The 72089-nt window shown below is 40.2% G+C and overlaps 1 protein-coding gene across 1 annotated transcript; it reads left to right on the forward strand.

Annotated features, from left to right (window-relative positions):
* Positions 1-29984: 29984 nt before the first annotated feature.
* Positions 29985-58714, forward strand: PNLIPRP3 (pancreatic lipase related protein 3). Its single transcript, XM_068961366.1, has 12 exons — positions 29985-30037; positions 30286-30505; positions 35538-35657; positions 36310-36441; positions 38273-38381; positions 43496-43615; positions 43699-43821; positions 47158-47276; positions 50271-50403; positions 54335-54446; positions 58199-58366; positions 58651-58714. Exons 1-12 carry the CDS (start codon positions 29985-29987, stop codon positions 58712-58714), a joined length of 1473 nt encoding a protein of 490 aa, XP_068817467.1.
* The last annotated feature ends 13375 nt before the right edge of the window (positions 58715-72089 follow it).

Genomic DNA, 72089 nt, shown 5'->3' on the forward strand with positions numbered 1-72089 from the left:
ATTTGTTGGTTATTCAGAAGTGTGTTGTTCAACCTCCATATGTTGGAATTTTTAATAGTTTTTCTCTTGTAATTGAGATCTAATCTTAATGCATTATGGTCAGAAAAGATGCTTGGAATGATTTTGATTTTTTTGAATTTATCAAGTTTAGATTTATGGCCCAGGATGTGATCTATCCTGGAGAATGTTCCATGAGCACTTGAGAAAAAGGTGAAATTCATTGTTTTGGGGTGAAATGTCCTATAGATATCAATTAGGTCTAACTGGTCTATTGTATCATTTAAAGTTTGCATTTCTTTGTTGATTTTCTGTTTAGTTGATCTGTCCATAGGTGTGAGTGGGGTATTAAAGTCTCCCACTATTATTGTGTTATTGTTGATTTCCCCTTTCATACTTGTTAGCATTTGTCTTACATATTGCGGTGCTCCTATATTGGGTGCATATATATTTATAATTGTTATATCTTCTTCTTGGATTGATCCTTTGATCATTATGTAGTGGCCTTCTTTGTCTCTTTTCACAGCCTTTCTTTTAAAGTCTATTTTATCGGATATGAGTATTGCCACTCCTGCTTTCTTTTGGTCTCTATTTGCATGGTATATCTTTTTCCAGCCCTTCACTTTCAGTCTGTATGTGTCCCTTGTTTTGAGGTGGGTCTCTTGTAAGCAGCATATAGAGGGGTCTTGTTTTTGTATCCAATCAGCCAGTCTTTGTCTTTTGGTTGGGGCATTCAACTCATTTACGTTTAAGGTAATTATTGATAAGTATGATCCCGTTACCATTTACTTTATTGTTTTGGGTTTGGGTTTATACACTCTTTTTGTGTTTCCTGTCTAGAGAATATCCTTTAGAATTTGTTGGAAAGCTGGTTTGGTGGTGCTGAATTCTCTCAGCTTTTGCTTGTCTGTAAAGCTTTTGATTTCTCCTTCGTATTTGAATGAGATCCTTGCTGGGTACAGTAATCTGGGCTGTAGGTTATTTTCTTTCATCACTTTAAGTATGTCTTGCCATTCCCTCCTGGCCTGAAGAGTTTCTATTGAAAGATCAGCTGTTATCCTTATGGGAATCCCCTTGTGTGTTATTTGTTGTTTTTCCTTTGCTGCTTTTAATATTTGTTCTTTGTGTTTGATCTTTGTTAATTTGATTAATATGTGTCTTGGGGTGTTTCGCCTTGGGTTTATCCTATTTGGAACTCTCTGTGTTTCTTGGACTTGGGTGATTATTTCCTTCCCCATTTTAGGGAAGTTTTCAACTATGATCTCCTCAAGGATTTTCTCAAGGTCTTTCTTTTTGTCTTCTTCTTCTGGGACTCCTATAATTCGAATATTGGAGCGTTTCATATCGTCCTGGAGGTCTCTGAGATTGTCCTCATTTCTTTTAATTTGTTTTTCTTGTTCGTCTCTGATTCATTTATTTCTACCATTCTATCTTCTATTTCACTAATTCTATCTTCTGCCTCCGTTATTCTGCTATTTGTTGCCTCCAGAGTGTTTCTGATCTCATTTATTGTGTTATTCATTATATATTGACTCTTTTTTATTTCTTCTAGGTCCTTGTTAAACCTTTCTTGCATCTTCTCAATCCTTGTCTCTAGGCTATTTATCTGTGATTCCATTTTGATTTCAAGATTTTGGATCATTTTCACTATCAATATTCAGAATTCTTTCTCAGGTGGATTCCCTACCTCTTCCTCTTTTGTTTGGTTTGGTGGGCAGCTCTCCTGTTCCTTTACCTGCTGAGTATTCCTCTGTCTCTTCATCTTGGTTATATTGCTGCGTTTGGGGTGGCCTTTTTATATTCTGGTAATTTGTGGAGTTCTCTTTATTATGGAGCTTCCTCACTGTGGGTGGGGTTGTATCAGTGGCTTGTCTAGGTTTCCTGGTTAGGGAGGCTTGTGTTGGAGTTCTGGTGGGTGGAGCTGGGTTTCTTCTCTCTGGAGTGCAGTGGAGTGACCAGTAATGGGTTATGAGATGTCAAAGGTTTTGGAGTAACTTTGAGCTGCCTGTATATTGAAGCTCAGGGGTGTGTTCCTGTGTTGCTGGAGAATTTGCGTGGTATGTCTTGTTCTGGAACTTGTTGGTCCTTGGGTGGAGCTTGGTTTCAGTGTAGGTATGGAGGCATTTGATGAGCTCCTATTGCTTAATGTTCCCTGAATTCAGGAATTCTCTGATGTTTTCAGGCTTTGGACTTAAGCCTCCTGCTTCTGGTTTTCAGTTTTATTTTTACAGTAGCCTCTAGACTTCTCCATCTATACAGCACCAATGATAAAACATCTGGGTTAAAGATGAAAAGTTTCTCCACATTGAGGGACACTCAGAGAGGTTCACTGAGTTACAAGGAGAAGAGAAGAGGGAGGGGGTAGTTAGAGGTGACTGGAATGAGATGCGGTGAGATCAAAAGAAGAGAGAGCAAGCTAGCCAGTAGTCACTTCCTTATGTGCGCTCTATAGTCTGGACCGCTCAGAGGTATTTACGGAGTTATACGGGGAAGAGGAGAGGGAGGAAGTAGACAGAGGTGGCCAGGAGGATAAGAGAGAGGAATGAGAAGGAGAGAGACAAATCCTGCCAGTAACCAGTTCCTTAGGTGTTCTCCACCATCTGGAACACACAGAGATTCACAGAGTTGGATAGAGAAGAGATGGGGGAGAAAAGAGACAGAGGCCACCTGGTGGAGAAAAAGGAGAGTCCAAAGGAGAACGGAGTGGTCAAGCCAGTAATCTCGCTCTCAGGTAAAATTGGGTAGTGAAGTTTGGGTTTTTAAATGGACAAAATTGACAACAAAAACCAAAGAGCAAAGATTAAAAATCTAGAGTAGAGGTTGGATTTTCAAAAATACAATATTAAAGAAAAGAAGCAGAAGGAAAAAGGAAAAAAGAAAAAAAAAGAAAAGAAAGAAAAAAAAAAAAGCCACAAGAATTATTATTAAAAAAAAAAAACAAAAAACACCAATAACCACCCAAAGACTATATATGGTGTTTGCCTTAAAAAAAAAAAAAGAAAGAAGATTCGTTTTTTTTTTTTTTGAATAGTAATAATAGGTTATAGAAATAAAAATTAGAGGAGAAATAGAAGACAACTATTAAAAAAAAGTTAGAAAAAAAAAGGAATGATTTTAAAAATAGTAAAAATATATCTGGCCCTTCTCTGATGTTGTGGGCAGTGTGGGGTCACTTCCAAGGCGGTTCCCTCGGTTTAACTTCTTCTTTATGCTGGTTTTTTAGGCTCACTAGTTTAGTCACGCTGTGGGGAGGGGGGATGCTGCAAACAAATAGCGCTGTCGTGTGCACACAGTGTCTCAGCCCCGCTGGACCTGTCCCTTCTCGCGGCGTACAAACCGCTCTGGCTCTACGATGCTCAGCCGGAACCGTCTGAGGCCGGCTCTAGGCTGCGTGCACTTCCCCGGTCTAAGCGCTCAGGTTCGGAGCTCAGGTAGCCCTCAGAGGCACAGATTCGGTTGGGACTGCGTTTTGTGCCCTTCCCGGGTCCGAGTAGCTCAGGAGTTTGGCGAGCGCGATCGCTGCAACTTGTCGCCTTTTCTGCCTCTGCTGCTCAGTTTTCTGGGTGGACCGCTGGCGCCCCTTGTGAGGCAGATGGTGACTGTCCAGTACCCCCAGAAGTCTTAGCAAAGAAGCCTGCTTGCAGTTTGGTAAGTGAAGTCTCTCCGGGTCTGCAATTGCCCCTTTCCAGTCCTTACGGCTCTGGCTGCCTGTCCCCGGCGGGGGATGGTCTGTAGCCGGCTTTTTCCGTTCCATCCTTTGTTCTGTGCTCGGTCCTGGCGGTGTCTTATGTTCGAGCTTTTTGCGTGGTAGCTATCCCACAGTCTGGTTTGCTAGCCCAAGTTAGATCGTTCTGGTTGTGCGTGGGGCGTTCCTGCCCGATTCTTACAAAGCACTGCAGCCCGCGCCTCCCGCGCTTCCCTGCCCTGCCCCCACTTCCTAGTGGCGGATGCAAGTGTCTGTGCTGCTTTTCCGCTGGGGGAGTTACTGTTGGGCTTGTAATCTCTTGGTTTTAATTATTTATTTATTTTTCCCTTCCTGTTATGTTGCCCTCTGTGTTTCCAAGGCTCGCCGCAGACTCGGCAGGGAGAGTGTTTCCTGGTGTTTGGAAACCTCTCTTCTTAAAATTCCCTTCCTGGGACAGGCTTCCCTTCCCGGGATGGAGCTCCCTCCCCACCTCCTTTGTCTCCTTTTTTGTCTTTTGTATTTTTTCCTACCTGATTTTGAAGACAATGGTCTGCTTTTCTGGTTGCCTGATGTCCTCTGCCAGCCTACAGAAGTTGTTTTGTGGAGTTTGCTCAGTGTTGAAATGTTCTTTTGAGGAATTTGTGAGGGAGAAAGTGGTCTTCCCGTCCTATTCCTCCGCCATCTTAGGACCGCCTGGTTTGATCTTCTTGCTGTCCAAGGGACTCTCAAGAGTCCTCTCCAGCACCACAATTCAAAAGCATCAATTCTTCGGCACGCAACCTTCCTTTTGGTTCAGCTCTCACATCTGTACATGACTACTGGAATACCATAGCCTTGACTATATGGACCGTTGTTGGCAAAATGATGTCTTTTCTTTTTGATATGCTTTCTAGATTTGCCATAGCTTTCCTTTCAAAGAGCAAGCATCCTTTAATATCATGGCTGCAGTCCCCATTTTGCAGTGATTTTTGGAGCCCAAGAAAACAAAATCTGTCTCTCTTTCCACTTTTCCCCCTTCTATTTGCCGCAGTTTGACTTGGATTTGACTGAACCTAAATCAACCCCTTTACTCACCAAAGAACACTGGTTCTTTGGGTTTCTTTTTTTTTTTTTTTTTCAATTGCAATCCTAGTTATTTTCTATTCTTAAAATTACTTCATTGCCGGGAGCCAGCATGGAAGGTCCCACCCATGGCAAAGGTCATGAGGAAGAGACCTGACTGGCAAAGGCGGATCAGGACTCGAGGGACTCTCCAACCCCACCCATGACAAGGTCATGTGGAAGAGGCCTGACGGACAAGGCAGATCAGGACTCAAGGGGTCCCCTGGATCTACTCGAGCATCAACCCCCAAAACCAAAATCTATCTGTTATACTACACTCCTCTGACATTAACAGGGGCTATCCTTGACCATCTTTCTCTGGAAAATTAACTTAGAGCTCCAGTTAATAGCCTCCTGCATATTAAAGGAGTGTCTCAGGTCAAACCTCTCTGCTGGCAGACTAGCTTGTGGTCAGGTTTATCCACACTCTTGCTATTATGCACATGATTGTTCACAACCTCTCAACCATAAACAGCACAGAGAGTTCAGAGTATTTTGAAAGTCTTAGTTAGCATAGGGCTTTTCTAAAGATAAAAATCATGTTGGTGAAGGGTTTCATTGCTGAATTAATGATTGCCACCAGGCCTCCATACCCTTAGGCACCTGGGAGTATGTTAATCAATGTAATTGGAATGTAGAAAAAGAAAATATAGTAGTTTTGATGTTAGCAGTACTAGACTTTTGAGTTAATGAATTTTCTCTTTGTTATAAATCACTGCACTCCTCTTTTTTGTTATAAATCATTGTATCCTTGCTATGTAAGAATGTAACTTTATCACTATCTTAAGACTAAGCAGATCTTAAGGGAAAACAAGTTTTCTGATTGACTGACCTTAATCAATAGAAAGAAAGACAGGGCCATAAAATGTTAATCGGTCTTCAGACCAGAAGATATTGTAAACAAACGTAAGACCCTTGTAAGAACAAAGGTATGCAAAGAACACTCTGTCTTTAGATAACGGTCAGAGCAGCTGACCCTGCGTGACTCTGCTTTTTACATTTATCTCTATGTACAACTTAAAGTATAAAAGCTTCCCTGAAAAATAAAGAGACAGACCAGGACCAGTTCCATGAAAGCCTGGTTCCCCCGTGTCAATTCTTTCTTTCTCTCTTACTCTCTTTTTCAGGCTGATCCCTTGGAGCACAGGGGCCCGCTGTGTTCACTTATCTGCCTGGACTTCTAAGACCTGAACGGGAAGATGCTTTGCGTCTTCACTCCCTCGGGAGACCAGGAGGGCACCTGTGTCCTACGTGAACAGTGCAAGTCCCTTGTCTTGGGGCTTTATTGACTTTCTGTGTCAACAAAGGAATATCAATCTCTTTCTCTCCTCTATTTTTCTTCACTACTAATTCCTTCCTTATCTCTCTCTATATCTATATATTTTTCTCGCCTTGCCGTCCACGCTTCAGATACCCTGGATCCAACCGGGGCTGGACCCTGGTACTTGATGATATCCTGCCCCAGGAGAAGAGCTCCTTTCTGGGTGGTGCCAAGAGTCACCACCTGGCTATGGTAAACACTGAGTCAGTATAGATGGCAAGAAATAATGATACTTCAGATGGTTTTATGGTTATAGCACCAGAATTATGTGAGAGAGTTCCTCTTTCCCCTCAGGAGAAGAGCTTACTCAAATATCTATGAATATGACCCTTAAAATTCAAAGTAAAGACTATTTTATAACCACAAAGGGCATTGTATGGCAGAGTTCAACTTCCTCATTTTATAGACCAGGGGGTCACACTCAGAATGCATTTTCCTTGGTTAGCTAGTATTGGTGGTATGAGAAGCAGAGACCAGAACCCTTTATTTATGTTATTTCTGTGTCCAGAGTGCTTTCTCATACAACTTTCTTTAGTTGTCAAATTTGGTGTTTTCTGTATTGTGTATTGTCACATAAAATTTAAATATAAAATCTGCCAGAGGGAAATAAGTTCTTTGATTAAAATGTGTTTTGTGATTTATTAATTAAGGAGCTTAAGGATATGTATTCAATAAACCTCAGATAGTAGTATGTCATTCTGTCTATAGCAGCCCAAATACTGGCTTTCTTGTGATAAAAGAAAACCCAATTGTCTTCAAATTACCCCTAAGTCATCTTTTTCTCAGAAAACTTAAATTCATTAAGGTAGCAACTAGAGATTTTGGAAATATGGAAGCACAAATTAATAAAATTGAACTTCAGTTCAGTTCAGTTCAGTCGCTCAGTCATGTCTGACTCTTTGCAACCCCATGAATCACAGCACGCCAGGCCTCCCTGTCCATCACCAACTCCCGGAGTTCCCTCAGAGTCGCATCCATCGAGTCAGTGATGCCATCCAACCATCTCATCCTCTGTCGTCCCCTTCTCCTCCTGCCCTCAATCCCTCCCAGCATCAAAGTCTTCTCCAATGAGTCAACTCTTCGCATGAGGTGGCCAAAGTACTGGAATTTCAGCTTTAGCATCATTCCTTCCAAAGAAATCCCCGGGTTGATCTCCTTTAGAATGGACTGGTTGGATCTCCTTGCAGTCCAAGGGACTCTCAAGAGTCTTCTCCAACACCACAGTTCAAAAGCATCAATTCTTCGGTGCTCAGCCTTCTTCACAGTCCAACTCTCACATCCATACTGGAAAAACCATAGCCTTGACTAGATGGACCTTAGTCGGCAAAGTAATGTCTCTACTTTTGAATATGCTGTCTAGGTTGCTCATAACTTTCCTTCCAAGGAGTAAGCGTCTTTTAATTTCATGGCTGCAGTCATCATCTGCAGTGATTTTGGAGCCCAAAAAAATAAAGTCTGACACTGTTTCCACTGTTTCCCCATCTATTTCCCATGAAGTGATGGGACCAGATGCCATGATCTTAGTTTTCTGAATGTTGAGCTTTAAGCCAACCTTTTCACTCTCCTCTTTCACTTTCATCAAGAGGCTTTTGAGTTCCTCTTCACTTTCTGCCATAAGGGTGGTGTCCTCTGCATATCTGAGGTTATTGATATTTCTCCCGGCAATCTTGATTCCAGCTTGTGTTTCTTCCAGTCCAGTGTTTCTCATGATGTACTCTGCATATAAGTTAAATAAGCAGGGTGACTAGTTAATGGATAATCCAATATTTACCCTAATTAGAAATAAATGTTCATCAATAACAAAGTTGAATTCATGGTATTATTTGTTGTAGGAACACGCACATTTATTATATTAGGATACATATATCACTTTTATTATCTCACTGAGAACAATACATAATAGTGATCCTTGGATTTCAGAGACTAGTAACCAGACCTGAAGTTTATTTTTTTAAGTGCCTACCTATACTAGAATATGTGAAGAATGGAATGAATAAGCTTGTAGGATTGGTTCCTTCTCTATAAGTTGTTGAAAATTACAATTATAAGAATATGGACCATAGACAAGAATTTTACTTTTTGATATATTTAAACCAAGTCAATCTGAGTTCATTTAATGTTTATTTAGATAGTTTCCTTTCTTTGTTCAGTTTTTCATTTGCTCATTTATTTATAAAAGGTCTGTTAAGAAGTACTGGATGTCCACCAAATGACAAGCCCCTTACCTGATACCAGGCAACACAAAAATGGCTATGAGACATTGATTTCCTTAACCTCAAGATGGCAATCAGTTGGCACAGTCCAATGTGTGACTGACTATAATGTAATAATAGCATCAGAGTTGGAGATATCTCTGGATAAGTGTGGAGGATCCTAGAATGAGTGATAATTTCCAATTTTGGGGTTAGAGGTGATTTCACATAGTAGATAATACTCGAGGTGAATCTGGATGAAGAATTAAAGGTTTACTCAGTAGAGGTGTGGGAGAGAAAATGGTGTAGAAATAGCAAAGATGAAGGCACAGAGACATAGACATAGATAGTGTGTTTGCAGGGCTCTAAGTCATTCCACTTGATGTGTACTTAGAGTGAGGAACAGTGGGAGAAGCACAAGGGAGAAGTTTCAGGAAGGCCATACATTACATGTGGATGAGTTTGAACTTCGTCTCATAGACAAAGCAGGAGAATGGAATGATCAGATACGTGTGCTAGGGAACAAAAAAACAAACCTGTACTAGTCGGGTATCACAACAAGCATACAATTCCATAGTCTTGGCTTTCAAGTTTACAGTTTATTAATGGAGATGAAAAAAGTAACATGAATTTTTTTACAGTTATGGGAAAGATAAAATGTAATTATATGCATTATTTACAATAGCAAAGATACAGAAACAACCTGTGTCCATTGATGGATGAATGGATAAAGAAATTGTTATATAAAGAAACCTTGCCATTTGCAACAACATAGACGGACCTCAAAGGCATCATGCTGAGTGAAATAAGTCAGACAGAGAAAGATGAATGCCATACGATTTCTTTTTTATGTGGAGTCTAAAACAAGACAAACTAAAACAAACCAAACTCATGGATACAAAGAACAGATTGGTGGTTGCCAGAGGAAGGGGGCAGGAGGTGGGAGAAAAGGGTGAAGGGGGTCAAAGATAAAAAGGGGAAAAAACAAGAAAATTCTTTGGAAATTATCCAGTATTAAAAATGAAATGATAAAAAAATGTAATAATAGGGTAAAAATAATACAAGGTGCAGTGGATATCCATAAACTGCAGAGATCATATATGACTAAGAGGAATCAGAAAAAATATTCATGAAAGGTATTGTCGTACTTGAACTGGTCCTCAAATTATGAGAATGATTTTGCACATTGAGAAGGGTGAGGAAGAACTGGCAAGGTTGAAGAACCAGCATGAGCAAAACCTCAGCAAATGCAGTGGGTGTGAAGGGGTGTGGACTTGCAGGCGCAGAAGCTAGACTGAGGAGAGGACAGGAGGTCCTTTATGCAAGTCAAATAGTTTGTTTCATTCATTAAAAACTTTTGAGGAAAATATGATTAGAGATGTGATTCAAGATGGATGATCTGTAAATAATGTCTAGAATATGTGATTGAAGAGACCGAAGCCTGGGATAGCAGCAGCATTTCAGGCAAGAGATGAAACCCCGAGCAGGGATTCTGCAGTGTGTTTCATAGTAGGAAGCGAATGAGGGAGACACCAAAGGGGAAGCATCAACAGTCAACAGGACTGTCTGGAAGCCAGGGACCTTGGGGGTATCAAAGACCATGTGCACATTTCCTGCCAGTGACTCAGCGAGTAGAAGTTCCTACAACAGGAAGGGGAAGGCTGTGAGGAGAACCTCGTTGGACAGAAAAGAGTTTCTCAGAACTTGAATATGGTAACTTTATGATTCAAATAAGACACCCAGTTAGAAAGGCCCAGTAGACAATTGGTATTGCTGGGCGAGAAGCTTTGGAAAGAAGAGGGAAAATTCTTAGACAAAAGGTGAGTCATAGGAGGGGGTTCTCTTGCCACACGTGGAAATATCTACACATCTACAAAATATGGAGAAAAGAGATGACTCTTGGGGAATAATTGTGTGTGAAAATAAGAAAAGAAAAGTGAAAAAGCCGTCAGCCATGGAACAGGAGAAGCTGTAGAAGTAGATGGGAAAACATGATTTCAGGAACCTTGAAGATAAAGATGTGTGTTCAGTGCCAGGGACAGTAAGTGCAGCCGAAAGACTGGGGAGAATCAACAATCTGAAAGCCTATTGAGGGACATTGTAGTGTTTAGGGTTTGTACTAGGTGCACATCAGCTTTTGTAATTATCTTGGGGTTTATTTCTTTAACATATGTAACTTCAACTTCCTTATCTGAATAAAAAGTGAAACATATCAGGGTAATTGTGAGAACGAAATGGGCTAATGTAAATGTAACATATAATATAGAACCTGATTAGTAAAGGTTTATTACTCACATCATGAGTCTTTCTGGGAAGAGCAGGGTAGGCTCCCATGCTGGTCTAAAAATGGTTGGAGAGGGGAGAGAAAGGATAATGACTTGGGACTTTTTGGTGGTGAGGAGGTGAGGCTGGGACAAGGGTTTCCATTCCTACATGCAAGGGCTTCCATGGTTTGGACTTCCTATTCATGCCAGAAGAGGCTTTCTTAGCCCATTCAGGCTTTCTTAACTTGCCTAGTTGTGGGGCAGAAAGAACAAAAGTAATGGTGACTCTTAAAAGCTGCCAGCAGTCAAACATCAAAAAGTGGAGTCAGACTCTTACAAAGAAAGAAAGTGTTAATTGCCCAGTCGTGTCCAACTCTTTGTGACCCCATAGACTGTAGCCAACCAGGCTCCTCTGTCGATGGGATTTCCCAAACAAGAATACTGGAGTGGGTTGCCGTTTCTTTCTCCAGAGTATCTTCCAAATGCAGGGATTGAACCTGGGTCTCCTGTATTGCAGGCATATTCTTTACCACCTACGCCACCAGGGAAGCCTTTCTTTCTTACAAAGTGTTTCCCAAGATCTCCCTTAGCTGGACCCCAGAAATACTCACTGCCACTATAGCACCCCCCGAAAAAGGGGAAGTATGATGGAAGGAAAGCCAGAGTGGAAAGAGGCTTAAAAGTCTTAAACGATTGCAGTGAAAGTATCTTAGCAAGTAAAACATTGCCAAGGCTTGCTCCAGGGCCTTGAAAGCATCGATACTAAAGAAGAGCCTTGAAATCCTTTTTTTGGACAAGCATTTGAATTATTTTAAAATGTGTTTGGCTGGATTTTCTTTACTTGTGCTCTTGTTGTCCTTTTTTTTTTTTTTCTTGTTGTCCTTTTGATGGGTGGAAGAATGTGACAGAACTACTAGTGAAGGGTAGAAATGCTGTTGGTCATGGGACAAGAAGTGTGTGGGACAGAAGTTTAACCCACACTGAAACAAATCATCACCCTCTCATTTCTTACCTATAAGTCACCTTCTTGTCCTTGGACCCACTTTTCTTGTTCTTCTTCCTGAAATCCTTGCCCATCAACTAACCCTTTCCTCACCTATATCTACCTACCTCATCATACTTCCTCCTGAGCCAGCCTTCTGTGACTTCCTGTGGGTCCACATTCCCTCATAATTGCATAAGCCATTTACATCCAAACTTCTCTATTGTTATTTCACTTTCTCAAAACACCTACCCATTGATGGCCTGCCTTTGTCCTAGGTTTGTTTGGACAAGTACCTAGCCTTTCTCAATGACATTCACTGAATATCTCCACACATTAACAGGAGCCTGGATTGGACCTAAAAATAATTATTATAGCTCCTAATTATAGAATGTTTACTGTTTGCCTTGTGCTAAGCTAAGCCCTATATGTGCATAATGTCATTTTATCTTGATAGTAATACTCTATGGTATATAACTCCATATCACTCAGTTACGGTGATCATTTCATGATTTATAAGTATATCAAATCATCACACTGTATACTTTAAATTTATACAATTTTACTTTTCATTTATACTGAATATAGCTAAAGGAAAAAGAAAAATGAATAGTTGGATTAAGGATAAAAGGCAAACAGTAATATTCAAAATAAAATTAGTGCAGGCAAGATATTGAGACATATACTTACAACTTAACATACAGAGGGAATCTGAGGCTCAGAAAAATTAACTAAGTTGTCAAAGATAGTGCTGCTAAAGAAGTCCTGCCTGGCTTGAACCCAGATCCAATTCTAAAGTCCAGGCTCCACATCACCATTTCTTCCAGAAGAACCTGCTTCTAGAAGTGAAGCCTTTTTAAACTATATTGAAATCCCACACATGATTTGCCAATTCTTAATGCAGGTATAAATCCTCCCAAGCTCTCCTTTCTTTACAATTGCTTCTTCGATGGTGACATTTTTCTTTATTATATTATTCTGACTTTGCTGAATGTGAAAGAATTTAACTTTCCAAAGTGTAATTTTAATATGCCACATTCTAGTATGGCAAATTACTATTATGAAAAGTGTGCTCCTTGGAAACTTCAAGTAGCCTTCTAGAATAACTTGTAATTATAATGAATTGTGTTGATGTTATGTGCATTTTTATTGTATATAATTTAACAACTATGTGATGACTATCTAATTATAGTCTATAGTTCACAAAGTAATAGTTTACAACATTTCCTCAATAGAAGTTATACTTCCACATGAGGTTCTTGTTTTATGTCTGCATACAAGTGGTGTATTACTACAAAATGTGCATACAAATAAAGCCTTACTAACAAAAAGAAAAAGCTTTAGAAACATAATCTGTTTTAGAAACATATTTTCCAAAATTTGCAGGAAAAAAATACATCCCTTAAACCAATCAAAGTAAACAATTCATTAAAATATTTTTGTCCCATCAAGCATTGTAAGAAATATCCTGGCAATAATTATGAGAGAAAAATACATTATTCAAGAATAAATCAGAAAAAAGAGTAAGTTTTTCTACCTCTGCAAGATGCACTGGTTATGCGCCTTGATCATTTCATCTCTTAAGCACTAAATCAAAGAACAGAGACAACAACAAAGGAAATCTTGTTGACTCTATCTTCAAACCACATCCTGAGCCCATCCACTTCTCACCACCTCCACTGGTACCTTCCTGTCCAAACCACCATCATCTTCACCTGGATCACTGCAGTAGCTTCCCAACTGCTCATCTTCCTTCCCTCTCCTACTGTCTGTTGCCAACAGAGCAGCCAGAAAGACCCTGTTATAACCAAAGTCAAATCAGACTCCTTCTCTATTTAGAGGCCGCAACTGGCTTTCTTTTCTCTGAGAGGAAAAGCTGAAGTTGTTACCATGGCCAGCAAGGTCTTACCCACTCTGGCCTCCAGGCACCTCTCTGACCTTGTCCTCTGTTATCCCCTCCTTTTCCTTCTGCCCCTGACATACTGGCCTTTCTGCTTTTCCTTACAAATATGGAGCAGATTCCTGCCTTTAGACCTGGGGTTACCTCTCCTTTTTCCGGAAGTGTTACTTATCACTCTCTTTTGCTCACCTTTTCAATGAAGCCACCAAAATTAATAGCAATCTGCTCTGCCAGTCAGTTCGCAAAGGCCCCAGTCTCCGTTACTCTGCTTTATTTATTTCTCCATAGTTTAAGCCACCTTTTCACATACTCTAGAATTTACTGGTTTACTGTGTTTATTGGCTGCCCCTGGTAGCTCAGTTGGTAAATCCTCCTGCAGTGTGGGAAACCTGGGTTCGATTCCTGGGTTAGGAAGATCGCCCGTAGGAGGGCATGGCAACCCACTCTTGTATTCTTGCCTGGAGAATTCCATGGACAGAGGAGCCTGGCAGGCTACAGTCCATGCAGTTGCAAAGAGTTGGACGACTGAGTGGCTTGCACTTTCACTTTCCTCACTATAATATTCAAAAGGGCAGGGTCTTTGTTCGTTGGTGTGTCACTAGAAACCAGAAGAGTACCTGGCACATAGCAACCACTCAGATATTTGGTGAATGAATGAATGAATGCTAAGATTACTCAGGCAAATGTCTTTGTATTTCACTCTTTCTTTGCTTCCCCAAAATAGCCATGATACCGGCCTCCCTGAAATCTTGGATAATTCAAAGAGCTGTGCATTAAGAAATAGTCTAAAAAGTTATTTAAGAAATTATAGCCATGTTATTCAGGGTTTTGACATTAATATTGAAATATTCATCATGACACATTGAAAGGTTCTCTGCCTTACTAAATTTTAAAAATAATTTATCATGCCAGGGACAGAATTAATTGAATTATTTTCTACTCTTGAATCAAGAATTCAACTGATTCACTGTTTTTCCTCGATTTTGGTGTGCTTTCATATATAAGCACACATCTGATTTTGTGATCATCTTTTAAAAGCTATTGTTAATCCCTCTACGTGACATTTTTCCAGGCGGAACTGCCACAATTCCAGTGAGCAAATAGGATTCACCAGTATCTGAACCTCGTTAAACATAATTGTTAAAGTATAATGAGTCTTTAACTCTCAGCATGATAATCTCTCTAGAGGAAGAATTTCCTTGAATGATATGAGATCAATGAAATCTAAGACTACACTTTTTTTCTCAACAAAGATTGACCATATGTCTACTATGATAGAATTATTGCTAGATGCTGGAGCCCAAAGATGAACAAAAACCAGCCCTTCTCCCAGAATGATTTAGTCTGGGGAAGGAGACAAATAGGTAATTGCCTAATTAGTCTGTGATATGCTAAGTGCTATAGCAGTTTCATTTAAAAGTTCTGTGAAAACATCAAAGAGAGATTTTTTTTTTTTTCATTTAAACATGTTTATTAACTACCTTCAGCACTGTGGTGCTGGAGAAGACTCTTGAGAGTCCCTTGGACAGCAAGGAGATCAAACTAGTCATTCCTAAAGGAAATCAACCCTGAATGTTCATTGGAAGGACTGATGCTAAAGCTGAAGCTTGAATACTTTTTTGGCCACTGAATATGAAGAGCTGACACATTGGAAAAGCCCCTGATGCTGGGAAAGATTGAGCGCAGGAAGAGAAGGAGCTGATTGATCGAGGATGAGATGGTTGGATGGCATCACTGACTCAACGGACATGAGTTTGAGCAAACTTGGGGAGATAGTGAAGGACAGGGAAGCCTGATGTGCTGCAGTCCACGGGGTCACAAAGAGTTGGACACAACTTAGTGGCTGAACAACAATATTGATCACATGTTCATGTAGACATGAATAAGATGCAGTCTTTTGAGAGGTATTGATTATGTTACTCATGCTGATCCCACATGTGTGACTGAAAACATTGAATCTTGAAATGCCACTTGGGAAAAATGTCCAGTTATAATTGGTGAAACTTTTAGAGCACACCTTTTTTGTAGTGTAGTTACTGGACTCAGCGTGCCAGGCTCTGAGCTTGGTGCTGCTGCATGGTTTAGGCTCTAATCACTGTATGTCTGCGTGCCAGGGTGGACTGGCTACTGTGAGTTCCGGGAAATACTGCAACCAAAAATGCACCCAAGATTTGTAACTCGTCTTATTCAAAACCTCTCCTTTGTCTGATTCTTGCACAGTGTTACAAGTTTTTTTAAAAAAAGGCTGAATGCTTCATAAATCATTAAAAATTTTAATGCTATTAGGGTGAGAGTAAAACATTAAGAAACACTAAGAAATACTTTCAGCCATCTTCCATGAGCATTTAAAAATTGAGAAACTGATAAGGGATATCTGTGAGTTGAATTGCTCATCACTTAATGAAGTAGCCAGAAAGATAAATTTGTATTACATTCAACTGTATGAATCCTGTGTACAATGATGTATACTAAGTGTACAAGGGTATACTTAGCTATATATGAACATAAACTTCCTCTTATAACTAGTAACATACTTAAAAATGTCAATAATAATATTTACACAATATAGTACTTACTATATATTAGGTACTATTCAAATAGTAAGTAATTCAGTCATCTAAATAACTATATTAGGAACCAGGATTATCTCTGGTTTTTTACAGGCAGAGGAAAGCACAGTGAGCTTACTAGCCCAAGGTCATTGCTAATAAGTGGCATGGCCAGAATTTGAACCCAGGTGATCAGGCTCCAATCACCAGGTGAATTCTATGCTATATTGCCACACAGGTAAGACAGCCAAATAAGCCATGTTCATTGTTTAATTCATAGCATATTCTAGTAGGGCCTATTTGTATTAAGTGGATGTTTGCACTCAGAAATGTGTTAGGTAATATTCCATTGTTCCCTTTCTTTATCTATTTATCCATCAGTGGACATTTAAGCTGCTTCCATGTCCTGGCTTTTGTAAATAGTGCTGCAGTGAACACTGGAGTGCATGTATCTTTTCAAATTATGTTTTTCTCTGGCATAAAAGAGAATGAAATAATGCCATTTACAGCAACATGAATGGACCTAGAGATTGTCATCCTGAGTAAGTCACACAAAGAAAGACAAAAATTATGTGAAATTGCTTATCAGTTCAGTTCAGTCGCTCAGTCGTGTCCAATTCTTTGTGACCCCATGAACTGCAGCATGCCAGGCCTCCCTGTACATCACCAACCCCCGGGGTCTACCCAAACCCATGTCCATCGAGTCGGTGATGCCATCCTCTGTCGTCACTTTGTCATCCTGCCCACAGTCTTTCCTAGCAACAGGGTCTTTTCAACTGAGTCAGCTCTTTGCATCAGGTGGCCAAAGTATTGGAGTTTCAGCTTCAGCATCAGTCCTTCCAATGAACACCCAGGACTGATCTCCTTTATAATGGACTGGTTGGATCTCCTTGCAGTCCAAGGGACTCTCAAGAGTCTCCTCCAACACCATAGTTTAAAAGCATCAATTCTCTGGCACTCAGCTTTCTTTATAGTCCAACTCTCACATCCATACATGACTACTGGAAGAACCATAGCCTTGACTAGATGGACCTTTGTTGACAAAGTAATGTCTCTGCTTTTTAATATGCTGTCTAGGTTGGTCATAACTTTCCTTCCAAGGAGTAAGCATCTTTTAATTTCATGGCAATCACCATCTGCAGTGATTTTGGAGCCCAGAAAAATAAAGTCAGCCACTGTTTCCACTGTTTCCCCATCTATTTGCCATGAAGTGATGGGACCAGATGCCATGATCTTCATTTTCTGAATGTTGAGCTTTAAGCCAACTTTTTCACTCTCCTCTTTCACTTTCGTCAAGAGGCTCTTTAGTTCTTCACTTTCTGCCATAAGGGTGGTGTCATCTGCATATCTGAGGTTATTGTGGAATCTAAAAAAATGGGGACAAATTAACTTATTTATTAAGCAAAAATAGAGTCATAGATGTAGAAAACAAATTTATGGTTGCCAAGGAGGAAAATAGGGGGTGAGGGATAAATTGAAAGATTGAGACTAACATAAACACAGTACTACATATAAAATATATAGCTAATGAGAACCTACTGTATTACATAGGGACCACTTGTCTATATACTCTGTAATGACCTATATGGGAAAAGAATCTAAAGAAGAGTGAATGTAAGTGTTTGTATAACCAATTCACCTTGCTGTACAGCAGAAACTAACACAACATTGTAAATTAACAATTAAAATTTAAAATTAATAAAAATTTAAACAAAAATTGAAATAAAGAAATGTGTTAGGGAAAAATACACATAATATATAATCCTACTTTGGAAAAGTTTTGCTTGTTTTAATGTTTCTTAGCTATAAGACCATCCCAAAGTACTAAAATAACTCTCAAGAGTGACTCAGTTTATGCCTAACCAAAATATTGCTAATGATGAAACAGCAACACCTCAGAAGTTTTAATTACCCATCACATAACACAAGGCACACCCTGCCAATTATATCTCTTAAAGTGAAGTTAGAAGTCCAGACTATGACACATTTACTTTGCAAGGCAGAAGAATTAAAGGTAGTGTGAGTCCCATGCTCTTCTGGACCTAGAACTTAAATACTAATTGATACCATTGGAAAACTGCTTGATATTTTTATAGTGCAGTGACTTTGCAAGCAAAAATTTTCAAGATTTTATATGATTTTTAAAAAATCAACTCAGATGTTTGGAATTTGGATTGCTGCACTTTTATTCTTTGGCAAATCACCAGGTAAGACTCATAATTTATAATTTCTTTGAAACAGAGTATACTGACATCTTAAATGTAATTGACATGGACTTTGAAATCTTGGCTCTGTTTAAATTTTATTCTGCATAAAATTATCTAAAGGAAAATGCACCAGTTTCATAATAATTAATCTGATGAGCATATGAAAAGCAACTATTTCCAATAAAATAAAAGTCACTGGACAGTCTTGTACTAGGCCTCCAGCTTCATCACTTAGTAGCTTTATGGCCTTGGACAAATAATTTATCCATTGAAGTCTCAGTTTCTTCACTTCTAAGATGAGTATGTAGCATACATATTTCCATTTTCAGTACCTGATTCACAGTAGATGCTCAATAAATGTTTGAATGAATGAATGAATGATTAATGCTGATTGGAAACTCCACAATGATTTTTTCCCTTTGTGTCATGATCTTGCACATTAGCTCAATATTAATTGACTTCTGAACTTTATATTGTAGACTCCTTATATATTAACATTACCTATGTAGTGGTTATTGGTTTCTTTTGTTCTTACCACCCTGCTTCAACATTGTATGTGTAAGCACAATAAAAGTTAGTTGATGCATTTTAGCCAAAATAGAATCAAAGGATTTCAGTGTGTTTTAGTCCCTGCTCTCCAGCTCTCCTTATGGAATAAAAAATAAAGGGATGGAACCCTTGTTAGTTTTAGTATATGCCAGGAACTGTGCTCTATTTTCCATGATTTTCCTACCCCAGGACAGTTCCAGTTGAATGCTGAAAGCAGATTAATGAGTTCCAGAGCAGAATTAAGAAGTGAGTCAAGTATGCCCTGGTCCATTTTCTTGTATTGTCACATCTCTTCTCAGTGGTATCTCCTCCATCTAGAGTTCAGAGGCCTTCTTGCTATCTTTACTCCCAGCCCATCCCTCAAAATCCTCTCTGAACAAGGATCCGAATACATTTTTCTTTTAAATCAACAAATACAATTGCCTACTATGTGCCAAGTACTGTGTTAAGCTCTGGAGACCCAGTTGTGATTGGTAAGTTCCCTATCCATCAGAAATAGGTGTTTTTCAAATATTTGCTTTTCAATAGGGAGTGACTTCTGTTTAGAAGCTCACTGAATTAAGCACAATGTATAAAATGGAAGTACCAGAAGACTGAATACAAATAGACTCTATTAAAAATTGAATAGATGTGATATAGTTTACAAAACAAATGTGATATGGACTCAGTTTTTTAATTATGGCAGCTAAGATGTGTATGTATACTAGAAATATATATAACATAAATTTTATATAACTATTTTTAAAAAAGCATCTTATCTGGCAGCTAACTCTCTCCTCAGTCCCCTCCTTACCCAGTTTAAATGCTATCAGTCATGCTCATTCCTTGGTGTGCACACTGGACTTCTCTGCTGCTCTTGATTCACTTGGTTCAACCATGACCCTGATTAAATCTGACACTTTGCGATGTTGTGACTGCACTTGTACAGCTGAATGTGCCTGGAGAAAAACACATACCATGCTGACTGTCTCACTGTGAAATCATGGTTATTAAACTAAAGTGGAGCATGAATCTGCCAAGCCATCATATTCGGCTTCCCTGGTTGTTTCATTTTCCCAGGCTCCTGGGTTACTTCTTTCTTCTCCTTTCTTCTCCCCTCTACTCAAACCTCCAGTGCCTTCCTGCCCACTAATACTCTTGGCCGATAGGCTTGTTTCCTATTTCAAAAAGAAAATAGAAATAAAAAGAAGAGTCCCTCCATAATTTTCCAGTACCACACTCAACCCAGTTACCTGCATGTATTTCTATAGTAAAATCTATGTATTCACATTAAGTGGAATAAAGAATATATATATATATATATATATGGCTTTAGACCCATTTTTTTTTTCTGCCAAATGAGTTTGCTGAAAACTAAAAACAAAGGAAAAAATAAAAACCCCACTTTTTTCCTCAAAGACTTTTACATTTTGAACTTGCAGACTAAGGTGTCGTGGACCTGCCTCTCCCCACACCCCCACCCTGGTTCTGCAGTTCCGTTCAGGGCAGCCCCCTCGTAATTCTTCATCACACCAGGTGTGCTTGTACTGCTTCCCTCTGCCTGGAATGCCTCCCAAGAAATCCACAAAGTTTGTGCCTCACCCCCTCCAGGTATGGATTCAAGTGCCACTTTTCTTAGCTAGGTCTTCCCTGGCCACTCTATTCGAATTGTAACCCCTCCTGACATAAACACACATGCACCTTCACTCCTGTCATGTTTTGTGTTTGTCCCAGCACTTGCCACACTTAAACATATACCATATTTTATTTATTCTTATTCATTGCCTGTCTTCTACCCCAACCCCCAACCCCAACTAGATTATATACTCCATGGGTGCCTGAACTACTTTTTCCATTGCTGAGTCCTAAGTGCTGAGAACCACCCCTGGCACATAATAGGCACTCAGATAAATACTTCAACGAGCCTATTTTCCAGCTTTTTTATGTCATTGAAAAAAGCTCTACACGATACCATAAAGAAAAGACTCATTTAGAAATTGAAAATTAGGGAATCTGGTCTCATCTCTTCATGGCAAATAGATGCGGAAACAATGAAAACAGTGACAGACTTTATTTTCTTGGGCTCCAAAATCACTGCAGATGGTGACTGCAGCCATGAAATTAAAAGACGCTTGCTCCTTGGAATGAAAGCTATGACCAACCTAGACAACATATTAAAAAGCATATAGATTGCTTTGCTGACAAAGGTCCATCTAGTCAAAGTTATGGTTTTTCCAGTAGTCATGTATGGATGTGAGAGTTGGACCATAAAGAAAGCTGAACTACGGTGGTGGAAAAGACTCGTGAGAGTCCCTTGGACTGCAAGGAGATCAAACCAGCCAATCCTAAATGAAATCAGTTCTGAATATTCATTGGAAGGACTGATGCTGAAGCTGAAATTCCAATACTTTGGCCACCTCATGCGCAGACCTGACTCATTGGAAAAGACCCTGATGCTAGGGAAGATTGAAGGCAGGAGGAGAAGAGGCTGACAGAGGATGAGATGGTTGGATGGCATCACCGATTCCATGGACATGAGTTTGAGCAAGCTCCAGGAGTTGGTGATGGACAGGGAAGCCTGGCGTAGTGCAGTCCATGGGGTCACAAAGAGTCGGGTCCTAATGAGCAACGGAACTGACTGAATTGAGGCGGCTCAGCAGGTAAAGAATCTGCCTATAATGCAGGAGACAAAGGAGACGGGAGTTCCATCCCTTGGGTGGGGAAGATCCCCTGGAGGAGGAAATGGCAACCCACTCCAGTATTCTCACCTCAGAAATCCCGTGGACAGAAGAGCCTGGTGGACTACAGTCCATGGGGTTGCAAAGAGTCAGACATGACTTAGCAACTGAGCGTGCATGCCAATTTATGATTTCTTAACCAGTTAAAGCTAGTTTCATATAATGTGCTATATTTCAGGTGCTCCTTAAAAGAACTTTTAGGTCAAAGAGGAAAGAAAACATTTCAATTGAAAAATATAGCAAAATATGACTCGAGAATAGAAGAAACTATAAAACAACAATTAACTTTGAAATAAAAATTTAATAAAAATAGAGGTTAATGCATTAGAAAAACAGGAAGAAAACAATATAATTGATAAATTTATGTGGTGGTTGCTTCATAAAAGTGAGAAAAAAATAGGAAGCCATGGCATAGGAAGCATGGCAGTTTTAAATAAACAAAGGGAAATAACCATGATGTGAAAGACATTTAAATGGATTACATTTGTATAAATTTATGCTAAGAGAACTGAAACTCTATATTTTATATCAAAGTAAATCCCAGATAAATGAACATTTAAAAGTAAAAGAGTGAAACAAAAAATTTGTGAAAACAGTGAAATCATTAATGATCTTAGAGTGAGGATGGTTTTTCTAAACAAGAAAAACCTCCAAAGCCATAAAGGAAAAGATTGATTATGTGGTTGAATAAAATGCAAACTTCTATATGACAAAAAGTAAAATCTATTAAACAAAAATATATAACAACTAGAATGTCTTTGCTAAATATCTGAGAAAGGGTGTAAATATTTTTAACTGTTCGAAGAGTTTTTAAACATAAATAAGGAAAAATAACCTTTTAGAAAAATGTGCATAGAACATGAAAATCTCACCCGTTAGACAATCTGCAAATGCCAGAAATACACAAAAAAGATGTTCAAGTGTATAGGTAGTTAAAGAAATGCGAACTAAAATGGCAAAAGTTGGTGCATATGGCAATTTAAATGTGCACACCCTTCCGCGGTAGATTTTAGTTCCCCCTTATTTATTCCTCCCCTGCCCCGAAGGGTTCCACAGAGCCACCTTTGTCCACAGGACATCGAACGGCAGAGAATAGTGCCAAATCTGAAGACCTGCTGGAAATCTGCCTGGTTCGGCTGTTACATCCATTTCCTCACCCCAAGAGTGCCGAACAGGGTCTGTTCCTTAAGCTTGGATGCTGTAAAAAAGGAGACTGATAGCTCAGGGCCACATCCAACCTAAAACCATTGCAGCCAGAATACAACATGAACAAGAAATGAACTTAATTTTTATAAGCCAATGAGATTTGGAAATCATTTGTTACCACAGTGTAACCTAGAAAAAGCTAATTGGTGACATACCTCCCAGTTCTGTTTAGTGATAGATTGACCTGCATTATGGTTCATTTTTGCTCATGAAACATTGAACAAGGTGATCACCTTTTCTAAGTCTTCCTTTCATCACACATGGCACATAGGGCTTAATCTGTTTTTGCTGTTTTAATTATTATTAATATAAGACAGAGAAACCAATGTGGACATAATTTGGTGGAAAAGTACTCTTCTTTTTACTTTTGTGACTTTTTTCTTATTACAAAGGTAATTTGTATTCATTATTGAAAATTTGAGATAATAAATGAATAATATGTTGGGAAAAAACAAAAACCATGCTAACACCATTGTTAATAGTTTGGTGGAGTTTCTTTGAATTTTATCTTTTCCCTCATACATTTTAAATGAAACTATATTCCAAGTAGTTCACTTATCTGTCTTTTCCCACCAACATTATATCATTCTCACTTTCTTTAAAAATTTTCATTTCAAATTCTTTGTAAACATTTAAATGGCTAGATAATTCTATAATTTTAGAACTATATCCTTTGTTATTTAGGCTATTGAAATTACTGGCCCAATTTCAAGTTATTAATTTTATACCAAATGTATATTTTCAATAGCTATTAGTCTTTCCATTTTTCTCCTAAATAGTTTTAATAGCTTATGATGTTGATAAGTTATTGTGTGTTAGTCGCTGTCATATCTGACTCTTTGTGACCCCATGGACTGTAGCCCCCCAGGCTCCTCTGTCCATGAAATTCTCCAGGCGAGAATACTGGAGTGGTTGCCAGTTAAATCACATATAATTTCTTAACCACATCTAATTTCTTCAACTTTTATGCACTTTCTGTTGCCCTATGGGAAAAGGGCTTGATGACCAGTACCCCTGGTAAGTTACAAACATAGAAAACAAGGAATATTTACAATCTTCATTTTTAAACCCAAACTCTCTTTACTTTACTGAATAACATAGTTGAGAACTTAGAGTGTTGCAGTGGTAGACACGTGTGAGGGCGTGGGGCATGGAATGCAAAAACTAAGGCAGCTGGACTTTCTAGGAATAGATGGTTGTATTAGAAAGCTATTATCCAATATGAAATCATTGGTTCAAATTGGAACGGAATGTATACGTGCTTTAAGAGGAAAAACAGAATGGATTCCAGGCAGGAGAAATATCAATTGAGACACAGCACTGTTCTAGGGATATATTGAAGAAGGCACATGTTCACACTTCCGACAAGAGGAAATAAAGTCAGCCAGAGAATCCTGGAAAACAGAAATGGCACACAAAAGGCATAATCTGAATGTGGAGCCAGATAAAGTGACACTGACCTGGAGTAGTTCGTGTATTGTGAGAAGTAAGAGTTCATTTGAATATTCTGCTTTGAAGGGAATGAGTGTGTGAAGAGTGGAAGTGCAGCAGAGAAGGAAATAGCATGCTAGCTGGCTCTGAAGGGAAGAAATATTTATCTAGTCATAGTAATATAAATTTGGTTTATTGATTTTCAATTTTTGAGAGTCAGTGTACAGATAAGGCGGGGTGATTTAATTATCATCATAGAACAAGGACTGAATATTATCAGTCTTGACAGTAATGAATGTAAAATTGCAGTGGACAGATATCAGAGATGGAAGAGAGGCAGTGAAGCAGAGGCAGTATCTCTTCAAACTTTGTCTTGCAAAGGTATGGAGCCAAGTTATAAGGCACATGAGGTCTGCATCAAGACCTAGAAGATGACTATCTAAGCTTACCGTGGAAGTTAAGAAATGGGCTGAAAACAGTGTCAGTGACTATATTGGAGGAGGAGTGGAGACAAAGTGGAGAGCAGCCTACTGAGCTGTTGTTCCTCAGCTGCAAGTCACTCTTGCTTTGCCAGCACTGAGAAATGGCAAACACGGTCCACTGCTTCAGTCCCTTCCAGAGAGGCACTGTCAACAGGGACTCTCAGTTCAGTTCAGTTCAGTAGCTCAGTCGTGTCCGACTCTCCGCGACCCCATGAATCACAGCACGCCAGGCCTCCCTGTCCATCACCAACTCCCGGAGTTCACTCAAACTCATGTCCATTGAATCAGTGATGCCATCCAGCCAACTCATCCTCTGTCGTCCTCTTCTCCTCCTGCCCCCAATCCCTCCCAGCATCAGGGTCTTTTCCAACCACTCAACTCTTCGCATGAGGTGGCCAAAGTATTGGAGTTTCAGTTTCAGCATCAGTCCTTCCAATGAACACCCAGGACTAATCTCCTTTAGAATGGACTGGTTAGATCTCTTTGAAGTCCAAGGGACTCTCAAGAGTTTTCTCCAACATCACAGTTCAAAAGCATTGATTCTTCAGCGCTCAGCTTTCTTCACAGTCCAACTCTCACATCCATACATGACTACTGGAAAAACCATAGCCTTGACTAGATGGAACTTTGTTGGCAAAGTATTATCTCTGCTTTTCAATATGCTATCTAGGTTGGTCATAATTTCCTTCCAAGGAGTAAGCATCTTTTAATTTCATGGCTGCAATCACCATCTCCAGTGATTTTGGAGCCCAGAAAAACAAAGGCTGACACTGTTTCCACTGTTTCTCCATCTATCTGCCATGAAGCCATGGGACCAGATGCCATGATCTTCGTTTTCCAAATGTTGAGCTTTAAGCCAACTTTTTCACTCAGCTCTTTCACTTTCATCAAGAGGCTTTTTAGTTCCTGTTCACTTTCTGCCATAAGGGTGGTGTCATCTGCATATCTGAGGTTATTGATATTTCTCCCGGCAATCTTGATTCCAGCTTGTGCTTCTTCTAGCCTAGTGTTTCTCATGATGTACTCTGCATATAAGTTAGATAAGCAGGGTGACAATATATAGCCTTGACGTACTCCTTTTCCTATTTGGAACCAGTCTGTTGTTCCATGTCCAGTTCTAACTGTTGCTTCCTGACCTGCATATAGGTTTCTCAAGAGACAGGTCAGGTGGTCTGGTATTCCCATCTCTCTCAGAATTTTCCACAGTTTATTGTGATTCACACAGTCAAAGGCTTTGGCGCAGTCAATAAAGCAGGAGTAGATGTTTTTCTGGAACTCTCTTGCTTTTTTCATGATCCAGCAGATGTTGGCAATTTGATCTCTTGTTCCTCTGCCTTTTCTAAAACCAGCTTGAACATCTGGAAGTTCACGGTTCACATACTACTGAAAGGGGAACTCCCTGGGTCGGTAGGTGCCCAATATGCTACTGGAGATCAGTGGAGAAATAACTCCAGAAATAATGAAGGGATGGAGCCAAAGCAAAAACAGTACACAGTTGTGGATGTGACTAGTGATAGAAGCAAGGTCCGATGCTGTGAAGAGCAGTATTGCATAGGAACCTGGAATGTCAGCTCCATGAATCAAGGCAAATTGGAAGTGGTCAAACAGGAAATAGCAAGAGTGAATGTCGACATTCTAGGAATCAACGAACTAAAATGGACTGGAATGGGTGAATTTAACTCAGATGACCATTATATCTACTACTGTGGGCAGGAATCCCTTAGAAGAAATGGAGTAGCCATCATGGTCAACAAAAGAGTCCGAAATAGGGACTCTAGGGTGACTCTAATTCTCCAGAAGACAGGGGGGCTCCTTCCTGTTTGCTTCCCGTTCCGGTCTGTCTGCCCAGCATCAGCTTTTCACTCCACACAAACAACCATCCATGAGTAGCAGTAGTTTGAAGACTTTCCTTGTGGCTCAGCTGGTAAAGAATCCACCTGCAATGCAGGAGACCTGGGTTTGATCCCAGGGTTGGGGAGATTCCCTGGAGAAGGGAAACGGCTACCCACTCCAGTGTTTTGGCCTGGAGAATTCCATGGACTGTACAGTTCATGGGTCACAAAGAGTTGGACACGACTCTTGGACATTCACTCTGCACAAGCAACCATCCAGGAGCAGGGCAGTAGTTTACATTTTCCTAATACTCCCAGAGCCAGATACAGGCTGCCTGCTCAAAGACGCCAGCCTCAGGCAGCTAGCACCCCTGCCTCAGAGGCCTGAATCCTAGTGCCAGCCCCGCCACCTCTTCTGTTTCTCTTACCAGCCCTTCTGCTAGGAGTCACTCCCTGTAGTTCCTCCTTTCCTCTTCAGGCCTCCCAAACCTGATTAGTAACAATGTATTGTGTTAAACTCTTACAGTTAAAGTAACTAGAGTGGTTTCTGCTTCTTGCCCTGGATCATCCAGGAAATAGGTAGATTAATTAAATCCTCATTTAGATCATGTGTGATTGATGTTGATAAATCAAAACCCAGTAGTGTAAGCACATTATTTAGAGACATGGAGGTAACCATAAGAACTGCAGACACGTTTAAGTTGTTGCCTCTGGGGAGAGGGTTGGGTGTATGCGTGGGCAGGTGAAAGATCAGCACATGTTTTTAGTGTACACACACTTCTTCAAATAAAAATATGTTTTAATTTCCTCTCATCTATATTTATATTTATATATAAATATATTATATATAAATATAATATATATTAAATATAAATATAATATATATTAAATATTAAATATAAATAAATTAATAAACATACAATAAACACAATATATCTAATAATATATAATAAAATATATTAATTAATAAATATATCTCATCTATATCTACTATGGAATCTTATTCTTAGGGAATGAAGCAAAGCAACATTTCCTAAAACTATCAAGTTAAAAAGTAGTGGACTTGAAAATCGAGATTTATTTAGTATATTTTAGGTGAAGTCGCTCAGTCATATCCGACTCTTTGCGACCCCGTGGACTATAACCTACTAGGCTTCTCTGTCCATGGGATTCTCCAGGCAAGAATACTGGAGTGGATTGCCATTTCCTTCTCCAGAGGATCTTCCCGACCCAGGGATCGAACCTGGGTCTCCTGCATTGGAGGCAGACGCTTTAACCTCTGATGGTAAGGGATAAAAGAAAATCCTCAAATTCAAGTTGTCAAATAGCTCTAACCAATATTAATAAATAATCATAAACTGAATAAATTATCAATTTTGTGAATTGAATAACACTAATTGAATACATCATAATTATAAATTAAGATAATAATTGAATAAGTTAAACTATCCCTCTGAAAAACAGTATGAAATAAAGTTTTTAAAGCATTTATGTATATGAAACAAAAAAAACAGTTGACCCGTTTATTCCAGGCCCACAGCCCCCTGCCTCTGGCAACCCCCAGTCTGTTCTCTGTATCTATGAGCTTGATATATCATCATCTGATTTGTTTCATTTAGCACAATACCCTCGAGTCCATTCATGTTGTTGCAAATTCCAAGATTTCGTTCTTTAATGGCTGAATAATGTTCAAATGTATAAATGTATATTCTACAATTTCTGTTCATCAGCTGATGGAAACTTAGATGGCTTCTCTCCTGTTGCTGTTATAAATAATACTAAAATGAACATGGGTGTGCATGTGTCTTCTGAGATTCGTGTTTTCTTCAGATAAATACCAAGAAGTGGACTTGCTGGATCATATGGTAGTTTTATTTATTTATTTATTTGAGGAGTCTCCGTACTACTTTCCATAATGGCTGTGGTGGTGATTTAGTCGCTTTGTTGTGTCTGACTCTTGTGACCCTATGGACTGTAGCCCACCAGACTCCTCTGTCCATGAGATTTCCCGGGCGCAAGAATATTGGAGTGGGTTACCATTTCCTTCTCCAGGGGATCTTCCCAACCCAGGGATCAAACCTATGTCTCCTGAATTGCAGGCAGGTTCTTTACCGCTGAGGCACCAGGGAAACCTGGTGAGTGTATATATGTAGTATAATGGCTATACTCATTTATATTCCCACCAACAATGCATGAAGTTTGCCTTTTCTCCACATGATGCCAACACTGGTTATTTTTTTTTTATAACAGCCATTCTAACAGTCTGAAGTGATATTTCATTGAGGTTTTGATTTGTATTTCCCTGATGATTAAGCTGTGGGCCTGCCATATATGGCCTTTATTGTGTTGAGGTATAGGCTTTCCAGGTGACACCAGTGGTAAAGAACCCACTTGCCAAAGCAGGAGATGTAAGAGACGCAGGACATGTATGATCTTTTTCATGTAGTATTGAATTCTGTTTGCTAAAATTTTGTTGAGAATTTTTGCATTGATGTCGATCAGAAATAATAGCCCCTAAGTTTCTTTTCTTGTGGCATTCTTGTCTGATTTTGGTATTCAGGGTATTACTGGCCTTGTAAAATGGATTGGAAGAGTTCTCTTCTCTGCTATTTTTTGGATGAGTTTGAGAAGGACTGGTGTTACTTCTCCTTGGAATGTGTGATAGAATTCACCAGTGGAGTCCTTTTGTGCTTTTGTTTCCTGGGAACTTTTTGACCACTGATTCAATCTCCTTAGTAACCGATCTGTTCAGATATTCTACTTTATCATGATTCAGTCTTTGTAGGTTGTGTGTTCCTAGAAATGTATCCATTTCTTCTAGGTTGTCCAATTTGTTAGCATATAATTGTTCATAGTAGTTTCTTATGATCCTCTGTATTTCAACAGTGTCAGTACTGGGTTCTCTTTCAGTTCTGATTTATGTTTTTGAGTCCTCTCTTTCTTTCTTGGTGAGTCTAGCTGAAGGCTGGTCAATTTTATCTTTTCAAAGAACCAGCTTTTAGTTTTTGTGTTCATCTATAAATGAAAGTATAAGGTCATAGTGAAAAATGAATTAGAGTCAATGAATGAAAGAAATGATCAAGACCTAGTTTCCCCCAAACCTCTCATTTTAAAGATGAGCAAAGTGAGCTCCAGAAAGAAGAAACAGTTAAAACTGAATGAAACTTTGCTCTCACTTATACTCTCTTGCAGGGATTCCTAAGTGGTGCCAGTGGTAAGTAATCCACCTGCCAATGCAGATAAGAGCCACAGGTTTGATTCCTGGGTGGGGAAGATCCCCTGGAGGAGGGCATGGCATCCCACTCCAGTATTCTTGCCTGGAGAATCCCATCGACAGAGGAGCCTGACTAACTACAGTCTATATGGTCTCAACAGTCAGGCACAACTGAAGCAACTTAGCACGTAGGCACATACTCTGAAACATTTTTCAGACTCCTGCTGTGTGCCAGGCATGGTACTAGGCTCTGGAGACACAAAGATACCTTTCATCAGGAGTTATAAGTCTTATAAGAAAAAGAAGACCCTCAGGGAAGACACAGTATCCAATCTTGAGCCTCTGGCCCCTTTTAATGAGGATTATCCTGTGCAATAGTTCATTTAGTCTTCATAACCAGGCTGTAAGGTAAGTGGAATTATCTTCATTTTACAAAGAAGGAAACTGAGACTCAAAAAAAGGTAAAATAATTATCCAAAGTCAGGGATGTATCATGTCAAATCTCCTACACTCTGATCTGCGGTACTGAAGTCCACATGGTTATGGCTGTGATACAGAGAAGGGGTAGGAGAGGAAGGGGAAGGGAGAGCATTTTTTTGAAAAGACTCTCCCTGAGTCACACTTGTTTAAAGATTAATTTCAATAAACCCTCTTAGTGTGAAACACAGCCGTTCTCTGGGCCTGGTTCCTGTAATACTAACACTCTATCTTTTAGCTGCAGGGGAAGAAGTTTGCTATGAAAGGGTGGGATGCTTTAAAGATGGTCTGCCATGGACTGGGACCTTCTCAAGACAGTTTGCAGGGCTACCATGGTCTCCAGAAAAGATAAACACTCGCTTTCTGCTCTACACTAGACAGAATCCCAAAGTCCATCAGGTAAGTTAACTCGCTGCCTTCACACACATATTATTCTAAAATAGAAGATGTCTCTGCAAGTACAGAAGCCATAGATAACCTATTCTGATAGAAACTCTTGAGTTAAAGGAAAGCATTTCTTTTTAGTGTTGTGAGCCAGATATTTCTCTCATTATTTGCCCTGGTATTTAAAAACAAAGATTGCTCTGATTACATGTTTCATATGGGATAAATTTGATATTTCGTTCAAAGTATTCATTGAGAGCCTTCCACATTGTAAGACTGAAGAAGCAGCAATACCTATTATGTACTAAATTGAATAAACAAGACAGTGTCTTAAGTTTGTTATACTAGTAGAAATGAGATATGTAACCAAATAGCTTTACTGCAGCACGATTTTGGTCTGTGATGTAAGATAACACATGAAAGACTTTGGGAACAGAGAGAGGAAGGGATTACCTTCCCCTTGGGAGTGGGGAAGGGAGCCAGGAAAGACTTTGAGGAGGGTTTGAGGTGTGTCCTGAAGGAAGGGCAGGGTTTTCCAAAGCAAAGACAGGGAAATGGTGTGAACACACACATACGGAGGAGAAAGACAATAGGGGGTGTTTGATAAATGACACCACTGTTGGATTAGACAAGGCAGAGGGGAAGTCTTCAAATGCAGAGTGAGTTAGAAACACAGTTTTAGAAACAATTTGTATAATTCCTTCCTGGGGAGATGGGCTATTACCCTGGGAGCCATGAGTTCCCATTGTGAGTTTTTAGGAGGCTTTAGGACGGTTATTCCAGCTGCAGTGTACTTTCTGGCCTGGAGCTGGGAGAGCAGGGGTTGGGGGTGGGGAGCGGGAGGCATTGCCAGAGCGTTTAGTCCTGTGCTGTCTAGTCACTAGCCACATGCGGCTCCTGAAATAAAGTTAAAAATTCAGTTCTTCAGCTGCGCCAACCACATTTCAAGTGCTCAAGAGCCACACATGACCAGTGGCTATGGTGTTGGATGGCACAAATATAGGACATTTCCATCATCACCGAGAGTTCTATTTGACGGCACTGAATAAAAGCTATAGTGCAATTTGGATCAGACACAGAACTAACCTGAGCCAGAGTAATGAGAGTGAGTACGTTAACAGAAAAATGACATGCTAAACATCGTCAGCTGTCCTGAGATTTCACATATGCATGATAGGAAGAAAAATGACCCTCTTGTCTGAAAAATTTAGGGCAAAACAAAAAGTTCAATTTTTGACAAGTGAAGTTGGTATAGACTATTGGAGATGTTAGCTGTACAACTTGGCAGGCGGTCTGGAGCTACAGAAATACATTCAAAATCTTTTACCCAGAGGTGAACGTTGAAACTCAGCATGCATGAGATCTCAGGGGAGAGAACAAAGTATGATACGAGACCCAGGTGGAACATCTATATGACGGGCAGGTGGGAAAGGGGCCAGGGAAGGAGCAAAAATCATCTCCAGTCTTTACCTGCATCTATAACCTTGAGGCTTGCTTTCCACCAGACCCGTCACATGCAGGGCAGGTCTCACCGGCCAAGACAGCCTCCTTGTAGGCCTTCACACCCTGCAAGCATAGCTATCTACTTACCAGACTCACACATACATATGTACACATAGCTCTTTACTGAAATATACCATCTGCTGTATAGATTACGGCTCTGGGGAGAACAAAGAAGCAAAGAGAAGCCCTTACTTTGAGTACAGAGAAACTTATAAAGAAAATGTCTTCAAAAGTTTGATTTATATAACTGTCAAAAAGCAAAAAGCATTACCCAGCTGTAGAAAGGAAATGAAATTCTAATAGATCATACAATATCTTGCAAACGTTTTGCTAAACTGAATATGCCAGACACAAAAGGACAAATATTATATGATTCCAGTTATATAACATACCAGGAATAGTCAAATTCATAGAGATGGAAAGTAGAATAATATCAATAGTTACTGGGGTCGGGGGAGGGGGTGATGGGAGTTATTGTCGAATGAGTACAGAGTTTAGTTTCAGTCTGAGATGATGAAAAAGTTCTGTAAAGGTGGTGTTGCTTGCACAACAATGTGAATGATAGTGCAAGTGAATTTTACTCTTAATGATGGATGAAACAGTGATTTTGTTATGTGTATGTTACCACATTTTTTAAAAACGTAATACAAATGTTTTGGGGCACCTCTATCCATTTAGGACTTTCAGGGTGAATGTCTCTGCTCGGGACCGACTGTATCCCCTGATGTTGACCCTCAGCCCTCATAGGACTTGCTGATGCTTTATGCTTCTGGACAGAGGCACGCGCTAGAACTTTGTAGAGCACAGGCAGTAAGACAGAAGGTGACGAAGACCAGTCTTCAGGCAAGGCTGAGCCCAAAGGGCAGTGCAGAGAACATCAGAAAACCGAATACTTTCCCAAGAAAGGGGCCATAAAGACAGTGCTTCCCACATCTTTCCCACTCCCTCGCATTTGGAAAGAATCATGTGTGACAACACAGATCTGCACCCAAATGTTGCAACAGACCCCTGAGGGTTTGCTGTTAATGTGGCTTTTAATAACAGCCAGGTTGGAGACTGAGTCACGGTGTGGAACCTAAAAGCAAGGATCATCACAGGTTTGACCCGTGTGCTATACCATATAAATTTGATTACCTTTGTTTATGAGGAAGAAGGAAATCCTGCAGTAGCTTAGCAATTGAGGCTTAGCAATTGGGGAGTTACCAAATAAGGAATTAGTACTCAAGGCTTAGCAATTGGTGAATTGTCAAGGATCAATTTGTTGATGTAAATGGTCTTCTGAGGCGTAGGTCTCAGCTACTTTCCTGGAAGAATAAAACCAACTTCTTTTTCCCATGAATCTGTGACTTCTTTTTCTTTCTTTCTTTCTTTTTTTATTTTTTAAATTATGAAAGCATAGTATCCGTGACTTCTTAACCTTAAGTGACTCATTGCCATTGGCAGTTGTGATGCATAGTTGCGTAATTACAGTGGTTCCTGTGCCTGCAGCTTTTGTCAAGGCTAGAACATGCCTAACTGGTGACTATTTTTGCCTCACTTATAGGATGGGTCGATTCCATGTCGGTTAGGCTCCATGACTGCTCGAAGATAAGAATGTTAAGAGAAAACACCCCAGCACCCAGCTAAACGTCAATACTCTACTCTCATCTCTAGATAACCTGTTCTGTCCTGACATCCTTTTTAGTTTCTGTCCTTGTGGCATCCAAGTTGTCTTCTTTTGATTCCATGGTGCTGTTTGGGAGTTTCCCATTTTCTAAGTTAGTGTGTCATTTTAGAGCGGTGTGCTAAATTGAATGCATAGTGAACAAAGTTTTTTTGTTGCCTTTTCCTACATTAATAAATCCTTAATGGCTTTTGTGACAACAGAAAATGCTTGGATCCCATAATACTTGTCAGATCCCCATTCTGAGGCTTGTTCGAGGTTACACTTTTTCAAACTATTCTCATGACAGTGGAAAACTATATGCACTTTTTCTATTAAATGACCTTCCCTAAGTAGGTTTTTTTTTGGTGTAGAAACAGGAATACAGTAGGTATTTAAGGGGCTCCAGCCAGAGTTGGAATGGGCATTGAGTTCTTTTAAATACATAGATAAACATCTTTGCACTTGGATTTGATTATTTAGCAGAGAAGTGGTTCCTAAAAAGCCCCAATACAATAGATTTTATTATCTACATCACAAATTCTTCAGCTGGTATGCATCCCATCAGGAGAAAGCTCTATGAGCAGATCACAACTTGAAAGCCCAGTGGTGAAGTGCACGGATTTAGAGAGAGACTGTGTGGTTTTGAATCTTGCTCCAGGATTCATCAGCTGCAGTACTTTTGGACAAGTACAAATTACACCCCTACCTAACCTATAAAGTTCGTACCTACCTCACAGCATTGAGAGGGCCAAATGAGCTATTCTACTGGGTACACACAGGGCTTCCCTGGTGGCTCAGAGGGTAAAAAATCTGCCTGCAATGCAAGAGACCTGGGTTTGATCCCTGGGTCAGGAAGATCCCCTGAAGAAGGGAATGGCTCTCCACTCCAATATTCTTGCCTGGAGGATCCCATGGACAGAGGAGCCTGGTGAGCTTCAGAAGTCCATGGGGTTGCATAGTGAGAAACAACTGAGTGACTAACACTTTCACTTTTTCACAGAGAACCTATAATCTAGATAGATGCGAGTTTTATCTGTATCATAATTACTGCCATTTGTAAGCTAGCTTGGGATTCTCTTAATTTGTTTGCTCACAGTCTTGGAGAAACTTTAGTAAGTCGTATGATTAATTGTATATACTGTTAAACACAGGTAGCTAGTAATCAGTCATTCATTTCAGTTTCATGAGTATCTAAATTTGCTGCTTTTCAGTTTAAGATTACCATTGTCAAACTTGCTATTTGCTGATTTGATCTTTTATTTTTTCTCTACTTAATTGCTTATACTTTTGGCTTCTAATTTTTCTCTAATAACAAAATCACTTAAATTAATGGTATTCTAAAGTCTTCAAGAATATTGTTATAAAAACCATCTAACAAAGTACAAGAAATACACAACAATATTTAACACCATCACATAAAATATCTTAAATATGCTGTTGTATTTCATGTGACAAGGATCCAACCTCTACTCCTCGTTCATAAAGTGTGGTGGACAGTCTATCTTGCCACCTTTGGAATATGCATCTAAGCCTCGAGTAAGGTAGTTCTCATGAGTTACATTGACAACTGAAAAATACTGTACAAAAGTAAGGCTTACTGACATTGTAATTAAAACTGAGCCAACATTGTCTTACAAACATTACCTTAAAACCAAACATTTTGATTTCTTTTCCTCATGATGTATGTTGCATTAATTTGTATGTTGCATTAATTTGTAATGCATTAATAATTCCTTGGTACTTTTGGAATATGTAGCATAACTATTTCTTTGATAAAAATGTATTAAAGATGGTTGTTAAAGTCAAACGTAGAGGAAAATTGAGTGAATTTAGAATAATTCTACTAAATGTTAAATAATTTTCAATTATTTTACCTTAATTTCTTTTCACCTGAAACAGGAAGTCAGTGCAGTTAATTATTTAACTATCCGAGCCTCACACTTCGCAACAGATAAGATCACACGTATCAACATACCTGGATGGAAATCAGATGGCAAATGGCAGCAAGTCATGTGCAATGTATGATGTGAATAATCTCTTCTTTATACTAGTATTAAAGTTTTATATTTAATGTGAATGTACTTTGCAAGGTACTAACATGTGTTCATAGAAATTCTCCATTCAGTTATTCACATTGGCCATATTCCAAGACCGCAGATGAATTACTCATTTCCCATTTATTTTCATTTATTATGAATTGTACAGATTATGATAGAAGATTTTTATAATTATTCTTAGTGAATTCTCATCTTTGACAAAAGATTGAATGGTATGATAAATTTCTCATTTAATTTAAGGAAAACATTTCCAAGTTCACTCCAGGAAATTAATTTTCCTCTCTTCTACTCAAGATTAATAGACTGCTAACGTAGTAAGCAATTAATTATTTACAAGCCATATAGTGTGGTAGAGTCAGGCTGTCTGGAATATTATGGTTCTATTGACTAGCTCTGTGGTCGTGGGCAAGTTAATTAACCTGTCTTTGCCTAGATTGGCTTATTTTTAAGTGAATATTAAATAAGTTAATATATGGACAAGTGTTAGGACAGGGCCAAGCACATGGTAGGTCCTCAATACTTGCAGATGTTATTTCTTGTGGTAGAATCAGTTGTTTGGGCACTCTGGTTTCCTTTAATTCTTATTTTTTAATACTTACAATAAATCTTTTTAGGTACTGCTAAAAGTAGAAGATGTGAACTGCATTAATTTAGACTGGATTAACGGTTCACTGCAATATATCCACGCGGTAAACAATCTCCGCGTTGTTGGTGCTGAAGTGGCTTATTTTATTGATGTTCTCGTGGTAAGAACAGTTGATTTCTTTAAAATTACTTTGAACCAGCTTTGTATCATAACACTAAGACTTTGGAGGCAACTCTGTGTACTTTTTTTTTTTATTAGTTTACACAAGTACCGAACATGTGAAATAATAAGTGTTGGTGTATGGTAGCCAAAAAGGGAAAGTAGGCAATGGCACCCCACTCCAGTACTCTCGCCTGGAAAATCCCTTGGACGGAGGAGCCTGGTAGGCTGCAGTCCATGGGGTCGCTAGGAGTCGGACACGACTGAGCGACTTCACTTTCACTTTTCACTTTCATGCATTGGAGAAGGAAATGGCAACCCACTCCAGTGTTCTTGCCTGGAGAATCCCAGGGACAGGGGAGCCTGGTGGGCTGCCGTCTCTGGGGTCGCACAGAGTTGGACACGACTGAAGCGACTTGGCAGCAGCAGCAGGAGGTTCCCTCTTGGTGAAAGAAGTGCCTGTAGTTCTACAATTCGCCACTTGGTGGCAGTGTGTCTTCACCGGCTCCTCACCAAATCTATCCCCGCCCCTCCACCGCCCCTCCAGGTCGCTGCCTTGGTCCTCCTGGAGGACCATCTCGGTTCCTTTTCAGCACAATGTAAACCTATCCTGAACGATAGAGAAGAAAGCGTTTCTGCGTTATGAGCGCTATCTGTGCAGAATGTGAAGTGCTTTTCCCCCACAGAAACTGGGTTCTATGGCAGTGAATTAGGTCCCTAGGCCAGTCCAGGTACAACTCTTGAACCTACACATTTTCAAAGAGAATAAAATAGGCTTTGCTATTTATGAGGGCTATACTCTGAGACATTTATAAATCTCCAAATGCTCCAGCATAATAGGAAGTAGTTTCCCACCATGCACTGCAGTGAAGTAAAAAATCTAAAGATTTATGACCCTTTCAGATTCTTAAGATTTCACTCCTTACAGTCAACAAATATTTCACTCCACACTTGCTGTGAGCCGGGCTCCATTCTAGGCACTGGAGGTACACGGTGAGCGAGACAGCGTTTCTGCTCTGACGGAGTGTGGGGACAGGACTGTGGAAAAATACAAGGCAACGGGAAGGGGACTGGCAGGCGCTGCAGCTCACTTTGAGGGTCAGTCAGGAAAGTGGGCCCAACATTGAGCCCAGTTAGGACACAGGCTGGAGAAGAGTCAGGGAGCCAAATACTCAACCGCTGCCCTCCCTCTTCTCTCTTCCCGCTCATCAGGGGAGCCTAGACTACAAGGAGGAACTTCGAGTGTGTCTTTGTCCACAGAGGATGGAAACGGATTATCTCCTCCTCAGAGAAAAACCAGGTCTAACTAAGCTTTCGTGAATTTCTTCCCTGATCCTGGAGCCTGAACTGTGGGCTCCTAAAGGTTCAGGAAATGAGCAGGAGGAGATTTTGCTGAACTGAAGGGGAAAGTGTTGGCTGATTTAAATGTTCAGTGAATTCTTTGCTCCCCTGGGCATAAGCTGCCTTTAGCACGTGTGGGAGTGTGCAGGATGGTTTGGGACTCAGGAAGGATGAACATGGATTGGAAGCCACATAAGGGTCACTGGGCTGGTCTCCTTCCTGTTCCCAAGAACTGCAAGGCCTTTTAGCACGGGGAGAAAGCTCTCACAGAAGGCAATCCCCCAGCTCACCTGATGCTCTCTCCCTCAGCTGGATAAGGATGTAGGTGGACATGGGGTTGCTTTGTCATTTTACCAGTCTCCCCATCCTGGGTGGGAGAGGGAGAAACATGTCAGCTCCTTTTTCATTTTAAGCCAGTTTCAGCCATTCTACCTGCTTTTTTTTTTTTTTTTTAATGCTTGTTCTGTTTCCCTTTTGAAATATCCTCTCAGAAAAAATTTGGATATTCTGCTTCTAAAGTACACTTGATTGGCCACAGCTTGGGAGCTCATCTGGCTGGGGAAGCTGGGTCAAGAACGCCAGGCCTCGGAAGGATCACTGGTAAGCCTGCCCTGCAGATGGGCCTTGGAGTTGTTCCTATGTGTTTGTGTACAAAGTATCAAATATCTGAACACAAGGAAGTCCCAGAAGCAAATGGAAGACAAGGGAAAACGTGACCCTCCCTAAACTAAAGCATGAAATGCTTCCAAAGGGTGAGTGTGGAATCCGTTTTCAAGAGTGTTCACCATAGCATTATCTGTGATGACAGAGGAGTGGGCCCTGTGGTCATCCGCATGTTGAGGATGGCCGACTGAATGAGGACACATTCCATGCTTTGCGATTCCATAATGGCTTCTACACAGACTGAGACGGAAGCTCCACGCTGGTCCTGCTCACCTAGTGTAGCTGGATTGCGGAATTGTTTTGTTTAAGCCCATGCTAGTCCAGTTGCTAAAATTTTGACTATTGTCCCTGAGTGTACCTGCTTCAGCAGCACATAGCCTGAAGTTGAATATTGTCCCTGAGTATAATGTTAAGCCTGAAAACAAGTTGCAAAGTAAGTCCTATGAACAAGGTGTTGGGAAAGAGATTTAATTGCATCCCTTCCGTGTACTCTTGACTTCCAAATTACTTGAGTCCGTTGACTAGAAATCAAAATATCAGCTCCATTATTGGTAATGGGCTGGGCCTGCCCTTCTCTGTATCCCCCACCAACAGTCAGTCATCAAGCTGCTCGTCTCCTCCATCCTTCAGTCTTCTCCTGCATCTGCTTTGCGCCTCTTCATGGCTCAGTCACTGTCCCAGCTCAGGCCCTTTCCATCTCCTGGGTTTTTGCCATTCATGGCTGGTACCCTGCCTGATTCTGCCTTCCAATGAAACATACGCAATGTGGGTTCGATTCCTGGTTCAGGAGAATCTTCTGGAGTAGGAAATGGCAACCCACTCCAGTATTCTTCCTGGGAGAATCCCATGGACAGAGGAGCCTGGTGGATTACAGTCCATGGGGTTGCAAAGAGCTGGACACCACTCAGAACAAGCTGGCACTCCAGTCTTACACGGCTATTGCCAGTGTCCTTATCTTACCAAACACAGGCTGTGCCACTCCACTGCTTGAAACTTTCCATGGTCTAAAGCATCTGAACTTGTTGCATGAATGTTTCATGTTTCATCACATATTTTCATGATTCTGTGCCTTTGCAAGTCCTGTTCCCCCTCACCCTAAACACCCGCTGGTCCTCCTTTGAGAATTTTCTCAGATATTTCTTCCTCAAGACAGAGTTAATTTTCTGCTTCCCACACTCTTTGAAATATGCCTTTATTATATATGAAGATACAACTGTTGTATCACAAAGTCGAACTGATTATTCACATGCCTGTTATTTCAGTAGACTCTGAACTACTTAGAAAGACTTCCCAGGCCTGGCACATAGTAGGTACACACTTTGTGTTCATTGAAAGAATACATTGCTGCTCTGGTGTACACACACACACACACACACGTGCTTTAATTTCAGATTTAAATTTAAAACATTTTTTTCAAATTCTAAATTGGGTTTAAAGTATTAATATATTGCCTCTGCAGTCTCTTGGTATAATGGGCTTTTCCTGCTGAAAGTTTCCTCTTTTCCCCAGATCTCTGATTCCAACTCCAACCCTAGCCCACCACCACCATTTCTACATAGAATATTAAAATTTATATATTTACTCTGAAGTTGTTGTTCTTTGTTTGGTCACTAAGTTGTGTCTGACTGGTTGTGACCCTATGGACTGCAACACACCAGGCTTCCCTGTCCTTCACCATCTCCCAGAGTTTCCTCAGACTCATGTCCATTGAGTCGGAGATGCCATCCAACCATCTCATCTTCTGCCACCCCTTTTCCTCCTCCTGCCCTCATAATAATAATATTTCCCAGCATCAGGGTCTTTCCCAATGAGTCGGCTCTGAAGTTATTGTGTAGCAAAAATCTTCTTTGCTAGAGTATGGAAGAAATGGGCCCAACTTGTACACATGGAATCTCATGGGCCCCAACAGCCTAGGGGGGCATTTCAGCTGTAAATTAAAAGGAAGAACATTGCCATAAATGTGTCAAAAATTCACACTAGGTTGCAATAAGTTTATGGAAATTTTGTTTTCCTGAATTCTTATTTTACAACTCAGATAATTTTTAACTCCAGGGTTTCCTGCCAAGTAAATTATCCTATTGAATAAATAGAAAATAATAAGTTTGTAAAGGCTCTCTAAACATCTGAAGAATCTACATAATTTGGATGTTGCGATCTATATTCCTTCTAAGTGCTTAGACTTTGAATAATCATGTTCCTTTGATAACAAAAGAACCGAGATCTCAAAAAAAAAAAGTTGGCTTTATAATATAAACCAGTTAAAAACAAAATATGGTAGATTTTAGGACATGCATAAGTTTCACCGACTTGATGGATGTGAGTTTGAGTGAACTCTGGGAGATGTTGATAAACAGGGAGGCCTGGCGTGCTGCGATTCACGGGGTCGCAAAGAGTCGGACACAACTGAGTGACTGAATTGAAGTTTCTGTGTCTCTGGTAATTCTCTATAACTGGTAGACAATTATCATAAATGGCTATAGCATGGGGGTTACTCAGTCAAGGTTTTGTTTCCTTTTATCTATAAACAGCGTCAGTGCTTTCCTATCGGAGAAGAGGTTATTCTCTGTGCTGATACACTTGTGCATCCAAATACATACATACTAACAAACTCAGCTCCCAAAGGCTGCAGCTCTCATCCATACACTAAGGGTCAGGCCTCCGCAACTCAGGTCAATTAAGAGGCTGAACCTTCTAGTTCTCCCTCCAGTTGATCTTCCTCATGAGATCTCTTAGAACCACAAATCCAAGGTTCTCCCTTCCCTGCCTCTTGAAAATACTAGTTGTATCTTTTTTAAAAAACATGTCTGGTTGCCTTGTCCTCACATCAACATCATTTGAGGTGTACCTGCTATATTTGGATCCATCTCCACTGAACTCCCGACATTATCAGAAGATTGTATCTAATTAGCAATTGTACATTAGCATAAACAATTCTCCCTGGAGTTGAAGATTAATTGTGAGACAAATACCTGTGCATCTTTCTTTTAAGCTTGGATATTTTGCACAGATGCCTGTTGGTTTACTTCATTGACCCCTCTGTCTAATTTTATCTTTTCACCTGTGCTCTGAGTCCCTGGCCGGCTTTGGGGACCTCACTGTCATTTGTCTGCTTTCCTCCCATCTTGTCAAGCTCTTTTCCCCAACTCTATTAGAACTGACATGTCCCGGGTCCTGCTTAGACCACAGCCTCTTCTCACCAATACCCAGCTTGCCTCACTCAGATTCCAACTCCTCTAAAAGGAAGTGGCCATGTGTCCTTGAGGGCTGTGCTCTCCTCAGCCCATTGCAGTCTGGTTTCTTCCCCAGTCCTGCTAGCAAAACCCTAAGACCACCAAGGGCTTCTTAGTGGGACTCTTCCAGGCCTTTCCTATCTTTACTTTCCTTGGCCCCCCTGCAGAATTTGACTCGCTAACCCCTCCTTGCTGTTGGAATACCCTCTCTTTGTTCCCGTGGTTCCCTATCTTCTTGCATTGGTTGTCCTTGGTTGTCTTTGTTCTTGTCTGACAGCTTCTTTCCAGGCTTCCTGTCAGGTTCCTTTTCTGTCACCTTTCCTTACGTATTGGTGTTCTTCAAGGTTCTATCTAGGCCCCCTCTTCTCTCCTCTCCTTGCCTCCTCTCATTCTATCATTTCTTTCTCCATGATTATATGACTCAGAAAAATAAAAACAAAAATGGAATCCTATAACAGTCTATCATGCCGAGGTAATACACACCCCACAGCTGTGGCACATTCATTGCTCACTCCTGCTGCATTTTCCCAGGGGTCAGATACAGCTCAGCTCTGAGTCTCCTCTGCTCTGAGACCCAGTCTCCACTTCACAGCAAACAGACTTTGCTAAAATACAAATCTGACTGTAAACCTCCCCTTTGGGAAACTTGTAAGAGCTGCCCATCAACAACCAGGTCATGTCCAAACTCATCGTAGCTCAGGTGATTACATCTGGCTCCTGCCTGCAGTGGTGTCTTCATCATCTTGCACAAAATTCTAAACCCTATGCACTGGCGCTGGCCCTTGAAAGCTAACTGCAGTTTCCCAAATGTGGTTAACTCTGGCCTGATGGCCACATATACTCTCTGTACTCTTCCCAGGATGCTGCCTGCCTTATCTTCACCCTGGCTGACTCTCTTACTCCCTCAGATCCCTGCTTGCATTTCTCATCTCTAGCAGAAGCACGTCCCAGTTTTCCAAGACTGGGTTGCCTGTTTCTTCTTTGTACTTGCATAACGCCTTCGCTCACCTGTCTCAGCACTGAGCACATTGAATTGCAGTGCCTTCCCCTCCAAGGGAACAGACTAGACCTTATTCCTTGGATCCAGCTCAAAACCCTGTTCCTGGCACATAATAAGTGCTTGATAAATAATTGTCAGATATGTAAATGAGGAGTTATATGAATGATTGTAATATTTTAGAGACCTTAAATACCTTAATCTTTGTTTTAGTAGACGTTTGAATGGGAGACAATGGACTGAAGTCTGACCACCATTTTCCATCTAATATGTAATGGTCCGTTTTACATCTAACATATGACGACCTTGTCAAGTCCCTTCTCTTTCCTGGGCTTCAGGCTTTTGTTTGTAATACAATAAATGGAACTAAGTGAGCCTTAACTGAGGACTATGATTCTATTATTTTAACTGTGTTGCTTTGTGATTCATCTTTACATTTTAAAGAGTTCTTAGCTTTTATTTATTTCTTTTACATATAAATGTTGCCTTTAAGGTGGTCTGCAATCCATAACGTTAGTTGTCTGTATGGTATTCCATGTACAGGCCCTAGAGAAGCTGCTCTGACTTTTCTGACTTTGTTAGCTGGTTTGGTATTGTCCAGACACAGCCTTGCTTGTGTGTAGGAATCTGACATTGCAGTATATACATATCCTGCATTTATAAATATAAATACATGCTACAGTTTATGTATCTCTCTTTCAGGCTGAGTGGTGTTTGACCTACATAAATCATATAAGAAAGAATACTTTGCCTTCACCAAAATAGCGACACTGTCAGTGTACTTTTATATGTCTTAGTTTAATACACATTATGCTTTTTCCCAGGGTTGGACCCAGCAGGGCCTTGTTTCCATGACACTCCAAATGAAGTCAGGCTGGATCCCTCAGACGCCAGCTTTGTTGATGTTATCCATACAAATGCAGTTCGCCTCTTCTTTGAGCTTGGTAAGTTTTTAACACAAATCTAAAGTGCACTGAAAGATGGAGGAGAATTTTAGAAGCATGTATCTTGCTTTTTTAAATTTCAGGTGCTGGAACTATTAATGCTTGTGGTCACCTTGACTTTTACCCAAATGGAGGGAAGCACATGCCAGGATGTGAAGATTTAATTACACCTTTATTTAAATTTGATCTCAATATTTACAAGGAAGGTAAATGCTTTCTAAACTGCAGTTACAAACTCAATGAGCACCCTTCTTGGATAGAATATGCTTTTGAATGTAACGTAAAAATATATTTTAGCCCAAAACACAGTAGCATGTATGAAGTTCCCAGCAGCCATGAGGTCTGTGAGGCCAGGATCCATGTTTTAGTTAAGTCTATAACCCCAGGGTCTAATAGAATGTCTCACTAGTATGAACAAGGAGGATGTAGTCATCCAATAGATATGTACTGAGTGCTTACTATGTGCCAGGCATTATTCTAGGAATAGCAGATGCAGGAATGCATACAAAAGACAAAAATTAGTAGGAGCTAATACCCTACTTTCGGAGAAGGCAATGGCACCCCACTCCAGTACTCTTGCCAGGAAAATCCGATGGATGGAGGAGCCTGGTGGGCTGCAGTCCATGGGGTCGCTGAGGGTCAGACACGACTGAGCGACTTCACTTTCACTTTTCACTTTCATGCATTGGAGAAGGAAATGGCAACCCACTCCAGTGTTCTTGCCTGGAGAATCCCAGGGACGGGGGAGCCTGGTGGGCTATGTCTATGAGGTCGCACAGAGTCGGACACGACTGAAGCGACTTAGCAGCAGCAGCAGCAGCAATACCCTACTTTGCTAGAAAAACAGCAATAGGGTAAGTGTTAAGGAGACCAAACAAAGAATGTAATGGGAATCTGGTGTGTTGGTGACAGTGCAGGTGACCTAGGGAAAGGAGATTTTTGGTAGGGTGGACAGGAAGTCCTTACTGAAAAGATGACCTGAAGGAGTTAGCCACGCAGGTACCTGGGCAAAAAGCATTCCAGGCTGAGGGGTGGGAATGGCAAGTGCAAAGGGCCTGGGGCAGGAGCCCGTGAGGTTCATGGCAGCGAGGAGCCTATCGTGGCCAGAGTGAAACAGAGAGGAGAGTAGTAGGGCCTGAGGTTAGAGGAGGAACAGGGCAGAGGGAGACAATGTAGGGTCTTAAGGACTGTAGCAACGACTTCAGCTTTTACTTGAGGGGGATGGGAGCCATGGGAGGATTTTGAGCAGAAGAAGTACATGGTTTGATTTGCTTTTTAACAGAATCACCGTGGATCACAAGTTAATTTAATCACAAATTAAACAAATAGTATTTAGCCCTTTATAGAAGTTTCCAATAGTAATAATAAGGCACTTTTTAAGACACCAGAAAGTTATTATTTGGGAGTTCCATTCCTCCCTATCTCTATATCATTATCATGTAAATAATGATATGTATCATCCATAATATATGATAAAGCACAGTAATATAACGTATGATGACATGATAGTAAATTTTTGGATGATTCTAAATATCCCACTGCCTGATCCCATGTGGTCAGAATGTCTAGATGATGTAATTATTCTATCTTCCATCTGGCAGTTATAGAGAAAAGAAACACAGATCATGGCATTGAGAGTAGCTTGAATTTCCTCTTCACTAGCACTAAGTTACAAAGTTTTACTACCTGTTTTGAAAGTAAATGTAATTAGAAATATCCATTTGCAGTGACTACTTAAAACTGGTAAAACTATAAATACTCAAACTCAGAATTAAAGCCAGTTCTATCTAGTGTTGGTAAGCAAAATTCTTTCAAAAAAGACCTATTATAAAACTTCTTTCTCATTATTTGTTATATTATGATTTGAAATCATTTCTATTAGGATAAAGACTAATTTACATAACTATATTAATTGTTATATACTGAGTACTTGAAATTATGTAAAAAAATTAAAATAAGCCTACATTTATCATAAGGTATCATTTTGAGATACTATAATTCCTACAGCTTTATTAGATTACAAGCATATTTATCATTCATGTCTTCAGATGACTTTTCAGCTTCAAAATATTTTATTTTACATTATATTTGTTACTAAGAAATCATTTACTTTTAAAATTCTTAGTTCCCTATGTTCTAAAGAACCATCTTGTCTAAACCGCAATTAGTTATGAATACAAATTTGTATGTAAAGAAACCTGATATAAGGGAAATCCTCCTCAAAAAAAGATGTCAATTCTTTATCACTGCTATGTTGCATTTCTGAAATGATCTCAGTTATCTATTGTATAACAAACCATAGTGGCTTAAGAGAACAATAGTTTATTGCCCATGATAATGAGGCTCAAGATTCAGGCAGAGCTCTGCTTTGCTATGAGTCCATTGGGTGAGTGCATGTGATTGCATCCAACTGGGAGCTGGGCTGGGCTGGGCCAAGCTGGGTGGGAAGATCCAAAATAGCCTTCCATGTGTAGTGTTTTGGTACTAGCTCTCCTCTCTAAGTAGTCTGTTATCCTTCAGAGCCTCTCTCCCCAGCCAGTTCACCTGAATTTCTTAACATGGAGACTGGGTTCCAATAGAGCAAGAATAGATGATGGAAGGTCGCTGAAGACCAAGGTCATGATACTTGCCCAGTGTCAGTTCATCTATATTCTCTTAGTCAAAGAAGTCGCAAGACTAGCCTGTAACCCAGAAAGGTTTTTAAAAACCTTTATTTAGAAGCATCCAAAAATTTACTGTCATGTCATCATCAGTTCCACCTCTTGATGGAAAGAGTAGTAAAATATTGCAAAGGGGTGAGGACCTAGGAAGGAGGGACTCTTTGGAGTCCACATTTATAGATAAGTGACTTGCCGCATCTAGTGACTCAAAGGGGAGCCAAGTCATGTAGGTCATGAGAGGAATAGCCCATGCCATGTAGTAAAAATGTTGTTACGTAAGGAAAAGAGAGCATAAATGACTGGAATGTATTTCAGAATACGCAAATGTGCTTAGAACTTTTATGAATTATTGCAGTAATCCTAACTACTAGTGGCAGTAATGCTGTGCCTGACAGTGACAGAACCAATTTGTCTATAGCATTCTTTACAATACATTCCACCTGTCACATCTTGAAACTCAGCTGAAGGTATGCACTGGTTTACCTTGCTGGCTGTTTTATGATTGAATAGGAGGGAGTTCAGTCATTCCTGCAGAAACAGGGAGACAAGAGAATTAATTGGTCTAAGGCAGAGATACTGTGTACACAGCGATACTTAAAACTCTAAGTGCTCATGTCAGATATCTGGGAAGTGTTGGGGATATTAGTATCAGAACACGGTCATCTACATTAAATGTCCCGTTAGACTCACACAAAGAATTCTTTGGTACAAGAAGATGATATGTAATATTAATAAATGTACAATATCTAAAGCTACACACAAGGTCTGGTGACCCAGATCCAAGTCAAGAAAGTATCATTTAACATTACTTTTTCTAGGAAATGTTTCATACCATCAGTTCTCAGTTCATTGCTACCAGTTAATTGAAAATTGTTTTCACAGAAGTGTTTTCCTTCTTTGATTGCAACCATGCTCGAAGTCATCGCTTTTATGCTGAAAGCATTCTCAATCCTGATGCATTTATTGCTTATCCCTGTACATCCTACGAATCTTTTAAAGCAGTAAGTAAAGCATTTTGCCATGTAATTTAATTAGCAAGTCATTTTTTGAAGCATGATCAGTCAACTAAAAATTAGGACATTAAGTATGTCGCAAAAAAAAAATGCATCTGCCATTTGGGTAAATAATAGATTCTTTCTGTGCTGAGTACTGAACAGTAGCTGGGGTTGCTGAAGGGCTTAAATAACTAAACCAACTATTTGTATTCTGGTTGTTTCAGTTCGTTCGAATTATATCCAATTTTGCTTTTTTGGTCATTTGTTATGCAGTTATTAGACGTTGTGTACCAGGCATAAGTCCAGCACAAAAATTTTTGTGTGTATATATTTTAAATGTTATCCTCTAAGATGCCCTGAGAAGGCTGAACCAATTAATAGCTACAATCAAACATATTACTATTTACCTGGAACATGAAAATTATTTTATTAAAATTTGATTATTCATACAGAGCAGAACTAAAGCATAGATAGCTCACAGGAATTCCATACAAATCAATATACATTACAAAATACCAAATCTGATTTCACTTGAGTCATGAAGCACGTGGTGCCAGATCTGAGCTGACTATATTTTTCATTTGCTTATCACTATGAAAAGGTAAAAAGAAAATCTGTTTTGTAGCGTAAAGTAGAAAGATTTTCCTGCTTCTGCTTTAAAGACCTATCCCCTGTTTTATCAGGGTAGGAAAATGTGGGGTTTCAAACCAAAGTGTGTTATAAGCAATGGCATTTTGTGAATAAGAACAGTGTTGGGGCAGGAGTAAGTATTTCCCTCCTGTTACAGACCAAGAAGGTGAGTGAGCCCTCGGGCTGTCTTCTCAGGTCCTGAGCACGTCTTCCTTGTTCATAATGTGGCTGGTGAACTGCTATTCTCAGAATCCTTGCCAGACAAGCACTGACATTTCCCCTAAACCTCCTTCTCCCCGAACTCATCCTTTTCTCAAGCCCCAGATGCTGCTCTTAATGGCTAAAGGGATCCTGATGTTCACTACATCAAAGGCAGGTGAAGGCAGGTTCTCAGAGTCACAGTATATTCAGAGTTAGCGGGGTTTAATCAGCTAAAAACGGGAGAACTCTAGGCTCCTATGCTAATTATGGAAACAAACTAGAGAACATTAAGTCAATTTCCTTGACTTGTTTTATTGTACTTTTATCCAACAGTCATAAAAAATGAGATGGAATTTTAAAAAATAAATAAACAAAATAAGAGGGGTTTTAGTGCTAGGCCATCTGATTCACATTCTTGTGCCTTCACTTAATAGACAAACAAACTCAGACAAATTGCTTACTTCTCTGGGCTTTAGTTTCCTTATCTGCTAAGTAAGGAGACTAAAAACATTATAATAATAATATTTTGTGAGGATTAATTGACCTAAATGCACATAAAGTGCATCAAACAGTGCCTTGCACATGGTAAGCACTCACTCAGTCAATATGAGGCCTTATTATTTTGTTAGTATTTTTGTTCATTAAAAATGGTGTTTTAAATGGGGTGTTTTACTATAATCCTAGGCTTCCCCGGTGGCTCAATAGTAAAGAATCTGCCTGCAGTGCAGGAGAGGCAGATTTGATTCCTGGGTTGGGGAGATTCTCTGGAGGAGGAAATGGCAACCCACTCCAATATTCTTGGTTGGAGAATCCCATGGACAGAGGAGCCTAGAGGGCTGTGGTCCATTGGATCCCAAAGAGTCAGACATGACTGTAGCGACTAAGCATGCATGCATGCTCTGTAGTCCTAGCCTAAATATCTGTAGTTTGTAAGTCTGAAAGTTCAAAAACCTAAAATAGCAAATACTCCAACATTGTTATCCAGGTGTTTTAAAGTTAATATTGTTAGTTTTGCTTTAGATTTTAAAATACACAGATAAAATTTAAGTATCTTATATTCCATTCATGCCCTTCCCCAAGGCAAACTTTGAGGGAAATTTATATATGTAGTATCTTACTATACGTGTCTTTCTGAATTTGTTTTTAAATTAAATTTTATAAGATCTACATTGACATATATAGACCTATTGTATTTAGTAGGAATTCTGTAGGAATCAGCCACATTTTATTTATTCATTCCCCTGCTGCTGCTGCTGCTGCTGCTGCTAAGTCATTTCAGTCGTGTCTGCCTCTGTGCAATCCCATAGATGGCAGCCCACAAGGCTCCTCTGTCCCTGGGCTTCTCCAGGCAAGAACACTGGAGTGGGTTGCCATTTCCTTCTCCAATGCATGAAAGTGAAAAGTGAAAGGGAAGTCGCTCAGTCGTGACCCCATCGACTGCAGCCCATGAGGCTCCTCCGTCCATGGGATTTTCCAGGCAAGAGTGCTGGAGTGGGGTGCCACTGCCTTCTCCGATTCATTCCCCTACTAACGTGCATTTTGGTTGTTTGCAGTTTTCGTTATTAAAAGCAATTCTGCAATAAACACCTTTGCGTATCTCCTTATGTACTTGTGTAGAAGTTTCTTTATGACATATAATAGAAGTGAAATTTTCAAAGCATATGTGCATTTCCATCTTTATTAGACATTACCAAATGTCTGTCTGCAATGCCTGTTAATTTATATTCCCATAAGAAGCAAATGAGAATTCCCCACTCCATATCTTACCAATACTTAGTGTTTCCAATTGCCTTAATTTTTGCAAATCTGCTGAGTATGAAATTGTATGTTGTTTTAATTTGTACTCCTGGCAGCTAGTAAGATTGAGCATCTTTTTACATAGCTATTGACTATTGACTTTCCTCTTCTATGGACTGTCTGTCTATTCATGTTATTTACTCATTTTTCTAACAGCCAGCCCTTTTTCCTTATCCTTCAGTTGTTTTTGTTTTATTATGTTTTGTTTTTGAAAACAGGCAGGATAGTCTATTAGGCAACTTAGTCATTCTTAAATGCATATACTTTATTTAGATATGAAAGATTTATTATAGTTTAATAATACATTCTGAGTTTATTGAAGGTCAGCATGTCTAATTACATTTCTAATTACCTCTTATTTTCTGTCACCAGGGAAATTGCTTTCATTGTCCCAAGGGAGGTTGCCCAACAATGGGTCATTTTGCTGATAGATTTCACCTCAAAAAAATGAAGCCTAATAGATTATATTATTTTTTAAACACAGGGACTCTTTCGCCATTTGCCCGTAAGTATCATAGCTGATTTTTATTGTAATGTCTTAAGGCACTTACCCTTAAATATTCAACAGTTTTTACTGAGTGTCTACTAAATCACTGGGCATTGGGCCAGACTCTGAGGATACAGTGAAGAACAACACAGTGAGTTTAGGCTGGGGGAAGGAAAAGGAAATTCTCAGTTTCAACCCTGAGTAATAAACTTTCTGTTGGGAGATGCAAGGAAGGAATTTTTGCGCTCAGATCAGGGAGGCTTCCAAGGAAAGATGCCTTCAATGCTGATTCTTGATAAGTGCATAACAGAGGGAAGGAAATAGAGTGTTCCAAGCAAAAGGAGAAGGCAATGGCACCTCACTCCAGTACTCTTGCCTGGAAAATCCCATGGATGGAGGAGCCTGGTAGGCTGCAGTCCATGGGGTCGCTAAGAGTTGGGCACGACTGAGCGACTTCACTTTAACTTTTCACTTTCATGCACTGGAGAAGGAAATGGCAACCCACTCCAGTGTTATTGCTTGGAGAATCCCAGGGACAGAGGAGCCTAATGAGCTGCTGTCTATGGGGTCGCACAGAGTCAGACACGACTGAAGTGACTTAGCAGCAACAGCAGCAGCAAGCAAAAGGAACTGCATATGAAAATGCCTGGAGAAAATGGAGAGCTGGAATCTAAAAAAGATCCCCCTACTGAAATTGTAGAGGCCAGGAGGAAGGCAACATGAAGCGGGTAAGATAAGAGAGGCAGATCGGGTCAAATAATGAAATTATGCTCCATATGGGAAGTCTGGGTTTTATCTTTGGCCAGGTAGAAGCAAAAAGGACCTGGGTGAGGGGTTTCCCTGATGGGCCAGTGGCTAAGACTCCATGCTCCCAATACATGGAATGTGGGTTCAACCCCTGGTCAGGGAACTAGAGCCCACATGCTGTAACTAAAGATGGAAGATCCTGAGTGCTGCCACTAAGACCTGCTGCTGCTGCTGCTAAGTCGCTTCAGTCGGGTCTGACTCTGTGCGACCCCATAGACGGCAGCCCACCAGGCTCCCCCGTCCCCGGGATTCTCCAGGAAAGAACACTGGAGTGGGTTGTCATTTCCTTCTCCACTAAGACCTGGCATAGCCAAATAAATAAAAATAAATAAAAAGAGTTTTAATTTAAAAACAAAAGGAACTGGGTGAATGGGTTTGTCAGTACAGTCACTCAGTTGTGTCCGACTCTTTGCGACCCCATGGACTGTAGCATGCCAGGCTTCCCTGTCCATCACCAACTCCTGGAGCTTACTCAAACTCATGTCCATCAAGTCAGTGATACCATCCAACCATCTCATCCTCTGTGATCCCCTTCTCTTCCCACCTTCAATCTTTCCCAGCATCAGTGTCTTTTCCAATGGAGTCAGTTCTTCACATCAGGTGGCCAAAGTATTGGAGTTTCAGCTTCAGCATCAGTCCTTCCAATGAATATTCAGGAAAGATTTCCTTTAGGATTGACTGGTTGGATCTCCTTGCAGTCCAAGGGACTCTCAAGAGTCTTCTCCAACACCACACTTCAAAATCATCAATTCTTTGGTGCTCAGCTTTCTTTATAGTCCAACTCTCACATCCATACATGACTACTGGAAAAACCATACCTTTGACTAGATGGTTCATCTAGTTTTTCCAGTAGTCTTGTATGGATGTGAGAGTCAGCCTTGTCTAACTCAGTAAATGGGTTTGAGGGATGCAGAAAGTGGAGAAGTCAAGGATGATTCCAACTGGGCGGATGACATACCATATGCTGAACTTGGTAACCAGGCAGAGAGGCTGGTTTGAAGTAAGTGGATGGGCTCACTTTGTAACATATTAGGTCTGAGATGCTGTTAGGATTTGGGCGTGTGCGGTTAGATTGAGTCTCAGCCTCTGGAGATCGCTGTGGTCCACAGTCAAAGATTTGAATATTTATACAGTAACCTAAACTTTGAAGTGGATGACGTAATTACCCAAGAAGAATGTATCAGATGAGAAGAAAGAGAGCAGATAAAGTGGTCCCTGTGAAGGACACTGAGGAATGAATAGAGAAAAGATAAAACCATGTGGGAGTCAAGACAAGAAAGATGATGGAAAAGGGAGAATGCATTCACTGCCCCCAAAGATAGGTCCAATGAGACAGGGCCCAAAGGGGTTTGTGGGCTAAGTCCCATCACTGGTGAGTTTAGCTTTCAGTGGAGAGGTGACAGTGGCAGCAATTCAGTGGAACGGGCAAGGAGGGAAACGGAGCTTTCTGATGATGATTAATTTGTGAACTGAAAATTCTCTCTGGTAAATTTTTTCCCCTTTCAGAGGCTTTTCAAACAACTCTGTGAACAATTGCATGTTTTCTGTGTTATTAAGCATACAACAATTTTAGAATTCAGAATGAAAGATTGTTTAGTTCTAGAGTTCTTTAAAAGTTACACTTGACTGTTTGCAAGGGATTTATCCTGTTAGGAGGCTTTGTGTTGACTCAGACCTGTACTGACTGGGAACTCCTAGCACAAAGCCTGGTGGGAGAGGAAGGGACAATTCATTCTGCCTCTGAGTCATTAAAAAAACACAGACTTTCTTGCTCAATAGGTTTTCTAGATATCTTTCTGGATTAATTGTCAAACTATAGCAAATTAGAATTTGGCTATGGAAAGCAAGGAGTCCCTTGGACTGCAAGGAGATCCAACCAGTCCATTGTAAAGGAGATCACTCTTGGATGTTCATTGGTAGGACTGATGTTGAAGCTGAAACTACAATACTTTGGCCACCTGATGCGAAGAGCTGACTCATTTGAAAAGAACCTGATGCTGGGAAAGATTGAGGGCAGGAGGAGAAGGGGACGACAGAGGATGAGATGGTCGGATTGGATCACTGACTCAATGGACATGGGTTTGGGTGGACTCTGTGAGTTAGTGATGGACAGGGAGGCCTGGCGTGCTGTGGTTCATGGGTTCGCAAAGAGTCAGACACAACTAAGGGACTGAACTGAACTGAACTGATGGATTATAGCCTGCCAGGCTCCTTTGTCCATGGGATTCTCCATGCAAGAATACTGGAGTGGGTTGCCATGCCCTCCTCCAGGGGATCTTCCTGACCCAGGAATCAAACCTATGTCTCTTGTGTCTCCTACATTGGTAGATGGGTTATTTACCCTAGCTCCACCTGGTAAGCCTAGTGAGTTGCCTTACTTGCTATTAATTCTAGGTAAATCAAGAGAATGACCAAGAAAATTAACTTTTATACTCGAGTTTCTGCCATAAAATGATGTAGAAAGACAGAACAGATAAATCTGTGGTTTATTTTTACAGGCTGTATCCACATATCCAGACTGGGAGAAGATAGATCAAGAGCACCTAACAAATTCCTAGCTAGCAGATTAGGAACACTCTGTTTTATTTTCAAAGGGTGTGAAATCACCCTTTGTCTGCTCTAAGTCTTTCCAAAACATATCCTGAAACTCCAGTACTTTGGCCAAAGTACTGGAGTTTCAGCGACTGAACTGAACTGACGGAAAGCATACACACCACAGAATACAAATGTAATGGATGGAAGAAGACACACACGTTTTTCTAAAGTCCAAAAAATATATGGAAAATTAAAGAATTTTCTTTAAAAATATTATTAACTATTTACTTTGCAAAATCAACATGTGATAGTTTATATGTCTTTAAAAATATAACCTCACCAAATTCATTCAAGCTATATAAAGTTGTATTAATATTTTCTCATGAACATGAAAAGCTCTCTTCCACTTTAATCCTAAAAGCTACATTTACATTAAAGTAACCAGGAGATAGTGAAGGACAGGGAAACCTGCTGTGCTACAGTCCATGGAGTCTCAAAGGGTCCAACACAACTTAGCAGCTGACCAACAGTAACAAAGATGTCATGCTTTCCACGTGTTTTAAACCCTTCTCTCTCTCTCTCTCTTTCCTATTTTCTCTGTTTCCAGGTTGGAGGCACAAACTGTCTGTCAAACTTGATGGGAACAGCGTCACTCAAGGAAGTGTATTTCTCCGTGTAGGTGGAATGACTGGGAAGACAGGCGAGTTTGAGTTTGTCAGGTAGGCAAGGGTGATAACCTGGCCAGTAACAGTGCAGGTAACAGTGCTGTACTCAGTCATCATGCTCAGTAAGGCTCAGGCTTTTCTTTTCCTACAGTACCACCAGCTATCATCTGATAGTAACTTTTCTTTTTTCCCAATATAAAATAGAAATCATAGTATCTATTTCATCCACAGTTCCAGCTACAGACAGAAAATTTTAGGAAATGTTAAGATGAAAATACAGATCTAGATTAAGCAAGTGGGAAAAAAAACTGACAGGAAACAAGATATGCTCTTAATTCAGTCCGTTATTGTTATACAAATTTTGGGCATATCGCTTTATTTTCAGGGATTCCCTAATAGCTCAGTTCAGAGAAGGCAATGACACCCCACTCCAGTACTCTTGCCTGGAAAATCCCATGGATGGAGGAGCCTGGTAGGCTGCGGTCCATGGGGTGGCTAAGAGTCGGACACGACTGAGTGACTTCACTTTCACTTTTCACTTTCATGCACTGGAGAAGGAAATGGCAACCCACTCCAGTGTTCTTGCCTGGAGAATCCCAGGGACGGGGAGCCTGGTGGGCTGCCGTCTATGGGGTTGCACAGAGTCAGACACGACTGAAGTGACTTAACAGTAATAGCTCAATTGCTAAAGAATCCACCTACAATGCAGGAGACCCTGGTTTGATTCCTGGGTCAGGAAGATCTGCTGGAGAAGGGATAGGCTACCCACTCCAGTATTCTTGGGCTTGCCTGGTGGCTCAGCTGGTAAAGAATCCATCTGCAATGCAGGAGACCTGGGTTCTATCCATCAGTTGGCAAGATCCCTGGAGAAGGGAAAGGCTACCTAATCCAGTATTCTGGCCTGCAGAATTCCATGGACTGTACTATCTATGGGGTTGCAAAAACAATATATGCCATTATTGTTATACAAATTTGGGCATATCACTTTATTTTTATAGATTCCATATGAAATAAAGTATTTATATGAATGGCTGAATTTCTAATAAGCTCCCTAAGTAGTACTCACAGGTATAGGATATGTGTTAAGATAGTCAAAGTTAGGAATAATTCAGGAGAGACATTGACCATGCACTCTCATAAAAGGCTACAGTCTCCTTTTATCTTGAGTTTTCCTTAATTTTTTCTTTGATCAGCCTTAGCACTTTTGAATTACGTCTTCCACTTCCATCACTTAATTCTGCAACTCATTTCAGAATTAACATTGTACACACTAATTAGATGTTACCATTTTGTGAACTGATGAATTAATTAGATGTTTTGGCTCTGTGATTTACATCATCTTCAAATACAAGGCAGAGGCACAAAAAGCGGAGGTTTTGTGGTTATCGGTCCAGGGATATGTCGGATTAATCACTCTGGCAGCCTTTGTGCTCATCATTTTGCCTTGGTGCAGCTGCCTGTAAAGGTGAGTTCAGTCAGTGATTGTCTGGATCCCGGTTCACACACAGGCTCCAACCCACGATTTCTAGCCGTGCCTCCCACTGTTTGGCTTTGTTCATCTTCAGCTTAGCCACATTACCCTGATTACACTACCCAGCATTAAAATAGATCTCACCCTTTCCTCCCTTCCTGACTTTTATCCATGCTGTTCCATGTTCCAAATACCCTTCTCTGTCTTAGCAGATCTCATGTCCACTTGTTCTTCACATGGCCATTAAGCTCTTCCTCTGAGGATAGTTCAACACGATCTTGTGTCTGTGGCTCTAAGGCCCACAGTGCACGCATTGCCTGAGACTGTAGAATTTGTGTCCTGCACAAAGGCAGCTGACCTGGGTCAGGCGGGGAGAAATGCATGGTTCTCACCCCTCCTAAAACTTGTGAGAATGTTTTGTCATCTCTCTACTTTTGCTAATGTCTAAAGAAGCTACTTGTCATGTCCTTGAATAATTATCCAGTCCTCTTTTTTAAGAATAATTAAGCATTTCAGGTCCACAGTAAATGTTTCACCTTGGAATGAAGTCTGCTGAATGAATTTGTGTGCTAGTCTAGTCCCACTTTTCAGCCAAGCTTTAAGAGTCTGGCTTCACCATAGACTGCATGCTTGCATGCTAATGCACTCAGTTGTGTCTGACTGTTTTGCGAACCCATGGACTGCAGCCCGCCAGGCTCCTCTGTCCATGGGATTTCCCAGGCAAACATACTGGAGTGGGTTGCCATTTCCTTCTCCAGAGGATCTTCCCAACCCAGGGATCAAACCCACATCTCCTGAATTGACAGGCAGATTATTTACCACGGAGGCACCAGGGAAGCCCTCACTGTACATTATATTTTAGTCTTTGGGTTTCCAGTGACACCATCATGAGGACCTGTGCTGAGTGTGCAGTGAGTGAAGGCAGTTCATGGAGCAACAGGGAAATGACCCTTTGAAGTGAACTGAAGTCGCTCAGTCGTGTCCGACTCTTTGCGACCCCATGGACTATAGCCCACCAGGCTCCTCCATCCATGGGATTTTCCAGGCAAGAGTACTGGAGTGGGGTGCCATTTCCTTCCCCAGGGGATCTTCCTGACCCAGGTATCGAACCCCGGTCTCCCCCATTGCAAGCAGACACTTAACCGTCTGAACCACCAGGGAAGCCCAATATAACCTGAAAAAAGTTGTTCTCTGGTAATTAAATCAATTAATTCTACATGTAATGGAACAAGACAGGCCCTAGGAATAGCATCATCCATTCTTGCATTCAGCAAACATTTAAATGCCTATTGTATGGGGAAGGAAATGGCAACCCACTCCAGTATTCTTGCCTGGAGAATTCCATGGACAGAGGAGCCTGGTGGGCTGCAGTCCCTGGGGTCACAGACAGTCGAACATGGCTGTGTGACCAACACATATATATAACATAGATGACCGACAAGAACTCCTGTCTGTAGCACAGGGCACTGTACTCAGCATCCTGTGATAACCTATATGAGGAAAGAGTCTAAGAAAGAAGGAATAAATGTGTGTGAGTAACCAAACTGCTGTACACCTGGCTCTAATGCAACACTGTAAGGCAACTATATGCCAATAAAATTTTTGAAAAGAAAAAAAAATAAATGCCTATTGTATACCAAGAATTGTTATAACTGCTGGGGAAGCAGACACGGATTCTACTCTCATGGAACTCTTCCTCCAGTTAGAGGAGGCAAACCATACATTAACAAAGCAGTAGGGAATAGCAGGACTAAAGAAACCTCATCTAGAATAATTTTGGCTTGCATAAAACATGTCTATGTCTCAAGTCTCTTATGATTTATTCTCTCTGTTTCCACACTCACCAAAACACCTTTCTTTATCACTAGTTTGGTTACCCGATTCTTTTGTACAGATGAAGAAGGTACCAGGGGAAGGCTAGGAGTACCTTTTGGTATGAAAAGGAAGCATTGTACTGCTGTGAGCTGATCAACAGGCTTCTAGTTTTTCTTTAATTTTTGTGTGAATTTAGTCTATCGTTGATAGTCTGATGATTTTGGGGGTGTCAATAAACTCTAGTTTCTGATACCACAAAGCCAAGACCAGAGCTTTCACTGTGGAGAACTAGCCCCTAAAAATCAACTAGTCAGGCTTCTCATTTACCTCCCTCTTCTTCCAGGCTTTAGAATTGTGCTGTTCTGAGATGCTGACCAAGATGAACGGCAAGAATAAATCTCCTATAATCAAATGCAGGGAAATGAAACTTTCTTTTCCATGATACACACAGGTGTTGTCTTCCACGTCAATATTATGAATACCCAGCACAAGCTTATGAGTTTTATTTTTCTGTTGACAGTGGAACACTGAAGCCAGGCATGACTTATACAGATTTAATTGATGCAGACATTAATGTTGGAAACATTACAAGCATTGAGTTCATTTGGAAGGAGTATTCATTTGAACGTTCTCAGAGTAAGCTGGGAGCAGAAATGGTGATAGATATATCTGGAAAATATGGATATAAGTAAGTCTTACTTTTTCCTTTGCATTTTCAAACAGTTTAAACTTTGTAAATGACATTTAAAATCTATATATAATTTGAAATTTGCAAATAGTATAAAAATGTGTGCCCCTCAAGTTTGCAGTTAAAGAGAAGAAAAATTACTTAAAAGAAATCAATACTATATTTGTGAAAGTGTTTATAAAATAATAACTACTCATTAAATTAGAAGACCTACCTACATTTTCTACCTCACCTACCCTGGAATCATATTAACATTGTCTTTTTTCCCCCTTAAAATTTTTCAGATCTGCTTTCTGTAGCCAAAACATCGTAGGACCTAATATTGCCCAGATCCTGAAACCATGCTAATCTCAGATATATCAGATATAATCTTGATGGATTTACTTAATTGGAGCAGTGGGAAAATTAATCTCCTTCTAGCTGGCATCCAGACAAAACTTGGCCCTTGTAAATCAGATAGAAAGGTACAGTTGCCTTTTTTCTATATAGGATATTTTTCTTATTGAAAAGCTTTTATCTGAACCTTAAAACCAGACTGAGCCCTGGGACGAAGTACAGTACTGTGACCTATAGGATTCTGGCTTTCAGTGACCAAATAGAGCTGTGTTGCAATTTCTTTGAATTAAGAAGAGGTGCTCCAAGAATGGTGCTATAGACCTGTTAGTGAAAAGGAGCCTCTGTCTGATTGAGTGTTTGAAGTACATTCAGAGCATTTCCAGGTGGAATAGCCATTATTCAAAATGGTTTGAAGAATATTTGCTATGTTGTTAAATTTTGCTAAGACAAATTATGTCTATAGCTCATGATGTATAGTAGATGGTAACCCCTTGGGTTGGTACATCTATTGATTAATAATGAAAACTAATGAGGGCATATTAGTATTTTCACATTGTTCCTTGGTCTTCAGAGTGAGTGAGAGGTAGAAGAGATTTTGGAGCTTGTCTGTGATGTTTGCATCAGTAAGTAATAGGTCCTGAGGATCTTCAGCATCTTCTTCTAGAAGCCTCCTATCACAGAATTACTTATCCCTCTGGGCCTTGTAGGTCCCGTTACAAATTTGTATTTATTCTAAGGCAGCATTTCATTTCCAAAGCACTTGATGAATGCTTTGCATTTATAATAACAATATTGTAATTTCCAAATGTGTTGTGTTTTCTCTTTTATTTTGTTTCAATTTCATCTGATTCAGTTGTCCTCACCCAGTGAAAATAAAAGACGAGCGTTTTTATTTGTTCTGTTTTCTGTCACTGGGTTCAGTGTTTAGCACTGGGCTATAAATACTATTGGAAAGAAATAATGACAGATACTCTGCAGGGTATTTCTTGATTCTCCTTGGTGCCTGGCTGCCAACTGAATCTTAAGAAGAGACCCATGGCTGTACATGAGCTTGAATTGTGGTAGAAAGCAAAGAACAGAGTGGGTTTACTTTCCCATTGAACAAGGAGGAGATAGAAGGTTGACTGGAGAGCAAGGCGTAGTGGAAGGAGGAAAGATGAGGATGTCTTTAGCACGATCGGGCTGAGCATCCTGCCTCCCAGGTGCCGTATCAGCCCGAGGCCCACGCCAGCCCAGGAACAGGGTGTCCAGGAGCCGCCCCAGCAGGAGGGCCTGATCCCTACTAACTGTGTCACAGTCCCAGTACTCCCGAGCAAACTGTCAGTGGAGTCAGCTGCATGGCTCCAGGGGCCAGAAACTTCCCGTGAGAGAGCTGCCCTAAGCCTGCGCTACTCTCTGCTCAGCCTTTCTTCCTTTCAGGAGGGTCTCGCCAGCTGGAAGGAAGAATTATGAGCCAGGATACTGCATTAAACTTTGTGAGTCCTGGCCTGCTTCCTTGTTCAAGGGATCTCTGGGCTGGCTCTTTCTTAGCTTGAAAAGACAAATTGGAGTCAATTAATTTCTGGGATCCCTACTTTAATTAACTATAGAATTTCTGTCCTATTGTTCTTATATCTGTCCCCTTTTCTGCATTATAAGAATGTCGTGAGTATGAAAAATAGCGCAGGAGCTGGCCAGGCAGACCTGAGAGTTCAGGGTGACAACACTGACGTGCATTTAGAGCATTTCCAGGTGGAATAGCCATTGTTCAAAACGATTTGAAGAATATTTACTATGTTGTTAAATCTTGTTAAGACAAATTATGTCTATAGCTCATGATGTATAGTAGATGGTAACCCTTTGGGTTGGTCCATCTAATGATTAATAATGAAAACTAATGAGAGCACGTTAGTATTTTCAAAGAGTTTCTTGGTCTTCAGAGTGAGAGGTAGAAGAGATTTTGTAGCGTTTCTCTGTATATTGCCACCTAGGAAAGCTCTTTTTAAAAAATTCTTTTTCCCTCTGAGTGCTCTGTGTTACTGTAGAAGGGTATTTGTGGTGAAGACTGTTAGGAAATTCTTCTGCTTCTTGAGCGAACTGCCCTTAGTGCTGAAAAGTGACTTCCCACCCTATTAGTCATCACTTCCTTCAGTGCCAATCGCCATCGAGCCACACTCCAAACTTGTCGTCACATCACCCACAAACACCGCCTCTAACTTATCTTGGACCGCATCTGCTTCCTCTTTAGGCCAATGGAGTGAACTTCAGATCTTACATGTAATACCATCGCTCCCACCTACACATCAGCATGAATCTGTAAACAATAAATTTGTTGAACATAACTATAATATCTATTTTATAAAAACTGACTAATTTTTAAATGAATTTAAGATTAATTTAAAAAATTAACAATAATTCCTTAATATTATCTTACATTCCAGTTGTTTTTACATTTCCCAGATTGTCTGAAAAAGGTCTTTGGGGCCATTGATTGGTTTAAATTTATATCCATACAAGATCCAAAAATTGCATATGATTAGTATGTCCCTGTCTCTAGAGGTTTTCCCCTCCCCCTTCTTCCACACCAGTTTTTAAATAAACCAAATTACTTGTCCTGTAAAATTTCTCACATTCAACTGATGGGATCCCCTTGATATCTTTTAGTACATTCCTCTCTCCTGTGTATTTCCTATAAACTAGTTACTTAGGTCTGGATACTTGTGGGGATTCAGGGGGGCATTGACCCCTTCCATGCTCATCTGCAGGATAGACACTTTCTGCACCTTACTTGCAGCTTTCAAGTTAACTGGTGATCTTTCTTTTAAAAAAAAAGTCTTTGTTGAATTTGTTACAGTATTCTTCTGTTTTATGTTTTAGCTTTTTGGCTGCAAGGCATGTGGGATCTTAACTCCCCCACCAGAGATTAAACACGCACCACCTGCATTGAAAGGGGAGGTCTCAACTATTGGACCACCAGGGAAGTCCCTGCTAGTTATCTTTTATTCATTCAAAGGATTATGCCTGTACTAGCACTTCATAGATTTGAAAGGGCTATACCAGTTAGAGTTGTAGGTAAAATAAAACATTGAATGTCTTTGACTTTAGTTGCTAAATGGCAAGGTAAGAGGAGAAAGGTGACTTGAAGGTTTACAAGGGTTTGTGCTCTGGGAGGACTGGAAGAAAGGGGCAAATTGTGTAAAGATCCAGTTACAGAAGAGGCGTTGACCTCTGCACTGTGCCTAGGGCTGGAGGAGGTGCATCATAAATGTTTCTGCAGAAGTTAAGGAAAATTCACATAGCTGCTTAAGTTGTGTGTCTGTTTCCCCAGGCTCCTCAGAACAAAGTGAACGATAGAAATCGCCCTGTGTAAAAGAGCCCTCAAGTTTTGTTGACTCTGCAAGTCTTCAGAACAAGCAGAGCATTTCAGGAACAGAAGGATAATTTATGCCAAGTTACTATTTGCCAGCCTTTTAAAATCTAAGCTCATGTTAGATAAACATAAAAATCTCATGTCCCTTCTGGGATCTTTACTCTTCTACTTGGGAAAATCTATTTTTTTTCATATACCCTCTGGCTAAAAAGATTTGGTAAATCTTTGCTTTCTTCAGATTGTGTAATAAAAATAATAGGTGTGTTTTGTATTATGTTGTGTGATTTTTTTCCCCCAAATACAAACTTATATTATAATACCAGATGGGCTTCTTGATTTTACACGTGGTTCTCTAGAGTCCTGCTCTAAGTGATTTATACTCAGGAGAGTGGAATATTTCTACTAGATTTCACTCCAATATGAGAGAATGTCTGAATGCCTATGTAGACTGGGGCAAAGATTTTTGGTAAATGTTTTCTCACTTGTACAGTCTATTTTTAAAATTTATTTTTATTTTTCTTTGGCTATGCTGGGTCTTCATCGCTGCATGTGGTCTTTCTTTAGTTGCGATGAGTGGGAGCTATTCTCTAGTTGTGCTAAGCAGGCTTCTCATCGTGGTGGCTTCTCTTATTGTGGAACATGGGTTCTAGGACTGTGGGCTTCAGGAGTTGCGGCACACGGGCTTAGTTGCTCAGAGGCATGTGGAATCTCTCCAGACCAGGGATCAAACCCTTGTCCCCTTGCACTGGCAGGCAGATTCTTAACCACTGGACCGCCAAGGGAATCCCTATTTCCAAAGTTTGAGTTTCGCAAACATTTCACCTTTATATAGTCATATATCTTTCTTTTATTTTCATAGGCTTTTTAAAATTCATTCATTTAAAAAACATTTACTGAGTTACCTTTTATGTGCCAAGCATTGTGGCTAAGTCATGAGGTTACTTGAAATATACAAGAGAGCATTGCAGAAGACATAGGAAAATAGATCTTTGATCACAATACATCATGATAAGAACTGTGACAGAAGCAGACACAGAGGTGATAGTGGCATAGAAAAAAACCAGCTTATTCGACTAATCTCACACCTTCACCCTTCACTCACTGATCTCCTATAAAAGCAATAATGATAAAGACAGAGCAGTAGGTTTTCTTTTCTGAATTCTGTGGTTATCATATCTATTTTTATAAGTGATTCTATTTTGGAATTCACTGTACTTTATTTTTCCAGTGTCCTTTGGTCCTAGAGAAACAGAAGTGATATTTCACTCGAACACTTACACATGAATCTATCCATCACAGATTCACTGACTGTCAGCTGTGGCCAGAAGAGCAATAATTTCCTTGAAGGTCCCAGGAAGAGAGAGCAAAGGTCATGCACAGCAGATTTAGGATGATGCCAACCAGAGCATGACTAGTCTTCTCATCTCAGGCTCCTCTAAGACACCATCCAGTGGTCTTAGTGGAATCAACTGCAGAACAATGCCCATGAGACATGAACACAGATACAGTTATCAAATTTAATCCATCATTTAGGAATAACCACAGCGAACCTAGGCTTCTCAGATGGCGCTAATGGTAAAGAACCTGCTTGCCAGTGCAGGAGACATGAGAGATGCTGTTTCGATCCCTGGGTCGGGAAGATCCCCTAGAGTAAGAAATGACAACCCACTCCAGTATTCTTGCCTGAAGACTCCATGGACAGAGGAGCCTGGCGGGCTAAGGTCCATAGAGATACAGGAGGCAGACATGACTGAAGCGACTTCACATGCACAGCAAGCCTAACATTTAAAATAACTGAAGGCTAGAGATGTATGAATGTATAGAGATGGGTGTTTATGTTAGTCGCTCAGTCATGTCCAACTCTTTGCAACCCCTTAGACTGTAGCCTGCCAGGCTCCCCTGTCCATGGAATTCTTCAGGCAAGAATACTGGAGTAGGTAGCCATTCCCTTCTTCAGGGGATCTTCCTGATCCAGGGATTGAACCCAGGTCTCCTGCATTGAAGGCAGATTCTTTACCATCTGAGCCACCAGAGAGACGCAAATGCTACTTTAAAGTAAAGGAAACACCATGTTTTCTGGACTTTTACCTCAAAGAGCATGCGGGCAGCAGGTAATGCCTTTGAACCTTGTTCATTTATAAGATGAGGCAAGACCCTCAAGCTCTTTGTGTAAATAAGAATTCTATTCCAATCATAACACAACATGCAGGAGTGAGAAAAAAGGAAGTGTTAATGATTCCCTTCTGGCTTAAAATGAAAAGATATGCACACTTAGAGCTTCTGGAAAGCAGAACAGAATTTAAATTTTATCTCCACAGCCAAATGTTTTTAAGTCAACCAGTCAGATTTAGACCTTTTTCAGGGCGAGGGTTATTTTCACAGGATATAACATCACCATCTAAATTCCAGGTGTTTTACTAACATTTTCATTATACACAAAGTGATTTGCTTTTTCTCTGAAGCTGCAGGAGACAATACAACATTTTTCCTATATTATTTGCAAAGGTTTCTTTTACCAGCACTTCCAAAGGCTCGTGGATTTTCGAGGGTAAAAATTGTAGTTCTGTTGGTTATTACAAAAAGAGAGATGGGCCCAAGGAGTTCAAAACACACAATTTGGAGAAAGAAAACTACAGAAAACAAATGGAATACGGGACACATACTGTTTGTACCAACAATGTGGATGATGTTTTCTGAAATCTCAGAAACAGAAGGCTATTTTTTTTGAACTCCCAAAATATCTTAAGATTTAATATAGTGAATACAGAGCATGGAATTGTGAATTGGAGGTCTGGTCCTGATTCCAGAATCAATTAACAAAAGAGAACTCAGGCAAACAATTTCATTTTGAGCCCCCATGTGTGTCCACCTTTAAAATGAAGAATATTTATGACTTCTGGGATTGCTTTTTCATTCTGAAATCCTTTGGCTAATTAGGTGAGGCTTTACATACACAAAGGCTTCCCTGTGGTTCAGATGGTAAAGAATCTGCCTGCCATGCAGGACACCCAGGTTCAATCCCTGGGTTGGGAAGATCCCCTGCAGAAGGGAATGGCAACTCACTCCAGTATTCTTGCCTGGAGAATTCCATGGATAGAGGAGCCTGGTTGGCTATAGTCCATCAGGTTGCAAAGAGTTGGACATGACTGAGTGACTAACACACACATGTATTTATGAATGAGTGGACAGGTGGGTGAATCAATCATTTAAAAATAAAATTTAGATTTTCTTCAGTATTCATAATTTTTCCCAACCATATAATGCTCTCATTATGTATCTATATGCTTTCATAATATACACTAATTGTCCCTAATAGATTCATGTTTTCTTAAAGTTTGATTTACCTTTCTATTACAGAAAGCCTTGCTTACTTAATATATTATTTATTAAGCTGCCCACTAGTGGAAGAATGAGCGTTTGGTGTCGTCCAGTAATAGCTTAATGTCAACAAACCACTGAACAACACGATGCATTTTTAATGAATCAAACCTCTGTGCTATATGCAGTGAAATTTTTAGTTCTCAAGATCTCAATATGGATTAAAGACCTAAATGTTAGACCAGACACTATAATACTCTGAGAGGAAAACATAGGCAGAACACTTTTTCACATAAATCGCAGCAAGATCTTTTTTGACCCATCTTCTAGAGTAATGAAAATAAAAACCAAAGTAAATGAATGGGACCTAATTAAATTTAAAAGCTTTTGCACAGCAGAAACAATAAATAAGATGAATAGACAGCCCTCAGAATGGCAGAAAATATTTGCAACTGACAAGGGATTGATCTCCAAAATAATACAAATAGTTCATACAGCTCAATATCAAAGAAGCAACCCAATCAAAAAATGGGTGGAAGGCCTAAATAGACATTTCTCCAAAGAAGACATAAGATGGCCAATAAACATATGACAAGATGTGTTTTATTATTAGAGAAATGCAAATCCAAACTATAATGAAGTATCACTTCACACCAGTCAGAATGGCTATCATCAAAAAATAATATGCAAAAAATAAATTCTGGACAGGGTATGGAGAAAAGGGAACATTCTTACATTGTTGGTGGGAATGTTAATTGGTACAGCCACTATGGCGAACGGTATGGAGGTTCCTTAAAACTAAAAATAGAATTAGCATATGCCTCAACAATCCCACTCCTGGGCATAATGCCCAGAGAAAACCATAGTTCAAAAAGATATATTCACCCCAGTGTTCATTGCAGCACTATTTACAATAGCCAGGACATGGAAGCCACCTAAATGTCCGTCAATAGCAGAATGGATAAAGAAGCTGTGGTATATATATATACAGTGGAATATTACTCAGCTATAAAAAGGATTGGAGCTGTGCCATTTGCAGAGACATCAATGGACCTGGAATACAGAGTAAAGTAGTCAGAAAGAGAAAAGCAAATATCGTATAATATTGCTTATACGTGGAATCTAGAAAAATGATGCAGATAACCTTATTTGCAAAGCAGAAATAGAGACATAGACATAGAGAATGGGCATCTGGGTACTGGCCGGAGTGTGGGCAGATGAATTGGAGGTTGTGATTGACATATATAGAGTGCTATGTATACAATAGATAACTAGTGAGACCTGCTGTATAGCATAGGGAGCTGTACTCAGTGCTCTGTGGTGACCTCAATAGGAAGAAAATCCCAAAGGGGGATATATGTATACATACAGCTGATTTGCTTTGCTATAGCAGAAACTAACACAACATTGTAAAGCACTATACTCTAATAAAAATTAAATATATTTGGATATATATATATATCACTCTGGTTAAGTTCACTCCAAATTTTATTTTGAACCAATCCTGAAATTTAAGAATAACAACATATATTAAAGGTAGAATATAATTTTTAGCCCCCACCCTGATCATTGAATTGTTGCTCTTGGAGGAACAATGTGCGCTGGATTATATAAAACATGGAGGACATTTTGTTTACCAAATGCATGAATTATGTCAGTAAAGAAGGAGAGGCTTGTGGTCCTGGACTCTTTGCTGGTTTGTTGTTTGTTTTCCCAGCACACATATCAGGTAAGACAAGGAGTGTGCCCATGGAACTGAGAAGCTGAGCACTGACTATAATAGTGATGGTCCAGCCTGGTGGCTCAGAAGGTAAAGAATCTGCGAGATTCTTTGGGTTCGAGAGACCTGGGTTCATCCCTGGGTCGGGAAGATCCCCTGGAGGAGGGCATGGCAACCCACTCCAGTATTCTTGCCTAGAGAATCCCATGGACAGAGGAGCCTGGTGGGTTACAGTCCACAGGGTTGCAAATAGTCGGACACCACTGAGCAACTAACACTCTCATTTTCACTTTCAGCTTCACAGAATGTCTAGCGTACGGGAGGAGAAACAGCACACCTTGGGGTGTTCAGGTATCTATCCTCAGGTCATATAAGAACTTACAGGTCATAGTCACTAGCCTCTGTTTCAGTGTAATTGTTGTTGGTGTAGTAATCAATAAAAATATTTCTCTCCAGAGACTGAACTTTCTCCCTGGTTGAACAGCACCCAGCAGTGTGTAAACACAACATTTAAGCTCTGACCACAAGCCAGTTTAATACAATTAACCAGTCAGTTTTATTTATAAAAACTAACAAAAGCATTTTAGTCAAGCAGCAAGTTAATTTTTTAAACAGAATTTCACCAGCTATTGATTTAATTTTGTTAATAATATATCAATTCACTAGTTCATCCAAAAAGATAACATTTGTTGTATGTATAGAGTGTTATGGAGAAAATAGAAAGCTGTAAAGAGATATGGTAACTTGAATATCACAGGGTTACATATCCACCTTGGATAGTATTTCATAGGGTGACGTTTGACATCGTAAGTTTATGTAACAACTCTTCATATTAAATTTAGATTATTCCTCACAGCAAAAAGACAGAAAATAAGTAGCTCTATGACAACTGATTTTAAAGTAAGATACATTTCTATTTTATGGAAACATTTTATGATTAATGAATCTTTGAGGCTCTGATTTTTTTTTTTTTTTTTTGCATTGAACAGAGCAAAACCTTGCCATCTCTTTGTAGCTTTTGTCATTAGATTAACTTATGTTTGCAGGGATTCTCTGCATCTCTAATCCTCACCCTTTATATCCTATCCTTCTGTTTTTCACCCCGTTGACTATAGACTGGGCTGAATGGGTAGCCTTTCTCTTCTCCAGAGGATCTTCCCAACCCAGGGATCGAACCCAGGTCTCCTGCATTGCAGGTGGATTCTTTACCAGCTGAGCTACAAGTGAAGCCCAAGAATATTGGTGTGGGTAGCCTATCCCTTCTCCAGCGAATCTTCCCAATCCAGGAACTGAACTGGAGTCTCCTGCATTGAAGGAGCTCTTTACCAATTGAGCTATCAGGGAAGCCCAGTGGGGTGCTAGAAGGAGGAAAAATGGGGCCTTGGTGGGTGAGGCACATGTTGGTAAAGTGAGTATAACCCAGGCCACCACCAGGAGAGGGACTTGCGTGATTTGTTTCCATTTTCCTCACTTCATTACTTCATTTCATTTCACTTCATTTTTATTGAAGTACAACAAACATACAAGAAAGCACACAAACCATGAATGTGCAATTCTGTGTATTTTTACAAGGTAAACACACACACCTTGGTACATTAAACACACACACACACACTAATGACATTACAGAAATCTCCTCTGTGCATATCTCAATCATTAATCACCCAAAGGTAACCCCTCTTCTGATTTCTAATACCATAGGCTAGTTTTGCTTGATTTTCCTAATTGGACATAAACGCAGTCATAAGCATCTATTCATTCTTAGTGTGGCCTGTTGGTGGACACTTAGATTGTCTCTAATTTGAAGTTATTCCAAATAATGCTGCTTCAACTATTTTTGTATTGTGAATATTTATATTTTCGGTGCCTTATTTTGAGTATAAACCTAGGGATGGACTTGAAGATTCATGAAGTGTGCACACACTCAGCTTTGCTAGGAACTGCCAGGAAGCTCTCCAGGTGAGTGTAGCCATTCATACTCCTATCAGCACTGTTGAGAGGTTTTTTTTGTTTGTTTGTTTTGCCCTCACATCTGCACCACCAGAGCTTTTTTGTTTTGGGGGTTTTTTGCCCTCACATCTTCACCGCCAGTTCTTCTAATTGAGCCATTCTGGTGAGTGTGTAGTGATCTCATACCACTCTGCGGTTTTCATCAGTTCTAAAAGATTCTCAGCTATTATTTCTTAAAACAAGCAAAGCACCATACCTTCCAGCATGAGGTTTATTAATAGGGGATGAGGTCAAGAACCCAAAGACATCTTTTGAGCTCACCTTCCTTGTAATAAAAACAGGCTCAAGTTACAGTATTACAGAAAAGCTTATGAATCCAGGGTCAAGGTCAGAGACAGACATTTTTAAGAGAGCACAGAATGAGCTATTGGTGAAATTCCTTTATCAGATGAAATTGTTGGACTTGCATAGCATTGTAGGGAGGAAAATGATACCTTTTTCCTCTTCTCTTTGCATTGTTGACTGGGACCCCTGTAATAAAAAACATTAATAAGAGAAAAGCACAGAATATAAGGTTAAAGTGACACAGGAACCTTCCTAAGGAAATGAAGACTTGAAAAAACAGTTACAGTTGGCACTTTTATGCTGTTTGATGAGGTTTGATTAGAGTGGAAAGTCATGGAAAGATGTGATAAGGCAAAGAGTAGGAGCCAAGTGTAGTAAACTGGGGGAAATTATCAAGGCTTGTTCATTCACATTCCTCTCTGTGTCCCTTCTTCTGAATACAGAAAGTGACCTCTCACATGAGGGTTTTATGACCTGCTTTGAGGGAAGGGCAGAAAATCCTTCCTGTACTTGCCCTTTCTCAAATTCCTTCAATTTAAAATATTCAATATGCCAAAGGGTCATATTTTGGGGTAGTATGTCCTAAACCCCATTGGTACCCATAGCACACGACCCATGGAATTGCTATCATTTATGTTGGAGAAGACTCTTGAGAGTCCCTTGGACTGCAAGGAGATCCAACCAGTCCATCCTAAAGGAGATCAGTCCTGGGTGTTCATTGGAAGGACTAATGATGAAGCTGAAACTCCAATACTTTGGCCACCTGATGCGAAGAACTGACTCATTGGAAAAGACCCTGATGCTGGGAAAGATTGAAGGTGGGAGGAGAAGGGGACGACAGAGGATGAGATGGTTGGATGGCATCACTGACTCAATGGACATGAGTTTGGGTAAATTCTGGGCGTTGGTGATGGACAGGGAGGCCTGGCGTGCTGCAGTCCATGGGGTCGCAAAGAGTCAGACATGACTGAGCGACTGAACTGAACTGATGTGAACTGAACACATACAGCTGCAGAAAACCAGACCTGTAAAGCTGTGCAAGGGAAGATGTCTGATGACTTCTCCTCCTCCCACTTGCTGCTGGGGAACAGTAAACGACTGGTTTGTGAGCCGTAAGATAAACTGGAAAAAATATACTAGGGACAGTATGAATAGCATCAGCTGTGTTGGCAGCAAAAATACTGTGACTACACAACTGAGAGTCACCAGAAGGCCAGCTGATGCGTGGCTGGATTCACAAGGAACAGCTGACAAAACGCCTTCTAATCCTGACTTCGTGTTGAGAAAAGTGGTGACATTTTTAATATGATCATATTATGGCTGTGGAAGCTGTGTTTTGCGTGCTGAGTGCAGAGAACTGTGATTAATACCAAGGGGAAGTGTGTTCCCATGAAGGAGACCAAAACACTTTCAACACCTGTTTTCAATACCCCAGTGATACCTGATCCTGGATTTTAAGTGAGGTACCTTGGCATTGTGTTCATTTTCCTGAATAGCCTAAACTTCTCACTTCTTCGATAACTTAACACACAAGTTTTAATGTTGATGATAAAACTTTAGATTTTCTAAAAAGAGCAAACTCTGGCGGAAAACTGCTTGATCTCCAAGATTTCAATATTTCCCAACACTTGTTAATTTTCACCTCCATCCCCAGAATCCCTATTCCTGTCTGCAAAATAGGCATATTTTTGAGAATAAAGAAGAAACCTCCTAAACATCCTCCTTTAGGATGTTTCGAATGCTGGATTCTCAGCTATTCTTCATTCTCTCTGCAATATACACCAACCGGTATCTATAGCACAGTGATTTAGTTATGTGTCAATACTCATGCATGATCTCAAAGATATTTGCCCATTGTAACTTGTTGGTATCGGGACCCAGTTTAATTAAACTTGGTGCCATTGTCCTTGTAAATCATCACCTCACTTTAACTATAAAAGTACACCCCAGAATCTCATGGGGAGCTTTAAAAATCCCAACATCTGGATCAGTCTCTAGGCCAGTTGATACCAGCATCTCTGGAGGTGAGTCCCAGGCATCAGCATTTTTTTAAAAGATCTTCAGATAATTTCAGTGTGCAGAAACAAAGATCGATCACAAGGCTAATTTAAGTAGGGAACAAAAGAAAAATTTCTGTACAAGTTATTAGCTTGGTTTTATTTCTCCTTTTTGTTTGGCAAATCACAGCTCACAATGACCAGACTATCTTCACTGGTTCTGAGGAGTTCTACCTCTTTCTTTTTGGGATCCCTTTTACTGAGTGTGGCATTTGACAAGTCTTCTCATTACCATTTTGGGGGCTCTAGGATGTAACCTAGCTTTATATAATTGCTGATGAAGTTTCAGATAGTGTGAAAGAAGGCCATTTTCCTCCACCTACCCTCTGTCCCCCAAAAGTCCTATATGCAGAGGCCTAGTCTCCTTTTATGTTGTTGTTCCATCACTGTCTGTCTGACTCTAATTCTTTGTGACCCCATGGACTACAGCAAACCAGGCTTCCCTGTCCTTCAGTATCTCTCAGAGTTTGCTCAAACTCATGTCCATTGAGTCGATGATGCCATCTAACCATCTCATCCTCTGTCTCTCCCTTCTCCTGCTGCCTTCAATCTTTCCCAGCATCAGGAAATGAGTCAGTCTTCCAGAGTCAGCTCTTTGCATCAGGTGGCCAAAGTGTTGGAGCTTTGGTTTCAACATCAGTCCTTTCA

Source organism: Capricornis sumatraensis, chromosome 23 (assembly GCF_032405125.1).
Source record: "Capricornis sumatraensis isolate serow.1 chromosome 23, serow.2, whole genome shotgun sequence".
Classification (NCBI taxonomy): Eukaryota; Metazoa; Chordata; class Mammalia; order Artiodactyla; family Bovidae; genus Capricornis; species Capricornis sumatraensis.

What these genes read in the sequence shown, in the direction of transcription:
- PNLIPRP3 (XM_068961366.1), top strand. Translation starts at nt 29,985, where the DNA reads ATGAGGATTATCCTGTGCAATAGTTCATTTAGTCTTCATAACCAGGCT. An exon ending in CCTACGAATCTTTTAAAGCA is followed by an intron (nt 47,277 to 50,270) that starts GTAAGTAAAGCA and finishes TTCTGTCACCAG; the next exon opens with GGAAATTGCTTTCATTGTCC. An exon ending in GGCGAGTTTGAGTTTGTCAG is followed by an intron (nt 54,447 to 58,198) that starts GTAGGCAAGGGT and finishes TTCTGTTGACAG; the next exon opens with TGGAACACTGAAGCCAGGCA.